The following is a 65,807-nucleotide window of genomic DNA, read 5'->3' as shown; positions in this document are numbered from 1 at the left end:
GCAGTGCTCGCCCTCAGCCGTTCCAAAACGAGGGACGGGAGGAAAACTGGACACGCATTTGGAGAGCTGTGGGCAGCTGTTGGAGGAAACTAGGAGAATTCCGGAATTAGTCCAGTTTACAAGTGGGAAACCAAACCCAACCCCAAAAGACAGTGCACAGCACTGGAGTCGAATATTTACAAGGGAATATTATAGCTCCTGTGATAGCATAATTCTTTCTCTCCAGAATCACCCTCATTTTACCAGAGAGAGCCAAGTTAAGACTAACGCATTGTGCCCTGGCTGGCATAGCTCAGTGGATTGAGTGCAGGCTGTGAACCAGGCATCACAGGTTCGATTCCCAGTCAGGGCACATGCCTGGGTTGCAGGCCACGGCCCCCAGCAACCGCACATTGATGTTTCTCTCTCTCTTTCTCCCTCCCTTCCTTCTCTAAAAATAAATAAAATCTTTTAAAAATAGCTTTAAAAAAAGGACTAATGCATTTGTACAAGTCTAGTTTTAACAAATTCGGCCTGGTGTTTGCACAAGTACAACGAGAACAACAGTGAATCAAATAGGCTCTTTTAAAACCTGCTTTGCTGAACTTTCCTAAGAAATCTCCAGACTGAAGCTTAATTAGCCTCTCAGGGCTAAGAAGACAAGCCACCAGTTGCCATCAGCATTTTCCCATAATCCCTAAAAATTTAGGTGAATTCTCCAGGTTCTCAACACTCTTCAAATGTCCTTTTAAAAAAAAAAAAAAAATTGATTGCTCTTATATCGTCAAAATGTCTTGAGGCTCGTCCTTTGCCATCTCCCAGGAAACCAGCCTTGTGTCTCACCTGGAAAGATCGCTGGGAACCATGTGAGTGAGGCACCTGCCTGTTTCTGAGTGGCTTTCATCAGCCTCCAAAGGCGATCTTGATTCCTTAGAGCAGCGGGGCCCGACCTTCCAGCGTCTGGGGGCCGCACAGTAAATGCATTGTGACACGTGATCACAGAAAAACCCAATGTTCTAAGTAAATGTACAGTTTTGTGTTGGGCCGCATTCACAGCCATCTTGGGCTTCATGCGGCCCGCGGGCCATGGGTTGGACACCCCTGCTGCAGAGCTTTCTGGTGAGATCTGGAGTCTATTGATCTCTTTTGTTTTTAAATTTTTATTTATTTTTAGAGAGGGGAAGGAGGAAGAAAAGAAAGAGAAGTATCTATGGGTTGCATGTCCCCAACTGGGGGGCCTGGCCCGCAACCCAGGCACACGCCCCGACTGGGAATTGAACCGGCGACCTTTCCGTTTGCAGGTCGGCGCCCAATCCACTGAGCCACACCAGCCGGGGCTGTGTTTGTCTCTTTTAAACATGGCATTCCAGTCAAAACCTCATCAGGAGTTTCCACTTGTGCCCTTTATAAAGAGAATAGATTCAGATTTATATAGAATTTATGCAGACAACCATATTGCCATGAAAATAATGACATTCGCTCAGTCAGAGTCTCCAAACTTCCAGAGGCATTAGGGTAGGGAGAAAAATGTAAGAGTTTGACTGTCGCTTACAAAGGTATAATTTACCGAACTGTTCTAAGTCATAGGTAATTTAAGAGAAAACAGATTTCCTTATGTTACAGAACACAAGGGGCCAAGGGGGGTGCCAAAGGCAATATGCTATTACCGACAGGAACCCCCAGGTTCGTTATGTCCACCGCCTTATAGGAAAGACATCTCTCAGTGCCAGAGATTCATGAAAAGGAAAGGAAATGTTTATTTAAGGCTGTACAGACTTAAAGTAGTGACCTAATATCTTCATCAAAATCCCAAAGTCCCTTAAAACACCCACAAACACACACAGTCCTTCCTTACCCCCCTTTGCCCAGTCTGGGGTACCGTATCTCAGGAAAAGAAATAGAATTCTGAGGCTCAGGCAGCCCCCGGTTCTTCCCAGTGATCCATCTCGGCCGGTCGGCCTCCCTCGGTTCCCGGCACTCTCAGCTATGTCGCCGGGATCTCTGCTGAAGCCGGGTGGTGGTTCCCGCTACTAATGCTATGGGGGTCCCCACTCTGGCAAAGCCACGTGGTTCTCCCTCCCAGGGCCTCGGGAGTCCCCACTCTGCTAAAGACCGAGTGGTTCTCCCCACAATGGCTGCCATGTCTTGGTTTAAATCCCCGCACCAGTCTTCCTCTGCGGCCCCATTTTTGACTCCGCCCACAATTGGCTACACTTGCCAGCACTCTCATATCCTTCCAGCTTCACTGGGCTGCCATCATGAGTCTGGGCAGGCGTGGCCCCATGTCATGGAGCCAGTCTTCTTCAAGCTCCCATGCAGGCGCTGTAACTCAGGGGATCTGCCTCCCCAGTTACATCTTGGTGGGGAAGTTACTTCCATCCCCCTGGCTCAGAGCATGGTCACAGCTATTTAACATGTCTATGTAACCAGTTAAAGGTTATAGATGTGTTAAATGACCACACCAGAGGTTAGCTGCAAAGCTGTTGCTATGCAAGACAACTCTCAATGGCCCTGCTCCATGTGTCCCTTCCCCCAAGCCACACCTGTGGGGGAAGGGGTGAGGACATCCTAATATTTCCTGGACATCCTGAGTTCTGTGCCCCATTCCAAATCCCTATTTGGGGCCCGCCTCTTGTCTGCAGCCTGTAACACTTATATCTGGAAAACAGAAAGATTAAAAATCAGCAATATTTCCAATGAAAAGTTATAAAGTTATAATTCTCCTCAGTTCATTCAGTCCCACATAATTAATTCTTATTCTGGTCACCTTCCAGCATTCTATGTATCTAGTTATTCTTTTCTTTTTCTTTAAGATTTTATTTATTTATATTTAGAGAGAGGGGAAGGGAGGGGGAAAGAGAGGGCAAGAAACATCAATGTGTGGTTTTCTCTTTCATACCCCCTACCGGGGACCTGGCTCACAGCCCAGGCATGTGCCTGACCGGGAATCAAACCGGCAACTCTTTGGTTCACAGGCTGGCGCTCAATCCACTGAGCCACACCAGCCAAGGCTAGTTATTCTTTAGTGTTCTATAAATCCTCACCCAGTTTAAAGGTATGATCCAAAAATTCTTAGAAACCCGTTTCACAATAGGCCCGAGTCCTCTCCATGGATCTTTGTGGAGGAGATGAGACACAGGTACAGAAGCCTCAGAGTCAACAGTGACCGCAAATGACAAAACTTTAAATGACATGGTCATAGAGCTAATTATAATGCACCTGACAAAGAACTCTGCTTTTCTCTAACAACATTTTAAGACAACAAGAATTACAAATGAGCCCTGGCTGTTGTGGCTCAGTGGATTGAATATTAGCCTGCAAACCAAAAGGTCGCTGGTTCAATTTCCAGTCAGGGCACATGCCTGGGTTGCAGGCCAGGTCCCTGGTTGGGGTGGTGTGAGAGGCGACTGTTTCTCCCTCACACAACGATGTTTCTCTCCCTCTCTGTGTCCTGTCTCCTTCCCTTCCCCTCTCTCTAAAAGTGAATAAATAAAATCTTTTAAAAAAAAGATTTATAAATGAATACTGTTTCAGGACTTTGCACACTGTTGGACATTTTTACATAATCTCCAACATATAATACCCATTTAATAAGGAGAATATCTACACACAAATACAGCACAACTATTTCCTCAGTTGGCAAAGCTTGCTGTGCAATTCGAGCACATCCAACAGGCCTAATTAGTTCAAAACGTCGCCGCCCCCGCAGGGAGAGAAAACAAATCCTTTGTAGTGTTTCAGAGGCCCAGCGGAACAACCCAACACTATTTCCAGGTTAAGAAAAAGTCTCTTTTTATTTACTTTTTTAAGTCCTCACCCAAGGATATGTTTATTGACTTTCAGAGAGGAAGGGAGAGAGAAAGAGAGAAACATTGACGTGAGGGAGAAACATCGGTAGGTTTCCTCCCCTGCGCTCCCCGGCTGGGGTGGAACCCACAGCCCTTCTCCAGCCCGCTGAGCCACCCGGCCAGGGCAAAGAAGCCTCCTTTTACATTGTAAACCCTGGGAAGTCTGTCAAACATACTGGCTCAAAAAGATCGTGTATCATTATGAAACAATATTAAACTATTCATTTACTCAAAGTGACAATAAAAAAGTACCAAACAAAAATACAGGTTAGCAACATTTGAGTTCTCAGTATTGAGAAGATTGTTTGCTTAAGTAATCAAGGACCTGATTAAGACAAGCAAACTAGTTTAATAAAACATTGAATCTGCTCTCTGGGCAGAAATTTTTTAAAAATGTGCTCTTTTCTGGTTGCTGTGGCAGGCAGGAAATTTTTTATAATTTTATGTGGTAGGACAAATATGGGAAAAATATTTTTCTTTTTAATAGACTGAAAGAGAACCAAACTACATAAAATTTCTTTCCTCAGGATTCCTTTTCTACAAACCTATGACTTTCTTTGTCCCTCTTGGTCTGTCTTCTGCATTCAGAATACGAATCAAGTATCAACCTTAGTTTAGAACGAACCGTGCTCTTTTAATTCCTTCAAAAATATATTCCCATACCTATGCCCTCCATCACTAAAAACCTGGTTTCTTTTTAAATTGTTTTTATTTGTAGAGAGAGGGGAAGGGAGGGGGAAAGAGAGGGAGAGAAACATCAGTGTGTGGTTGCCTCTCACACGCCCCTAACCAGGGACCTGGCCCGCACCCCAGGCATGTGCCCTGACTGGGAATCAAACCAGCGGCCCTTTGGTTCACAGGCCAGCACTTAATCCACTGAGCCACACCAGCCAGGGCCAGTTTCTTAATTAGAAATCTGAACTCTTAGGAAACTAAATTTCTAGTGATAAATAAAAGGTAAGCAATTAGTGTTCTTTAAATTGATACATTTATGAGCACAATTTAAAAAAAATGTTTCCTCATAGTACAGTCTTTTTTTAATGTAGCATAGGACATGTTTACGAATGGACCCAAATATATTTAGTTTCTCTATAATAAGCAGAAACTAGATAAACCTATTTCAGTAATTAATGTTTCATTATTTTGTCTTATTTGGAAATGGTCTCGACATTCAATGAATATCCATCATTTACTTTAGCTAGTAAAACTTTAAAGTTTCAAGTTACTAAAGAGATGCGTAAAACAATTTCATTTAAATATAATTATTGCTAAAGAGTTACCTTAGAAGAAACTTTTTATCCAATTTACATTTATTTAATCTACTTGTTTCTAATAATTAAGCTTAGATTACTTGTGAAAATTTTATTGTATCAAGCTATTTTTCTTACTGACAATTTTGCAACAGAGATAACATGAACTTGTAAAATATTTGGGTTAGTCTGTTATTTATTTAAGATTATGCTCAGATGACCAAAGCTTTGCACGCCATAGAATTTTTTTAAAGCCACTTTAAAATCATAATCAAGACCTGGCTGGCGTAGCTCAGTGGATTGAGTGCAGGCTGCAAACCAAAGTGTCGCAGGTTCGATTCCCAGTCAGGGCACATGCCTGGGTTGCAGGCCACGGCCCCCAGCAACTACACATTAACGTTTCTCTCTCTCTCTTTCTCCCTCCCTTCCCTCTCTAAAAATAAACAAATAAAATGTTTTTTTAAATTGTTAAAAAATAAATAAAATAAAATCGTAACAAATCATAGAATGTGTTCTCTTGTCTCTGAGCGGCCGGGGGTCCTCTCCTTCAGGGGGACCCCCTGGGGGGACCTGGCGACAGACGCAGACAACAGGACACGGAGAACGAGTGCGCACAGTTCAGGCGGACCACTCAGGACGCCGAGTTTCAGGGGGCCCACGCTGCTCGAGGAAGCTGGTGCCGCGATGCAGCCGGAGCCCGGGACGGTGATGCCTCAGGTGTGGAGACCAGGCAGATGCATGAGGGGAGGAGCCTCGGGTGCCACCTCCCCCCAGTCTGAGCCTCTCAATGGGGGGGGGGGGCGCAAACCGCACGAAGGAGAGGGTTTTTCCCCCCTCTCAGGGGGCCGCAGTGAACAGGTCACTTCATGGCATAAACTCTGACCGGGAACCGAACTGGGGCTGCAACGGTGAGAGCACCACTAGAACCCAGGGAGCTGGGGGCACACTCTGACCTGGCGCCCGGTGGATTCCTCTCCGGCACCAACAAGGGGAGCCCCAGCAGGCTGCCTTTGCCAGCTGCTTCATCCTGTCCTTGCAAGCCCAGGAGTGGTGGGTGAAGGCCGCAGACCCCTGGGAACGGCTCAGGGGGCCACAGAGAGACAGCAGTGCCCTCTTCTATGGGACAGAAGGCCCTCACAAAGGAGTTTGCTATGGTCACTGAGAAATGGAGTTCCTAAAAGTCAAATCATGTAAGACAGACAACATCAACAACCAACAGAGTTCACTTCTCACGCATTCATACAGTCCCCCTCCCCCCGCCAAAACATCCAATACTTCCAGATTTAATTTGCCAGCCCTAGATCAAATGCAAAACCAGTTTCAAATTAAAAGCAAAATTCTACAACCCAGTTGGGACACAGACTCAACAAATAACAGATAGAGTTCCAGTGTCAGTTACCCAGTTTTCTCCCTGTAAAATGAAAGCCCTGTGGCTCAGGGACACCTGGTCAGTGACACCGGTCAGCTGAGCGCCCCGCCAAGTCCATTCCTGGAACAGTCCAGGGGTCACTGACCTGTGGGCCGAGAGCCACTCAGGGCCCAGTCCCTCCATCGTCCCCACTTTCTGACCCCAGGACAGTCCTGGGGCCCGGCCATGCTGCAGAAAAAACACACACCAATTTTTGATGTTTTTAGTTTCGAAGAGAGTAGCCCAGCAAACAACCAAGGTGTCAGCGCGTCAGTCTCCTTCAGTGGAACCAGACACTCAAACAGACACAGGACACACAGCGTCTGTGGCAGGACTCGAACCCAAGTTTAGGGAACTTCTGCCACGAGCCTTTGACCCAGCCTCGGGACTCGAACCCGAGACACCCGGGCTGGGATGGAGGGAAGCACTCTCTCTGCCCGCTGGTGTGACTGCAGCAGGAGCCGAACCCACCTTCAGGCACACAAGGACAAGAGGAAACAATGACACGAGAGAAAAAGACAACTCGGCCAGGAAACGGAGTCTGCTTGGGCAGGTGGACAGGGCTGGAGACAGGCTCGCCAGCGGCGCTGCTGCCGTGACTTGTCTTCTCTGGGCTCCGTCCTGTTGCTGTAGGGACACAGGGGTTCCCATCTGAGCTCCCACGAAACGTTTGAGGTTCTTGAGCTCCCCAGGACGGACGTCGAGAGGAAACCCCAGAGAAATGTGCAGGCGGATTTTATCAAGCTGACGCCCAAGCGCAAGGGAGGCAGCCCGGAGGAGGAGGGAAAGGTCCTCTGGACTAACTGGCTGGGGGGGCTGGTCCGGTCGGCGGCTCTCCCAAGCTGGGACCGCGCAGCCTCCAGGGGGCTTGTGCGGAAAGGCGGGCTTGCGAGGGCTCCCGGGGTGGAATTTAACACGCCAGGGTGAGTGTTGGGTCGCTCGGCACCTGTGCCATGAGGGCAGGATGGCGGTGTCGCTCGTTACCGCCACCCCAGGAAGGTCGTGTAGCAGCCACACCTGGGTCACCCGCGCAGGCCTAACGGGGCTTCCACACGTTCTGGCCACCTGGGCTTAACTTGGCTCCCTGGCCACCCGGTATTTTTCCATTCCGGGGCCCAAACCCCTACACTGTCTCCATACTAGCCAACAATATCATCGGAGCCGGCTAGAACTCAGGTGTCCGCAGCACTCACAACCAAGTCATTTTAAGTGAAGAAAGAATCAGCACTTCCCAGCAAACTCGGTCCCGTTTCCTGACCCGAGGGGAGGTGTCGGGACCTGTCTTACACCCAGTGGCAGGGACGTGGGTGAAGCCTCATCCCAGCTGGAGTGGGAGGGGGCGGAGATGAAGAACGTGGGGGGGGGGGGGGGAGGGACCTGCCTTCAGGCCCTGAGAAAGAGTTGGGGAAACTCTCGGAGAAACGGCAGAAGGACAGGAACGCCGCCCCAGTGCCGCCCCAGTGCTGGAGAAGTCAGAGCTGCCTCCAAACCCGCCTCCCACTGGCAGGAAGGACAGCAGCTTGCGCAGCTCACTGTCAGTGGGGGGGGGGGACTGACTCTGGGGGGGAAGCAGGAGGGAACGGCTGTAGGATGAACGGGACACGTAGACGCGGGGGACAGGCGTTGTGACAGAGGAGAGAGCACGAGAGGAGGACGGCGTGGAGGCACGGGGCACAGCCGAGCTCAGAGGAGCCCAGGAGGCCTGGCGTGATGGGCGGGAGCCCCGTGAAGGCCTGGGGTGGGGGGCGGGCTGGGAGATTCGGACGGGAAAGGAAGACGGGGGCCAGCCCCTGAAGGCCTTGGACGACCAAGTGTTTGGACAAGACTCGTGGAAGACTTATAAACAAGTACAGATGGACACAGCTGCGCGAATAAGCAGTTCTGGGTGACTGCATGGTTGAAGGGGAGGGAAGGCTGCTGGGACAGGCTGAGAAACCAGGGCCGAACAGCTTGGCTCTGGAAGGATCTGTGCATAGAATATGGTTTGAGGGATTGTCCTGGCCAAGGATTTAACATTTTTTTTCCATCACCATGTACCCCTGCTACGCCCTCTTCCACCCCCACCTCCCTCCCTCCGCCCCTCACCGCCCCCCAAGGATCTGTCTGATGCCGCAGGTGTTCTCTTCGGAGCCAAGCACCTGCCGAGAGTGGTCTGGCCTGGGCGGGAGGCGGACACCTCCAGTGAGCTCAGGCCAGAGCTCAGAGAAGCAGATGCTGGGAGCATGAAGGACCATCAGTGGGCGCCTGGGGGCCAGGGAGGGCCATGTAAGGGGCCGCTGGTGACTGGGCCGGGAGGGGAGGAGGCTGTGTGCGGAGCAGCTGGGGGAGGGTCCCAGAGGCTCAAAGACCACACAGAGGCCCTCCGAGGCCATAGGAGATGACTCATCCTTCATTTCCCAAAGTCTGTTCGAGCAGACAACGGCACCCCGCCCGGCTTCCCGCGGGTGCTGTGGAGGTGGGGAGACTGGGGCTTAGCTGTAATCAGGGCGGACTTCCCAGCAGAGACCATGCACCGAATCGCCTGGAAATGGGGAGGGTGTGTTGCACGTGAGACTAGGAGAAGCGTGGAGAGGCCAGTGAACCGGTTTGCCTGGCTTGGACGGAGGGCAGGGAATGCCCACCGCGGGCTGGTTGGGCAGGTAGGTGGGCAGGTCGGTCTGGATCGGGGGGTCCTAAAGAGAGCTGGCCCAATGCGAGGTACCGCCCCTTAAAACTATGTCAGAATTTACATTTTGTCAGGGTGCAGCCGGCATGCTACATGGCTACCTGGCGCCTGGTTTTTAGTTTTGAGATTTACTTTATTATCTCAACAGCGCAGAGGCCTTAAACTCCTGAGGGCTCCGACACCAGTTTAGTCTGGGGTTACCACCCAGGAGAGTCTGTTGGGGGTGGTGTGTGGAGGCTAGGAAAGCTACAGACTTTTGCTTTTCCATTCCGTCGATTATAAAAGTAATGAATATGCACTGTAGACTATCTTAAAGTGCAGATAAGTATAAAGAAGAAAATAAACATGAACCATAATTTTGCCACTCCCAGGCAAGTATTTGTAAACATTTTGGTGTGTTTATTTCTCATGTATATATGTCACACAATCAGGCCCGTACTGTAGGTACAGGTTTTATCATCCATTTTTCACCTCATTTTACATTATAACCATTTCCTCCTCAGTAAGAAATTCTGCAGCCCTGGCTGGGCAGCTCCGTCAGTTAGAGCGTTATCCTGATGCACCAAGGTTGTGGGTTTGACCCCCAGTCGGGGCACATGCAAGAATCCACCCATGAATGCAGGAACAAGTGGAACAACAAAATTTGATATTTCTAACATGTGAAAAGTTTTTTCTTAAAAAAGAGAAATTCACCAAGAATGATTTTTTAATGGCTGTACTTTCATAGCACGTAGGTGACATATTTAAACATTCCCTTCTTGTTGGACCTTTCCGTTGCCAAGCCCCTCCCTCTCTGTGATAAGCCCTCGGCGATTAACTTCACGCCTGTTTTTCTTTTTAGAAGAATAATTTCCTGGAACTGGGATTAATGGGTCAAATAATAGGAATCTGTAATAGATACTTTTTAAAAAAATAACCTTTATATTTTCTTTGTAAAGATTTTATTTATTTATTTTTAGAGAGAGGGGAAAGGAGGGAGAAAGAAAGGGAGGGAAACATCCATGTGTGGTTGCCTCTTGTGCACCCCACACCAGGGACCTGGCCCCCCACCCAGGCATGTGCCCTGACTGGGAATTGAACCAGCGACCCTCTGCTTTGTAGTCTGGTGTTCAACCCACTGAGCCACACCAGCCAGGGCTGTAGTACATTCTTGATCTTGTATTCCTAAGTGGTTTTCAGAAAGGTTATGTCGATGTTTATGCCCTGCAATAACGTATGTGTGCGTCCCAGCTACCACCTACTCTCTTGCCTGCGTCGGGACGTTTTTTTCCTCAATCTTTGCTAATTAATGGGTGGACGTGGTATCTCCTTGTCCTCTTTCTGTTTTTATTGATTCTTTGTGAGGTGAACTTTTTCCCCAAATGTTTATGGAGGCCATCTTTTTTTTTTTTTTTTTTTAAGTTTGTCCAGTCCGAGGAGCAGTGGGCAGGGACCCGTGGGGGCGACGACAGGTGCGAGCAGAGCACAGGGTTCAGGGTCCGGAATCCGGCCTGGGGAGAGATGGGGGAGGCCGAGTTTGGAAGGAATTTGGCTGTGAGGGTGGTGAGAACGGGGAGGGGTGGACAAACAGCATCAGTCCAACTGGGTGTGGGGGGCAAAGGGCGCCCACGAGGTGGAGAGATCCGAAGAAGACCAATGGCTGGCTGCTAATACAATTATGTTCCGCGGAGTCTTAGGGACTTTCCCCAGCAAGTTATCTTGAGGCAGGATTCTCGGGGGCGTGGGAGTGAGGGTGCCGGCTGGGTGGGGTGTCCGCTGTCCCCAAAACAGCCCGACTCCACTTCTCCGTAGGCTGCAAGGCAAAACAACCTGCAGGAGTATTATATTAATAGGAGCCAAGGCCAAAGCAATAAAACGCCAATATTAATGGGGTAGTGACTGCAGGCCAGGCGCTGTTCTAAGCACTTCGATGAGCGCATTCATCCTGACCACCGCCATACAAAGCAGGGTCTCGCACACTCGTTTTACAGACAAACAGAAGTCCGGCTAAGTTAAGCAACTCTGCCCGAGTCAGTCAGGAAGTAGGCGGGGGAGTCTGGAATTGAACCCAGTCGTTCCGGCCACAGAGCCTAAGCTCTTAACCAACAAATATAGAAATAAACGCGGGAATGCACGGCACGCCCTGCCTACCTACGCCTGCCAGGGCCTAACTGACACCCAGGGCGAGAATGCCGGGGGCAGGACTTCTGCTAAAAGTGAAGCCGGGACGGTAATAATAGCTGCCTCTCCCCGGGCGCTTTGTGCAACAGCTCCTTTGAGTGACGCAGCGCGATTGCCCCATCCCACTTTCCGAGGAGGAAGCTGACGCACCGAGCGCGCACCGGACCTCGCGCTGCGGGCCGCCGAGGGGCGGCAGCCCACGTGGCGCCGGGAGGAAGATGGCGTGGGCGGGGCCGCGGGCGTGGGCGGGGCCTGGGGCGGCCACGACGCGGAGCGGCGCTGGCCAGCCTTCGGCGGGGGTCGCACCTGTTGCGTGGCTTCCCCGCGATCCGGCTACGGCGGCGGGCGGACCCCGAGCGCCCGGAGAACGTGGCGAGAAGCCCAGGCGCGCCCCGGGCCCCGCTGTGCCGGGAGCACGTGTCCTGCCCGCCTCTCGAGTGCGGGGCTGGGGGGTCTTCCGGGCCGGTGCGGCGGCCGAGGTCGGCGGGGTCCGCATCCTTCCAGCCGGCAGTTTGGAAAGCGCTGCCGTCCTTCCCCCATCTCCGGGCTAGGGCAGGGGCTCCTGGAGCGACTCGGCCGGGGTCTGGGTTCCAGGTTCCAGCCCTCGTCCCCTCCCTCGAGACCCGGGCTTCCCGGCTGTGCAGACCGTGGCAGGCGGCCGCCCCGGCCCCCTCCAGGGCTCGGGCAGCATGGCTTCAGGTGAGAGTGTGCGCCTGTGTCCGGGGGAGCCCTCCGGGCCCGAGAGGTGCATTGGCCGGAGCGACAGAGGGCGGGGGTCTGAGCACCGCCAGCAGACCTGGGCCAGGCGGCCGGCTCCCGGGGAGGCCTGCGGGAGCCGAGCGGGCGCGTGGGGAGGCGGAGGGACGAGCCTGAGGGCACTGGCGTCTTTTTCCCCGACCCCACGGCTTCCCTGCCTTCCTAGAAGGTAGCTTCGGCTGGACAGTGGAGTTTTCCCAGGGGAGGGTCCCCTCTCCCGGGCTGGGGTTCTCAGTTCTGTCCCATCCTCCCGGAGCTGGGCTGCCCTGGGGCTGGGGTTCGTTCAGAAAGAGGAGGAAAACCGGACTCAGCCCCAGAAGGCTAGGTGTTCACGGATCGCGCCTGCCCCGAGCTAAATGTGTTCTGGGCTCGGGCTGGATTCCTGTTTTTTGTTATTGTTATTATTATTTTTTTTTTCTCCCAGGCTGGCTGGACCAGCTAGCCTGGACTTGGAGTCCTTGCCCTAGAGCCCTGGCAGGGGCCGAGGGCTCCGGAGAGGGTTAGTGGAGGGCTGGGCGCCGGCCCTCCCCTATCTCGTTCTCACCTCCACACGGCAGGCCGACGTCACTCCGGGGATGAGGAAGGGAGGGGAGGGGCGGGATCAGGGGCGGGATGGCGGCCCCTCGCCAGGAGGTTGCCTAGACAACCTCAGAAATCGTGGCCAGGGCCTCTTCCGCTGGCGGGGCCTCGGCTTCCTGCATCAGTCACTCCCGCTGGGGGCGGGGCGGAGGAAGGGGTTGGATGTGGCAGAGGCAGGCCCAGCTGGTGCGGCTCTGCCTCCTGGGCCAGAGCCATGGCATCCTATCCCTCCGGCCCAGGCAAACCCAAGGCTAAATATCCCTTTAAGAAGCGTACCAGCCAGCAGGCGGCCTCTGCGGTACCAGGTGAGTGTATGCATCCTGGGCCAGGCACTGGCCGCGCTCCGCCCCGGCCCCCTCGGAGGGAGGCCCCTTCTGCACCCTCCGCGCGCTGGTGCTCCTTGTCCTCCGCCCCAATGACAGCTGGATTGGGAGCTGGTGTGGGGAGAGAGGTGGGTGGAGGGTGGCGGGTTTCTATGCCGGGGACGCTGTCCTCTGTAACGGGGAGTGGGTGTGGGTGTGGGTGCAGCACGAGGTGTGTTTGCACACGTGTCAGCGTGTGGATGTGCTAAGAGTGCCTGCAAGTGGAGTGTGTGAATGGAGTGGGGGCGTGTGGGGCTGGCTGGCCACACTGCCGGCGGCTGGCCCTTTGCCAGGCAGGCGCAGGCTGTCCTCCTGAGGCGAGTTCCTCCTTCCAGGAGCCCACATCTCAGGCCCCCTCCCTGGGGGTCGGGTGCCAGGGCACACTCCCGCCGCCGGGAGGCTGGGGGCTGGGGCCCAGCTGTGTGGACTGTTGGCTGAGCACTGGTTCTGGGGCTCTCTCGTGAGCTGCTGCAGGAGTGGGGTGTCCCTGGGCCCGGCTGTGCGGGGCTCCAGCTGAGTCCGCCGCCCATCTGAGGTGCTCTGCACCCTTTGGTTCGGCTCCCACTCTGGCAGGCATCGGTGCCGCATTCGGAGCAGGCGGTGTGGTGCGCTGTGCGAGCCCAGCTCCCTCGGGGCTGGCCGCCTGGGTTGGTGCTCGCTGAGGGATATCTCCCTGTGCCCACCCCAGGCCTTGCGGCTAAGTAAGACCACCCCCACCCTGGTGACCAGGTCAGCCAGTGCCTCCCTGTCGCCAGCAGCTACCTGGACCTGTAGCCTGGTCATCCCCCTCCTGTGTTTTCCCACGGCACTGAAGATGCTGGGCTGGGCTGCACTGTCCTGAGCTCTCGTGTTCTCTGTGCTCAGCTCCGTGCCATCCGAAGGGGGCGTCTCCTGGGGCTGCAGCTGTCACACGCTGCTTGTGGATGGAAGCCGTGGGCACCGCTCTGCCTGCTGAGGCAGTCCTTGCAGCGAGGGAGGGCAGGCGGGATGCCGGGAATCTTGGAGTTGGTGGCGCTGGGTGGCTGGCTCTTGGTTGCCCCCCTAGCCCCGGTGTGTGTGTGTGGTGCTCTGGCACAGACCCTGGGAGGAGGTACCCGCAGGCAGCTGGGTCTTCCCAGCCTGGCCTCGGGGAGTGTGGAGATTGCTGTCTGCCTGTCACCTGGCAGGCTGGGGTGGGGATGGCCGCTGGAACCTGTGCTGGTCACCCAGCATTGCGGTGGAGGTCCTGGCCCTTCTGCTCAGAGAGGAGTTTGAGGCTGGGACCTTGGACTCAGCTCCTGCTGACTCCGTCCGTCCGACCCCCCTGGAGGTCTGTGGGCGGCCTCCTCTGCAGGGGGTTAGAAGTTGGGGGTTGGCCCTGGCTGGCGTGGCTCAGTGGATTAAGTGCTGGCCTGCAAATCAAAGGGTTGCCGGTTCAATTCCCAGCCTGGGGCGCATGCCTGGGTTGCAGGCCAGGTCCCAGTGGGGAGCGTGGGAGAGGCAACCACACATTGGTGTTTCTCTCCCTTTCTCTCTCCCTTCCCTTCACCTCCCTTCTCCTCTCTGGGAAAGAAAAAAAAAAGAAAGAAAGAAGTGAGGAGTTGCGCAGGGTCAGAGTTCTTGGGCAGGCAAGGACCCAGGCTGTGCCTTACACCCTGGGGGTGAGGCAGGTACCTGTCTCTCCTCACCTTCCTGTTCTGCCTTCTTCTGAGTCAGAGGGAGTGCCGCCCTGTGTCCACCCCTGCCGGGTCCCATTGTCTTTGCTGCCCATTCACTGCTCCGTCGCCTTGGCCTGCACTGAGCCTCCCGGCAGCCGTGGCCAGGCAGGACACCCCCCACTTATCAATCCTTTCGAGTCAGGACCTGAGGCCTCCGGGAGGGAGAGCTTGTGAGTAAGGGGGATCAGAGTCAGACACAAGTCCGCCAAATCCTCGCCCCCCCTCTCCCAAACTGCTCTCCCCTCCTGGGCAGTTTGTCCCCAACCATAGGCTTAGAGCAGGGGGCTGGAGGTCTTGGGGGCCACGAACCAGCCCCCTGGGCATCCGGGAGGCTCGGCAGCTGTTCCCGCCTGAGTGAGCCACTTCTCCAGCCTCCAGCCAGCTCCTCTCCCAGGCAGAGGCCCTGTCTCTCCCAAGGGACCCCGCAGGCAGGGCCCCAGAGGACAGGCATAAGGAAAACAAGGCCACTGGGCAGAGGAGGCTGGCCTGGGGCTGCTGGGAGGGCTGTGTGCCCCCTTGCCTTGCCCCCGCCCCGTCCTCTGGACAGCCAGGTCCTACCCACTCCCTAGGCCCCAGTGCATTTTAAGGAGGTGTGGCCCTTCCCCGCCAGCCTCTCCTGTCCCTGTGCGCCCACCCTGCTTCTCTCCCTTGGGGTCCCCAATTTGGGCCAGGCCCTGGCACCGTGGAGGTTAAGGCCCCGTTCAGTTCTGGGGCTCCTCTTGTCCCTGAACTTGGACGCTCTTTCCCTTGATGTCTGGGCTCCCCTGAGCTCCCCCAGCCCCCTGCTCACTGTCATCCCGGGGTCTCCCCTGCAAGCAGCTGCACTTGGTACAGCCCGTGCCGGCCCCTGAGCTGTCCTGGGGACTGGCAGCAGCTCCACTCAGCAAACAGGCAAGCAAGGGGCACCCGGCTGCGGCTGCCTGCTGGCCTGCGCTGCCTGAACTCTGCAGGTAGGGCCCGGGCAGGCACGAGGACGAGTGGGCGCTGGGTCCTGGATCTGGATCTTCCCTTTGTCCGGACTGGGGGCCCAACTCTGGGGCGTCAAGGGAGTGGTCCTGGAGAGTTTAAGGCGCTCTACCTGGGCAGAGCCTCCAGCCTGCCCCTCAGCCATGGGGCAGAGGCTGAAGGGGAGTGCTGGAGAGCGGGGCCCCTCAGAGCTGGCTGGGGCAGCCTGGCTGGGGGTGGAGAGCCCCCTGCTGCGGAGGCCGGGCTGTGAGGCCCGGTGGGGTCCTCCGGGATGCTCGCGAGCTCAGGCGGCCCCTTGAACTAGCCGGGTCAAGGCCTTTCTTTCCGGCTTCCTCCTGGTGCACCTGAGTTCTGCCCTCTCTCCGTGGGGAGAGACCCTGACCTCTGATCCTCCCGTCCTCGGGCTCTTGCCCAGGCCTCCAGCCCAGATCCTGGGGCTTCCGAGTGGCGCAGACTGTTTGTGGCAGCTCCCCTTGGAGGGGCAGCCAGCAGTGGGAGGGTCAGGCTGGGGCCAGACCGCGTCTTGGCAGCCCTGGGGTCCTGGGGGAGAGGGCAGGCCTCCGGGGAGGCGGTGGGGCTACCGCTGCCAGCTGGCTCCTCCAAGCCCTCGGCTCCTCTTCCCTCGGGGGCTGGTCCCCAGGTCGGAGCTGAGGGGCAGCTGTGGCTGCCAGAGCTCTGGAGGCCCAGGACATCCGGTGTGGGCCCCGGCCCCAGGGAGGAGGACCTGCCAGTCCAGAGGCAGGTCCGACCCTGGTCTGCCGGCCCCGGACGCTTCGGGCTAGGGGTGCTGGTGTTGGCCTCCAGGTCCCCATGAGCTCCCGGAGTGTGCATGGGGACACACTGTGCCTGTCTATAGGGGGTGCTCACGTGGAGGTTCTTCTGGCCTGGGGGGCGGGACCCCTAGTCCCCGATTCAGATTCTGATTCCTGGAGGGAACGGATCACTTGTCCTAGGGGCACACTTGGGACTCCCAGCCCCGAGCCTGGAGCGGGTGGCGGGTCCTGTGCTAGACTGTGAGGGCGAGGTCCTCAGGGAGCCACATGCAGGCTCACTCTCCCCTCACCCTCTGAGAAGGGGCTGCCCACGCCCCGGGGGCTGGCTTCTCTCTGGGGCTGGCCTGGGGCGGGCAGGGGCCTAGGGTTTCCAGCGTGCCCTGGGCCTGCCCTCCACCCTTCCACCCTGGCTCCACTGTCTCCACAGAGGCCCGGGGTGGGCTGGGGGCCCCTCCGCTGCAGTCCGCGCGATCCCTGCCAGGCCCCGCCCCCTGCCTCAAGCACTTCCCGCTGGACCTGCGCACGTCCATGGATGGCAAGTGCAAGGAGATTGCGGAGGTATCTCGGGACACCCCACCCTGTGCCCCTCACGTGGTCCCCACACCCTCGTTTCATGCCGGGCCATGTCCTGACCCCTCACCTCCTCCCAGTACCCCAGACTCGGCAAGGGAGGGCCTGGGGCTGGGGGCCAGGCCACACCGACGCTTCCCCCCACTCCCAGGAGCTGTTCAGCCGCTCCCTGGCGGAGAGCGAGCTCCGCAGCGCCCCGTACGAGTTCCCCGAGGAGAGCCCCATCGAGCAGCTGGAGGAGCGGAGGCAGCGGCTGGAGCGGCAGATCAGCCAGGATGTCAAGTGAGCCCTGGGCCCCAGAGTCCTGCGGGCAGGCAGCCCCGGGTGGGGGCACGGCCAGGCCGCTGTGTGTGTGTGTGTGTGTGTGTGTGTGAGGGTCACAGCTAGGCAGCTGTGTGGGGGGATCACAACCAGGCAGCTGCGTGTGTGTGTGTGGGGGGGTCACAGCTAGGCAGCTGTGCGGGGGTGGGGTGGGGGGTGGCGAGGCCAGGCCGCTGTCGGGGAGGGTCACAACCAAGCATCTGTGTGTGTGGGGGGGGGTCTAGGCCAGGCGGCTGAGTGTGTGTGTGGTTTGGGGGGGTCACACCCAGGCAGCGGTGTGTGTGGCGGGCGTGACCAGGCAACCCTGCGGCTGTGGTGGGGAGGGGGCGCAGCGGAGTCTGCCTGCTCAGTGTCCGTCTGTCACCACTGGACGCTTCAGAGCTCCCTCCTGTCCCTGTCTCACCTCGTCCCTGTCTGGGGCCCACAGGGAGGCAGCACAGGGCAGCGGGGGTGGGGTGCGGAGGGACACACAGGCCTTGGGCCCCGGGCTGCTGGGCTTGGGGGCTGCCTTCGGCCACCAGTGGGGCCTGGGACGTGGTGCTTGCCGTCCGGCTGTGCTTGCTCACCTCCAGCGCCGGGAGAGGACAGCGCCCCGGGCACGGGTTCCGCAGCCCTGTGAGGTGACGGCACGCCCACAGCACCGAGCCCAGGGCGGCCCCCTGGGAGCAAGGGCCGTCCCTCATCGTCCGCCTGGCCTCTCGCCCTCACCTCTAGGCTGGAGCCGGACATCCTGCTTCGGGCCAAGCAAGATTTCCTGAAGACGGACAGTGACTTGGACCTCCAGTGAGGAGGGCGGAGGGGTGCGGGGACCCTGGGGCCACGCGGCTGGGGCCTGCCCCGCGGCCGGCTCCAGCGTCTGCCCTGTGCCCCCCTCCCGCAGGCTGTACAAGGAGCAGAGCGAGGGGCAGGGGGACCGGGGCCTGCGGGAGCGCGACGCGCTGGAGCGGGAGTTCCAGCGGGTCACCATCTCCGGGGAGGAGAAGTGCGGGGTGCGTGCGCAGGGTCCCGGCGGGCTGCCCGGGGCTGGGGGCGGGGCCAGGGAGGGCGCTTCTCTTCCCGGGAGCTGCAGGGGGCGAGGGTGCAGCCGGGCGGGCGCCTGTCCGAGGGCTGGGAACGGGATGGTCTGAGCGTTCCTGAAGTCCGGCCTCCGGGAACCAGTGAGAGCAGGCCTGGCCGGTCCGAGACCCGCACGTCCTCGTCTGCAGGTGCCGTTCACGGACCTGCTGGACGCCGCCAAGAGCGTGGTGCGGGCGCTCTTCATCCGGGAGAAGTACATGGCGCTGTCCCTGCAGAGCTTCTGCGCCACCACCCGCCGCCACCTGCAGCAGCTGGCCGAGAAGCCCCTGGAGACGCGGGCCTACGAGCTGGGCCCCGACACCCCTGTGTCTGCCGGTGGGACCCCTGTCCCTGCCCAGCTCCACGCGCCCTGGCGTCCCAGGCTCCCTGAGCTTGGAGCCCAGGCGCCTCTGCCCTGCCCGCTTCTTTCGCACCCGGCCTCATTCCTGCCTCCTGGTGGTGGTGGGGGCGGGCGGGCGGGCAGGGGGCACCCTGCTGGGGCTGCTGCATCTCTCCCCGCCCCTGACTCCATTCTCCCTGCCCTGCAGACGCCCCGGTGCACCCCCCGGTGCTGGAGCAGCACCCCTACGAGCGCTGTGAGCCCAGCTCCATGCCCGGGGACCTGGGCTTGGGTCTGCGCATGGTGCGGGGCGTGGTGCACGTCTACACGCACAGGGAGCCCGACGAGCAGTAAGAGGGGGCGGAATCTGCTGGGGGGGGCCATGGAGGAGGGCCCATATCGACTGGGGGAGCCTTCGGGGCCTGGCTCCGCACTCCTCACCCACGCTCCCCCCCCCTGCTGCCAGCTGCCCAGAGTTAGAGCTGCCGTACCCCGACCTGCAGGAGTTCGTGGCTGATGTCAACGTGCTGATGGCCCTGATCATCAACGGCCCCATGTGAGTCCCCGCCGGTCCCCTCCCAGCCCGGACTCCTGAGCCCCAGCCCTGCCCCAGACAGCTGTCACCATTCTGTCCTCGCCTCGAAGTCCCCGAGTCCTACACTTCCCCTTCCCCCTCACCTGCCGCCCCCTCCGTGGCCTCAGTCCAGCCGGCCCTGAGCCCCGTCTGCCCTCGTCCTGCCAGAAAGTCCTTCTGCTACCGCCGGCTGCAGTACCTGAGCTCCAAGTTCCAGATGCACGTGCTGCTCAATGAGATGAAGGAGCTGGCCGCCCAGAAGAAGGTGCCGCACCGCGATTTCTACAACATCCGGAAGGTGGGTTGCGCCCCGGGCCGCGCCTGGGCCTCTGTCCAGCCTCCCCTGACCCGGCACCAGGCTGGAGAGGCCTGTCCGTCTCACTGCCCGCGCCCTCCGCCTTCCCGGCCTCGCCGGACCCAGCAGCCCCCGTCCCGCCCCAGGTGGACACGCACATCCACGCCTCGTCCTGCATGAACCAGAAGCACCTACTGCGCTTCATCAAGCGGGCGATGAAGCGGCACCTGGAGGAGATCGTGCACGTGGAGCAGGGCCGCGAGCAGACGCTCCGCGAGGTCTTCCAGAGCTTGAACCTCACCGCCTACGACCTGAGTGTGGACACGCTCGACGTGCACGCGGTGTGTGCCGGCGGCGGGGGGCTGGGGGGGGCTGGGTCAGCACAGGGGCTGGGCGTCGCGGGTGACCTGCCTGTCTCCCCCAGGACAGGAACACCTTCCACCGCTTCGACAAGTTCAATGCCAAGTACAACCCCATCGGGGAGTCTGTCCTCCGAGAGATCTTCATCAAGACGGACAACAGGGTTTCTGGGAAGTACTTTGCTCACATCATCAAGGTGAGGGGGAGGTGTGGCTGCCAGGGCCCAGGTATATGGGGGCAGCCCTCTCCCTGCCTGAGCGAGAGCCTGGGGGGCCCGGGGGCTCCCGCAGTGGGGGAGGGGGCGGGGACGGCCGGGAAGCCTGAGCGCGGCAGTGGCCCCGTGCGTGCGTGCTTCCAGGAGGTGATGGCAGACCTGGAGGAGAGCAAGTACCAGAATGCGGAGCTGCGGCTCTCCATCTACGGGCGCTCGAGGGACGAGTGGGACAAGCTGGCGCGCTGGGCCGTCACACACCGCGTCCACTCCCCCAACGTGCGCTGGCTCGTGCAGGTGCCTCGTCTCTTGTGAGTGTCCTGGGGAGTGGGAGGGAACTTGGCGGGCAGAGTTCAGGCGCCAGAGCCTGCCTTCTGCCCTCCAGGGTGGCCGGCCATCTCCTGTCCCCCCGGCCGAGTCCTCTCCGTGGGAGGAGGGGCCCTCATGCTTCCACCCAGGGTCTGTCCCGCTGGGCCCACCCAGGACAGTTCACAAGTGCTTCTGGGATCTTGGGCCGAGCTCCGACCCTTCCCGGCCTGCCGGTGCCCTCACACCGCCTGGCCCTGACCTGCACGCACCTGTGTGCCTACCTCTCACCTGCAGTGACGTGTACCGTACCAAGGGCCAGCTGGCCAACTTTCAGGAGATGCTGGAGAACATCTTCCTGCCGCTGTTCGAGGCCACCGTGCACCCCGCCAGTCACCCGGAGCTGCACCTCTTCCTGGAGCATGTGAGGGGGCGGTGCATGGCCAGGTGTGGGGAGGGGCACGGCCTGCCTCGGGCTGGTGGCGGCTTGAGGCCTGACCCCAATGTCCTGGCCAGGTGGATGGCTTTGACAGTGTGGATGATGAGTCCAAGCCCGAGAACCACATCTTCAACCTGGAGAGTCCTCTCCCGGAGGCTTGGGTGGAGGAGGACAACCCCCCCTACGCCTACTACCTGTACTACACCTTCGCCAACATTGTCGTGCTGAACCACCTGCGCAGGTCTGGGCACCCCCGGGGCCATGGCTCCGCCCACCCTGCCGTCTGTCGCCCCCTCACCCACGAGCCTGCCCCGGCCTGGGCCCAGCAAGCACTGACCCGCTCCTTGCCCCCCCCCACGTGGACCTGGTGGTGGTGCCCTCGGGGTTCCATGGCGTATGCCTTGCGGCCGAGGACCCAGCCCTGCCCCTTGTCCCAGGCCCACACAGGCGCGGGGTGGGGGCTCAGGAGCCCCGTGAGCCTGGGGGCTGACGCTGTCTCCACGCCCCCCCCCCAGGCAGAGAGGCTTCCACACGTTCGTGCTGCGGCCGCACTGCGGCGAGGCCGGGTCCGTCCACCACCTGGTGTCGGCCTTCATGCTGGCCGAGAACATCTCCCACGGGCTGCTGCTGCGCAAGGTCAGGGCTGCACCCCTGTGCTGCCCCCCGCCGGTCCCTCCCTCCCAACCCTGGGGGCCCCTTCAGCAGCAGACCCTCTTAGGCAGTGCCCGTCTGGACCGCTCCACGCCGAGGCCCCAGCTTGGATCCCCGCTGTAACTGACCCTCCCCAGAGCAGGCCCCCCCGGGACTCCCCCCCACATGACTGTGGCCTGTACCCCCCAGAACCAGGCGTGCTCCCCAGCCCCGAGGCCACCTGACCGGCCCCCCTCCCTGTCGCCCACCCAGGCCCCAGTCCTGCAGTACCTGTATTACCTGGCCCAGATTGGGATTGCCATGTCCCCGCTCAGCAACAATAGCCTTTTCCTCAGCTACCACCGGAACCCGCTGCCTGAGTACCTGTCCCGCGGCCTCATGGTCTCGCTTTCCACCGACGACCCCCTGCAATTCCACTTCACCAAGGTCAGAACCCACGGGCGGGGGACCGGGCTCCCGGGCACTTGGGTCTCAGGGCTGGTGCTGCCCCCTGCTGGTGGAGGGTGGCATGCTGGGGCGAATCCCCAGGGAGGGACAGCACTGCAGGGCCCGTGGGTCTGAGGGAGCCTGGTCTGCACAGGAGCCACTGATGGAGGAATACAGCATCGCCACCCAGGTGTGGAAGCTCAGCTCCTGTGACATGTGTGAGCTGGCCCGCAACAGTGTGCTCATGAGCGGCTTCTCCCACAAGGTACCCTCCCCCCCCACCCCGCCCCGCCCCGCACCGGGGAAGTCCCAGGGTCCCCGGCCATGGCCCCTCAGAGCCAGCCGCAGCCTGCCTCTCCCTCGCCCCTGCAGGTGAAGAGCCACTGGCTGGGACCCAACTACACCAAAGAGGGCCCCGAGGGCAACGACATCCGCCGCACCAACGTGCCGGACATCCGCGTGGGCTACCGCTACGAGACCCTGTGCCAGGAGCTGGCGCTCATCACGCAGGCGGTCCAGAGCGAGATGCTGGAGACGATCCCGGAGGAGCCCGGCCTCACCATGAGCCCGGGGCCTCAGTGAGCCCGGCCGCCGCGGCCGCCCCTCCTGGCAGCACCTAGATTGCGTGGTGTCCCGGGACCCCTCCCCCCGCTGTGGTCTCTGCATGTGTCCGTCCGCCTCTGTTCCGTCCCGCATGTCTCTGGCCTCCGCCTGTCCCTGTGCCTGCCCAGCGCCAGCCGGGCCGGGTGTGTGCAGCCCTTTCTTGGCTCCGGTGGCACCCGATGGCCTGAATTGGAGGGCTGCCCTGTTGGGGGCCTTGTCCCATGATCTTCTGAAGCCTGGTGAGGGTCGGTCGTGGGGGGCTGGCCCCTCCAGCCTCTGGAGTCCTGCAAGTCCAAGCTTCGGCCATGGTCAAGCCCCCATCTTGTTCCCGTGGCTGAGGGACCGTCGGGTGGGGCCTGTGCCCGTCTGCCGTGGGTGTGGGGCTGCGGGGGGTCTGTGGGGCCCCAGTGGCTCTGCGGTAGGCAGGGCGGGGCTGAGAGCAGGTGTAGCCCTGGCGTCCCGGGTTCGAACTCGGGCCTCGGAGGCGCTGGGCCACAGCCTCTGCCACGTCACTGCCCGGCAGCCCTGTCTTGCAGCCCTGTCCATCCTCCCTCTGGTCTGTGTGCCCTGGTGTCCACTTCCTGTGCCTCTGTGGGAGGGGGCAGCCGCCCTGGGCCATGTCCGGGGCCCTGCAGCTGGGGTTCCCGGATCTGCCACCAGCCCTCAGGGTGTGTCCCACTGCGGTCCCTGGAGTTTTAAACGGACCCAGATCCTGGCAGGTCCGCGGCATTGTTTTCCGGGCCAAGGCCTTCGCTGTGAAATGCAGTGTCTCACATGATCCCACCTCTCCTAGTGCATGAGAAATAAAGATTATTTAAGTAACGAGGCAGGCGGGGTGTCTGTTGGGAGAGGGGAGCCGGGGTGGGGTGGCTGGGGTCGAGGCCGGGAGCACTTTGGACGGAGGGACGGCGTGTTTGTAGGGGAGCGACTGGGAGAGAGGTGAGGCCCACCGGCGGGAGCCATCTCCTGGCCCCTGGCCCACCCCAGCCTGCTCCCTCTGAAGGGGGCACTTCCCGTGGACGTCCAGGCCCTTGGGACCACCTGGGAGAGGTGGGGGTCTGCACTTAGAAGCAGACCTGGTGCCTGGTTCTCAGACTGCGGACGTCAGCAGCTTCTGGGAGCTCATTTAAAGTGCCCTCCAATTCCAGCTCAGTGAGAGGACAGTGTGTGCGGAGATCCACCCCCCTCGGCTTCTGTCCTGTGGTTAATGCACGGTTTCTGGCACACCCCCAAGGAGGAAAGTGGGGTGTGCCCTGGGTGCTGGGTTGGCACTGAGAAGCCTGTCACTGCCACTGCCGCCGCTGCTACTGCTGCTGCATGGGGTGAGTGCCAGGCTGGCTGCTTCAGAAGCAATTGGCCCTAGAACAGCGTGAGCCTAAGTAATTGAGGGCCTGCTGAGGGAGCTGGCCCCTTCCTCCCCTGTCAGCTTGCTCGGCCAGCCTGCTGCGTCCCTGCTGCGCCAGCTCCTGCCATGACACTCGGTCTGTGTTACACCACCGCCCCCTAGAAGCTCTCTGATGCCCCTGCCTCCTGAGGGCCCTTGAGGGTCAGGCTCGCTCCTGGCCGAGACCCAGGGCCCTTTAGAAGGCTTCCATGGCCGAGTTCCTGTACCACGTGCGTGTCAGAGCTGAGTGCCTGGAGGAAGAGGAAGAGGAGGAGGAGGAAGAGGAGGAGGAGGTGGAGGTTGTGCAGCGCCCGCTGGTTTCTGCTGGGAGACGGGAGGTGCTGGTTTCTGCTGGGAGACGGGAGGTGCAGAACCCGCTGTGTCTCCTGTTCATTTGTGAAATGAGGAGAAGGGTTAGGGGATCCTTCTCGAAGAAGGCCAGAACTGCCCATCTCCCGTGCTAGCACTCGGGACCGCAGGCACTGCATCCCGCACTCGCTGACCTGGGTGTGGAATGGAGCCCCTCGTCCTCTGGACGGCCCTCCCCTCGTGGTGTGGGTGCGGGCTGGCTCCCGCCCTGGGGGCGCTGCCACAGGAAGGGCTTCTTAGCAAACTCCCCACTGGTTTTTTAAAACAACTTGCTTCTGGGTTTTTTTGGTTTTTTTTTTGATTCTCTGAAATTTCCCTTTCAAACATTTATTGAGAGAAAATAATTTTGAAACAGTAAGACCTTAATATTTTTTCCTATGTCAAAATAATTTCCATTCCAGAAATTTGGAAAATATTACAAAACTTGAAACAAGAAAAAAACCCCCACTCGTCTAGCAATATGAACAAATATTTGCTGATGATCTGTGTGCCTGAGATACAGGCCTTAAAATATATTTACAACGTTGGTCAGTGTGCCTCGGCAGGTTGGGCGTCGTCCCTTAACTGAAAGGTTCTGGGCCACCCGTAGGGGGTGGGCGTGGTCCTGGTACCGGCGGCGTGAACAGGAGGCAACAAATTGGTGCCCCCCCCCATTGATGTTTCTGTCTCCCTCTCTAAAAGGTGATGAAAAATGTCCTTGGGTGAGGATAAAAGATACATATATTTACATATTTCTTTCAGTTTTTTTTTAATCCTCACCAAAGGACACTTTTTCATTGTTTTTAGAGCGAGGAAGGGAAAGAGGGAGAAACCTCGATCGGTTGCCTTTCCGTCCGCGGGGAGATCACACCCGCACCCTGAGCACGTGCCCTGACGGGGGGTCGAACCGCCCATGGGACTTTGGTCTATGGGACGATGGTCTGACCAATCGAGCCACACCAGCCAGGGCTGTATTTCTTTCAGGCCTTTTTAAAAAGGCATTTTTGCATTGAGATGTATGCATAATACATTTTGTGGTTTTAAAATACCCGTCAATCACTGCCCACTGCCTTGTGGTGAGTCTCACCCCAGCTTACCCTGTCAGCTCTTTTTGGTTGGGGGCAACTGTGGCCCCTGTGACCGACAGCGTCCACTCTGCAGCCACACTGCTCTCTGGTCGTGTGACCTCGAGGGGGGGACATTTGTCCCCCTCTGTGGACCTCCAGGGGGCTGGGGAGGATCCCAGTGCTCCTGCTTCTATGGGCGGCGGGGGGGCGGGGGGGAGTGGGAGCGGTGCAGAGCTGCATCGCAGGCCTGGGAAATGGAGACCTGAAAGAGCAACTTTGGGGGCTGCAAACTGGAAAGGACAAGGTCGCAATTGACGAGTGTTTAAATGCCTCTGAAAGCTGCACACCTACTGTAGGGTGTGTTGTTTAGTGTCCACACAGAAATGCCACATTTGAAAACAGTTTGTATAAATGGGGCTTTTGGCAAGAGTTCCAGATTAGGCAGGAGGCTTGGAGAGAGATCATTAAAAAAATGAGAAATCATAGCCCACAGTAAATTAAATGAGTTTATTCATTGTGCAAATGCATAAAAGCCCTTTATGTTGAGAGCCAAGAAGAGTTTTGTTTAATGAGGGAATGTGGGTACATTTTAACTTTTGCTCCAAGGAGGGTGGGGCCCCGGAGAAGCCCAGGCTGGGCCGGCGAAGGGCTGGCGGTGGCTGTCCTCGGTGCTCCAGGCTGGGCACCCGCTCAGCCTCCCGTCCAGCCTGGCCCCATCACCCCCTGCCGCCCTCACCAGGCTGGACCGGTTTAGGGCATCTGTTACTCAGGCATCTGTGCAGTGGCTGTGTGTGGCTGGGGGACCTGGTTCCGTTTAGCAGATAAGAAACTGATGATTTGAAAACTCGAGTGTTCCATTCATCAGCGGGGCAAAACCCCCTCCCCACCCCCTGGTTTCCCAGGTTTGGGGTGCTGAGCCAAGAGGAGAGAAGACAACCTTTCTCCCCAGGCTTGCGTGTAGAGCCAGGAGTCAAAGCCACACCTATCTAACCAAATTCCAAGTGGGAGCACAGGGTACGTTTCCCAAGGACTGGCAAACTCCAAATTTGCAGGAGACCACGCCATCTGGGGGATCTGAATTCCTTCTCCCCGAGACCCAGCCACCTGGGTGCAGGCGACGGGCCTTCGGGCCTTGTCAAGGGGAAGAGGTGCACTCGGGACCGCCCCCACCCCAGGCTGCCTGTGGCAGTCCTCTGAGGGGCCGTCCCAACCAGCCGCCTGGGAGACCAGCAGCTCTCTGCTGGGAGAGCAGGGCCAGCCTGTGTGTAGCAACACGGCCCGCCCGGGGAGGGGCAGACCTGAGTGACTTTCTAATCAAGGGGTCTGCGCCGTCCCAGCTTCCTTGTCTTCATCAGACTGTCCCCCTGCCCCTGTCCACCCTTGGGCTTCTGCCACGTCTGTCCACCAGATTGTCCTCTCTGGCTGCCCCTTCCAAGGCCAGCTTTCCCCTGTGTTCTTGTCTCGACCCCCGAGCCAGCTCACAGGAGACATGCTGCAGGCCTGGAAAGCCACTCGCCACTGTGTCTGGGTGTCACAACCGCACACACAGGGTTTGCTCAGGAGTCCGCCAGCGGCGGCTTGGTGGCAGTGAGTGGGAACACAGGTGTTGAACGGCTCGTGCTGGCCCTGAGCCACCTTCTCCTCTGCCCCGGGTGTCCCCGGGCAGAGCCCTGCCGGTTCACAGAGCGCTTCTGTGTGTTCAGGAGAGCTCCCCCTTCCTTGAGTAAACACAGCCTCCCCGCCGGGCAGCACCGCTGGGAGAGCCGAGTACAGGCTGGCTTTTGGTCCCTGGGCACCTCAGGACTCTTGTCAGAGCACATCTGTCTGAAGCAGAGGACGGCTGGCTCTGGGGTCCCCGGGCACCCGCAGCCGGAGGGTGCCCGTGCAGCCACATTGTCACGGGTGCACCAGCTCTCGCATGTGGGAGCTCTCGGCAGCGTCGGACACATCAGACGAAGCTACAGCCGCCCCGCTCTGTCCCAGGCCTGTGCTGCAGCTGAACAAGGCTCGGTGCCCACGGCGCTGCCTGGCGCTTCCATGCTGCTGGGCGTGGCGGTGGCACATGCTCACGCCCAGGTGTCGCCAGGCCGGCCTGCCGTGGGCCCAGGAGCCCCCGCTGTGAAGCATGCAGATGCCTGGCTTTCTCCCGTCTCCTCCCGCCACATCCTGCAGGTCCTGTCCCTGCGCACCAGGTAGCCTGCCCGGCTGCCTGGACACCTGGGTCCTGTACGAAGCCAGGGCTGATGCTCATCTGCATGTCACCTTTGCGTCAGGAAAAGGTGGACCCTTTGAGCAAACACAGACCTGTTAGCTCCCAGAACCAGTGGAATCCTTGGGGAAAGAAAAGAGTGTCCCTCCCTGCAGGTGACTGCTAAGTCAAGTTCCCGGTTGTAGGTTGAAGCTTCCACTTGCCCCTCAACGCATAGTCCTTTGCAGTTCCCAGCCTGTCCATAGGGTGGCGGTACTGAGACCCTCGTGAGAACTGCTTCAGCTTCTGCCCCAGTTCCTGGCTGGCGGCTGATGGGGCACCCTCTCCAGGCACTCAATATGTCATGCAGCAGGCACTGTGGGGTCCCACGTCCCAGCCCATTACACAGGCTGGCTTCAGTGAACCCCCCCTGTGAGAGCAACGGCTCAGGCTAAGCCAGGGCTCCCTTAGGAGGAGCGCTGCCCAGGGGCCAGCTGATGTGAACACCCTGTCTCCGGTGCAAGGCTGGAGAGTCCCACCGCCTGGCCCTTTGGTGGCTGCGCTGCCCTAGACCCCCGTGCCACCCCCTCCTCTCATCACCCACTGTCTCTTCCGGTCTGTGGGCCACATGTCCTTAGCCACATCCGCAGAGCGGATCTTTTGCACTCCCAGAGCCTGATTGGGTTTCCCGGAGGCTCCAGCTCTTCCTCTGGAACACCTCTCAGTGCTAAGATGCTTTCTGCAGGGATTCACGTGGTCTCTTCCCACTGGATTTCCCTGTAGCCCCCAGAGTTCTGAGCAAGGTCTAACTGTTCCTCCCCCTGCCCACGCTGTGCACTGGCCACACCCCAGTCCGAGTGGAGGAGATGGGGTTGCTAAGAGCCCCTGCGGAGGCTCCTGTGGGCTGTGGCGGTCCAGGTGTGGAGGGAGCTCTGGGGTCTGGGCACTTGGGCAAGACTCCAGGGAGGAGGTGGGCTCTGACCAGGTCCTGCCAGGGCGAGCAGAACCCACCTGGAAGAGGAGGAGGGGGGAAGGCAGCCTGGGGCTAGATTGAGGTATCTCCCCCTCGTCTTCTGGTGACAGGTCAGTGTCTCAAAGGCTTCAGGAGAAGGGGACAGCAGTGCCCTTGGCCGTCGGGTCAGTGCCTCCCTGGGATGGGGCCTGGAGGGGTCTCCTTGCCTCTCTTGGAGGCCAGGGCTGGGTCCGCTGTCATGGGAAGCTGGTCCTGTGATGCTTAGTGAAGTATTTTGCTCCCCGTGGGTGCTCAGCAAACAGTACTGGCAGGGAGTTTGGGGCCCTGAATTTAACCATCAGGGCTAGTGAGTCATGTAATGACAATGGCCAGCATTTACTGAATGTTCACCACATACCAGGCACTGGTTCAGGAACTTCGCATGTCTAACCTCACTGAATCCTCAAATCAGCCCTATGAAGTAGGCGCTATTATTATGGCCATTTACAGAGGAGGAAAAGGAGGCACAGAGAGGTTAAGTAACCTTCCCAGAGTCATGCAGCTAGTAAGTGGTGGACCTAGGACGCCAGCCTAGGAGGTCATTGGCTCCAGAGGCAATGCCTCTGTCTGTCTGTTGGTCCCACTGTCTGTCTCTCCCTTTGTGTTCTGGGAACAAGGTGCCCAAGGGGCCTTGGACCCCACCTTGGCTCGGGAGGGGAGGGGCTGGTCCCTCAGATGGTAAGGGAAGGCTAGCTGTGTCCTGGGCCTCAGCAGCGCCCCTCAGCGGAGTGCCCCATCTAGGACACCCGACCATGGGGCTGCCCTGTCTCTGCCCAGTCCCGTCTTCATCCCCCTTTCCGGTCTCACACCTGCCGAGCCCAAACCTCATTCCCGGCCTTCCTGTGGGCGTCCCACCTGCACGCCCCCCCCCCCCGGGGGCCATTCCCTGACTTCCTGACGGCCTCCTAGCTGCCGGGCAGAATGATTTTCCTCCTGGGGACTATCTGCTACTCACGCGGCTATGACACATACAGCCCTAAGGGCAACCGCCTTCCAAGGCTTAGAGGAAGCAGAGTGCCTCCTACACGGTCTTGCCCTGAGGCAAAGAGAAACTGCTATCACCACCTACCCCCAAACTGCGGTCCGAAAGGGGGCTTTTTCAACCACTGGTGCTGGAGGAATAGGCATGCATACAGAAAAAAAATGCCGACTCCAACTTTACACCACACACGAGTCAACCCCACGTCTTGAAAATCTTTTAGGAGAAAATACAGAACATCTCGGTGACCGAGGTGGCGTTCAATGGTTTGTCTTCCTCTTGAGGACAGAGGCGTGTCACTCGCTGGATCAGCGGAGCAGCCGGAGCGGCCCAGGGGTCTACGGAAAGCCAGGTGGGTGGGGTTAAACCTCCGCGGAGGCGAAGATGGGCGTTTACCAAGGAAGGGGGGAGGGACCCGACCCGGCCTTTCTCCGCCTGGGAGCTGCACGTTGGGCCGCCAGGAGGCGCTGCTGGAGCACGGCTCTCTAGGAATAGGACAGGGATTTAGGATTTAGTACCAATTACTTAAAAGTGCAGCCCCCCCCCGCCCCCACCCCGGGGAATCAGGCAGTTTAGGAATAGTCGAGGTCCTTCATCCTCCAAAGGAACTTGATACAAAAGCCTCTTGAAATGGATTATAAATAAGTTCTGGCTACTTTCTGTTTTCTTCCTTGAGTGGATAGAAGTTTTTCTTGCCAGACATCTCTCTCTAACTCCCCCGCCCCCCCCACCCCCCCCACCCCAAAGTGCTTGACTCCGTTTTGCAACCTGGGGGATTTCTCCTTATCTCTCTGATAATGACAGACATTCACTTTAATGGGACTGCTAAGGAACTCTGTAAATGTTGCCCTTTGCCCTCAAAGCTTCCTGTATTTATTTTCTTTCCTTTTTCTTTCCTTTTTTTTTTTTTCCCGTGTCAGCCGGCTAATGTGCTGAGGTTGTACCTAGGTTCGTGGGAGGCACATACCACACAAGAGCGTGAACACCCAATCGTCACGCTCATGAACTACAAAAGGATCTATTTTATTTTTCTTAAATTCTCATCTGAGAATATTTTTTTTTCTCACTGCTTTTAGAGAGAGGGAAAGGGCACGGGGAGGAGAGAGAGAGAGAAATGATTTGTTGTTCCACTTACTCATGCACACTCACTGGTTGCTTCCTGGATGTGCCCTGACCGGGGATCAAATCTGCAACTTTGGCTTATCAGGACGATGTTCTAAGAAAAAAGGCTACACTGTGAGGACCAGGATGTTTTCTTATAGAGGCTGTATTACAGGTCACAGGTCACAGAGGGACTTCATAGGCCACCTGAGCCACTGTCTCATACCACACACACAGGGGTCAGGAGCCGGGGTCAGGGTGGCCCCCGGGGACCTGGACAGCAGGGTCTGCAGGGCCACAGTGGCGGTGGTCCTGGGAGGTGTCCTTGGCTCCTGCTGGCCACCCCCCTATGTGGTGCCCCAGCAGCTGCACAGGAGCCTGGCCCCTCACGGGACAGCTCTCCGTTTTCCCTCACCTGCCTGTGTGACCCGCATGCTCCCGTCCTGTTCTGGTCAGTATCGGTCAGTGCTGGGGACATCTAGCAGGGTGTTAGGGACTGCGCCTCCATACCTGTCTCTTTGTGGGAGCTGGTTCTGAATTTTAATCAACAGCTTTGACCATAAGCCTAATTGATTACTTTGCATTTGATTCTTATCACTCTTAGACACCTGAAATAGGAGCTGGGTCCTCCAAAGCACAGGAATGGAAACCCTGAGCCCCAGGCTCCCTGTCTGGGCTCTGGCCCCAGGAGTCGCTCTCCCCCTGCTGGTGTGGGCTGGGAGAGCCCTGGCATCAGGCATTCCCAGGTCCTGGAGGAGCTTGCAGGCTGGCGGGACTTCCCTGGACAGGCGCTGAGGGACATTCTGGCTGTGCGGGGCCGCCCATCTTTGGCTTTAAGGGGCAGTCTGAGCCTCCCTGAGGCCTCGGGAACTCTGACGCCCGGGAGGGGCGGGGGGCGGGGAAGTGGAGCGGTGCCTGGAGTGGGAAGGAAGCGAGAGGAGCCTTGTTGTTTGAGGTTCAGATTTGTCAGCTGTGTCTCCCACGTGCACTGTCCCCTCCCTCTGAGCCAGTAGAAGTCTGAATGTGGGCAGGAGTCGCGGAGCTGCTCGGGGCACCCAGGCGAGCCCGACCCGGAGGCCTTCTGCGTGCTGGCGCCCACCCTTCGTACCCCAAGCCCCGCGGCTCGGTGGCAGACAAACGCTACGCCGGGAGACCAAGGGGCCAAACGCTTCGCTACGGAGTCCGGGGTGAAGCCTCCCGGGAGCGCGAGCTGATTGGGTCCTTGGCGGGGGCGGGGCTTCGAGGGGTGTGGCCTACACTAGGCGCATGGCCGCCTCACTCAGGCCCTGGAAGACCTTAGAGCTCCGCTCCCGTGCCATGATCTGAAGCCAAAGAACGCTGACCATGGCAATGACTCTGGGTTACTGGGACATTCGCGGGGTGAGCGAGGGGTCCGCCCGGGCGCCCGGGAGGGATGAGGCCGGAGGGCGGGGAGAGGCAGAGCTGCCGGGGCTGGTTCGTCCCAAAGGAACTTACTCGGGGCTGGCCGAGCCAACCCTACTCCGGTCCATCTCCGGGGGGCGAGCGCGTGGGCGCCTGCGGGGTGGGGGTGTCTGTGTGTTGGGGGAGGGGTTCCCGTAGCAGAGCGAGTCGAGCGATCCGGCCCTGGAACCCTGACCGCGGTCCGGCCGTCCCTTGCAGCTGGCTCACGCCATCCGCCTGCTGCTGGAGTACACAGACTCCAGCTACCAGGAGAAGCGGTACACGATGGGGGACGGTGAGTGCATCCCTGTCGCGTTCTGACCTCAGCCCCACTCCTGCTGACTGGGTACCAAGCACCCGTGCCCAGGCCACCTGTGGCTCACCTCTGCCGCCTCCACTGCCTGAGGGTGGACTTGGGGCTTCCAGCCAGCACGGGAGAGGGGAAGGAAGGCTTGGCCCCTGTGTCAGTGACTGGTGGCTCCTCTTGGGCTCCTCTGCACTTCATGGAAGCCTTATCCTTGTGGGCGCCTGAGACTTTGGTGTTTCACCCCCACGTGGGTGAGAGAGTTGGTGTTCAGATTGCAGACTCAGCTTTGCAGGGCCCTGGCACCCAGGGAAGGGGTTGTCCTCAGGGGGCAGGTTCCTTCACTCCATCTTCTCCACCACAGCTCCTGACTTCGACAGAAGCCAGTGGCTGAATGAGAAGTTCAAGCTGGGCCTGGACTTCCCCAATGTAGGTGCAGGGGATGGGGCCGTGGGCGTGAGTGCGCTTGTCTCCACTCAGATCTCCTTTCCCAGCTTCCACACGGGGTTTGGCAATGCGGGGCCTCTGTGCAGCCTCTCAGCTCCCTGGTCCCCTTGCTGCTGTCCTGTGATGCCCTGGGGCCCAGCTTATCCTTTCATTTTATGATATACAGGGTCTGGCACAAATAACTCCCCTCTTCTTTATTTAAAAATCTTTTATTGCAAAAGTATAAGCATGTACTTCTGCATTATAACACTATCACACTCAAGCATACCATATGACATTTTAGGTGAATTGTTCAAATTAAACTTTAAATTATTGCAACCATATCATTGCCCTATCAATCACACTCAAGAAGGTCTTACATCTTCTGGACCCCGTATGTGCTTAGCACCTGCCACGGGCCAGACTCCGAGAAGCCCGACTTCATCCCTGCCCCAAACTTAGGGATGAGTTCCAAGGCAGCCTGTGGCCCACTGACCTGCTCCTGTTGCCCTTCCAGCTGCCCTACTTGATTGACGGGGCTCACAGGCTCACCCAGAGCAATGCCATCCTTCGCTACATCGCTCGCAAGCACAACCTCTGTGAGTGGGGTGGGGGCCGGGGGCCAGGGGACAAGTGGCCGAGCCCCGGGGCTGGCTGGGGTGGGTTGCTGAGGGAGAGCCTCTGTTGTGTGGCTGTAGGTGGGGAGACGGAGGAGGAGAAGATTCGCGTGGACATTTTGGAGAACGAGGCCATGGATACGTCCAATCAGTTGGCCAATGTCTGCTACAGCCCTGACTATGTGAGTCGTCTCTGGCTGAGCTCAGCTGTGCAGGCTTTGTTCAGAGCCTGTACACTTCTGTCTCCTCCACCCTGGCCCTGTTTGCCTGTGAACTTGCAGCTTCTGACGCTCCATGCTGGTCCCTATACTGTCAGCAGAAAGACCCACACAACCCCCACCTGCCTCAGATGAAATCTCTGACTCAGTTCTCATGAATATTATAGTAGAGTCCAGACACCCAAGGGTGCAAGTTCAGTTCCCAGCAGTGTGTTCAGCTCTGTATCCCAGCCTCCTCCCTCACACCACAGACATCAGCAGAGGTCCCAGTGGGACGCAGCGCAGGGGGCACCCCAGGGCCTCTGTGCCTCCCCTTCCTGCCTCCCAGCCTCTCAGATTCTCCCCATCTGTCCAGACAGTGCTCGAGTGTCCACGCTGAGTGTCCATGCCGTCACCCGGCAGCTGGGACTCCTCATTTCTTCCCCTGGGACGTTTTGGTTCTTTGTGTCTTTCATTCTGCCTGAGGCCTGGGCTCTGCTGGGCTCCCACAAGCTCCTGGGTCTGAGCTGAGGGAGCGTGTTTGATGTCAGGGACAGTGGGGTGTCTTCTGCTTCCCCACCGCCTCCCCCCCCCCCCGTGGGGGGCCACACCCAGTAGGTGTGTCATGAACACAGTGGGTTACATTATAACCTGGGCACCCACCCAGGTGTGGTTGGGGCACAAGGCTGCTCATCCCTGGCGCTGGGGCCGGGGCTGCAGGAACAGCCCTGGGAGGCCAGCGTCTGGCCCAGGGTCTGTGTCCCTGGATAGTGACAGCTGTTTTGTGCCTCAGGAGAAACTGAAGCCTGAGTACCTGAAGGTGCTGCCTGAGAAGATGAAGCTCTTCTCCCAGTTTCTGGGGAAGAGGGCCTGGTTTGCAGGGGACAAGGTAAGGGGAGTCTCTGGGAGGGGGAGCTGACATACTCGCAGGTTCAGAGATTGGCACCCGTTCCTTCTGTCCTGTCTGCAGCTCACCTACGTGGACTTCCTGGCGTACGACATCCTCGACCTGCACCGCATGTTCGAGCCCAAGTGCCTGGATGCGTTCCCAAACCTGAAGGACTTCATTACCCGAATAGAGGTGATTCCACTGGTCTCTCACTTTGTACCCCTCTCGTCTTCTGTCCCATTCCCCAAGCTTCCCTGGTCCTGGAGCGCACGTGAAGCCTAAGTAGCGCTCACTGAGGCCTGGCTGTGTGCCAGGATCCGTCCTCGGCATTGTGGGAGCACTGGGTTCAACTGACCTGCACCGCCTTCCTCTGGGTGGACGATGGATGGCCTCCTTCCCTTTTACAGATAATGAAATGAGGGTGAAAGACTAAGGCCTTTGCTCAAGGTCACAGCCCTGGCCCTGGGCTGTGCTGGGCTCGCAGTCAGAGTTAACAGCCTCTGTGGGCAGGCGTCAGTGGCTTCCCTTTCCTGGGCCAGAAAGCAGGGTGCAGGCCCTTCTGCAGCCTGGGGCACAGCTCAGGGCATGGGGGGAGGCAGAGGGTCCAGGTGTTTGCATGCAACAAAATTGGTGTTGAGGCGCAGGGGTACCAAAGACACACACAGTATTTACTCCGTGTGTCCAAACAGCTTTGCACAACAGGATAGTGCTGAGCAGTGCTGAGCACTCTGGCCAGTGCTGAGATTTCAGGGCGGCAGGGGGTATGGGGCCTGAGAGCACGTGCAAGCTCCCCTGCGGAAGCGTTTTATCTTGATGTCTTCAGTGGTGGGCACGTTCTTGCACTTCCTGCCTCTCTGTCCTTCTCTCTAATTACCCAAGCTAGTGTCCTGAGAGCGGGTGGTACATGGATTTCCAGGCGTATTCACTGATTGCCCTTCTCTCTGTGAGGCCCGATGTCAGGCATAGAGCTGCTGCAAAGGTGATCCAGCTCTGGAGCCCCCAACCAGGGTCTGTGAGCTCTGCTTCTGGCCCAGGGATGTGGGACCAGCTGGGAGGGCTCAGGGACAGCTGTGGGCTGCAGGCTGCTGCCTGCTGGGCCAGGCCTGGTTACAGGCTGTCCCAGGACCTTGGAGGCCCATGGAACGTGCTGGGCACCCTCTGTCTTGGGAAGAAGGAGCTCACACACCCCTGTGTGTCTCAGGCCTGGTTGGCTGCAGCAGCACAGGGGTGAGGTAGGTCTGGCCAGTGAGCGTGAGCTCAGACCCCAGGCCAGCCAGCTGGACTTTCTCCTTCATTGATGTGATTAGGGTTGGGCGGGAATTTCTTCCTCCTATCAACGCTTACTCCTGTTTTGCTGAGTCACTGGGGAGGGCTGGGTTCCCGTGCCAGCTGCACAGGCACAGTCTGAGCCCCTTTGTTCCCCCTGCGGGCCCTCCTTGGGCAGCCCCTGGGAGGCCCGGAGCCTCCCTCTGCAGAAGGAGACTGTTTGTGCAGGCTGGGAGGGTCCAGGCCGCCTGTGTGGGAGGCAGGAGGGCGCTGCCACAGGAGGAGCCAGAGTCAGAGAGAGCCAGGCTGCCTCCAGCCCTCCCAGAGCCTGGCAGTGGGGCCGGAGGAAGGTGCTGCCTGCAGGCCTGTGCGCCTGGGTTTCCGTGCGATACACGGTGATGGCAGCACTTCCCTTGTGGGGAGGTGTGTGCAGTTGTGACCATGCGTCACGATCTCTAGTGGGTATAGCGCACCTGGTGTGGCGCAGACCCTGGTGTGTGGTGACCCTCACTAAGGAGTCACATGAGTTAGGGGAACCTGGGAGTCAGCTCGGGAGAGCTGCGGACCCCAGGAAGGCTGCCCTCTGCCCCAGTGCCCGGCCCCAGGTGGAGGTCCTGGCCAGACCCTGACCTGGCAGTGCCTGCCTTGGGGCTGGGGGAGCCCAGGGTGGGCAGAGCAGCAGCCTCTGATGTCCGGCCTTCCTCCCCTCCCTCAGGGCCTGAAGAAGATCTCTGCCTACATGAAGTCCAGCCGCTTCCTGCCAACCCCTGTGTACACAAAGCCTGCCACGTGGGGCAACAAGTAGGGCCTGTGAGTGCAGGAGACGGGAGCGAGGGGCACAGGGGGCCTGGGGAACGGCGGGTCCTTCCTGAACCCACGGACACAGCTGTTCTCTTCTGTTCTTTCTGCCACCCAAACTCCGGTCCTGTGGGGCGCCTTTCCCTTCCCAGTCGAAGTTCTCCTGGGATCTCAGGCCTTCCCTCACCCTTTGCTCAGTGAAGTCTCCCCCCGCCCCCAGCATTGGTCCTATGGCACTAAATCAAGACAGACAGATGTTTCTGTCAGTGATTGCATTCGATATGGGAGCCCACCCGGACCCCTGGCCTGAGGAGCTCAGCCCTGATCTCCCTGCACCACCCTGAAGTCCAGTATCACCAGGGTGCAGGCCCTGCCCCTAGCCCGGTCCGTCCCAGCCCTGCCTGGTCCCCGAGAAGCCCAGTCCCAGTGCTGTGCCTCGGTCTCCCCCCACCACCTGATTTCTCTAGTGGGTCCTGTTGATCCAAGGGTCTCAGAGGTGATGCTGGCAGGGGTGGTTCCTTCCAGATCCTGGGTGGGAGGAAGGTATATTGAGACCTCTAGTTTCTATTTCTGACACCTGTGGAGCAGGAGCTCTCGTGGGGCTCTCTGTAGAAGGGAGGCCTCTTTCCGGACCTGCCTGTCTCAGTCACTCACCCTCACTCTCGGGGGCTCACCGGGCAGGGCTTTGTGTCTTAGTGCGTGGGGCCCAGGGCCCTTGAGGGTCCGCAGTGGGGGGGCCAGGGGTCTTCTCCCTTCTGCATGGTCTGCTTCATCACAGCTGGGAGGTCCCCGGGATTCCATGTGTGTGCTCCTGTCAGAGGTCGTCACAGCGCCCTCTGCAGGCTGCTGCCAGCTGCTCTAGGACTTGGATGTGGGCTTACTCCCTGGTGGTCACAGGCGCCCTGAGAGGCATTCCTTCAGTCCTTGCAGCTCTGCAAACCGTCTGTCCCGGTGTGCAGCGAACTGGTGGTCTGGTCGGGTGTGGAGCTCCACAACGCAGACCTTCAGACCGCCGATGGAGCTGCTCAGCCTCTGGGATCCCGCCCTGCTGACAGGAAAGGTGATGCAAGTGCGACATGAGTCACTTAATAAAGTTTTATTTTTCAAAATGTACAGCTGGTGGTCCCTGTTGCTCTGCATCTTCCCCAGCTGCTGGGGCGTCCCTGGCCGTGGGGTCTCTGGTGTGAGGTGCTGGAGCTCTGTGCCTGCAAACCGGCTTCCCAAGCCCTCCACTGCGGGCCTCCTGCAGGGCTGCCCTGGCCAAGGCAGCGCGGCTCTCCAGTGGCTCGGGGACAGCTGCTGGGGTAGCAGCTGGGAGCTCCTTACAGAGGGAGCAGGTGTTGTTTTCAGACAGGTCTAGGTGACTGAGCTTGTCCCCGACTCTGCCTGTGGACCGCTGCTTTGTGGCCTTGCCCCGGATGTGTTCACCGGGTCTCTGTCTTTCCTGGCCGACCCTCCCGCACCTTTCTTCTTCATGGCGTCCTTGGGAGCCATAGGGAGACTCGAGGAGCGCCTGCCGCCCGAGCAGATGTCGGACCAAAAGCTTGAGTCACATTGTTATAAACATAAGTAGCTTTTAGGCTCTTCTTGCCATTCTGAGCTCGCCAGGTCCTGGGTGGCGAGCTACAGGATGTCCTCCGTGTCACCCCCTTCTGTAAATATCTAAGCCTAGGTTTCCTCCACTGTCACCACAGTCACCCTCCCCACATTGGCAATACAGGGTTTGGAAGTGATTTTGTTTCTTTTTATTATATTTTATTTGATTTTATTACTCTTCTTATTTTTGTAGACAGAGGAAAGGGAGGGAGAAAGAGAGGGACTCATGAATGTGTGGTTGCTTCTTGCTCGCCCTCTACTGAGGACCTGGCCCCCAACCCATGCCTGTGTCCTGGCTGGGAAGAGAACTGACAGTGCTTTGGTTTGCAGGCCACACTCGGCCCACTGAGCCACACCAGCCAGGGCTGGAAGTAATTGTACATGATGCTGCAAACTGTGCTGCTGGAGAGGGGGTTTCCTGCAGCACAGGGCTCCCCCGTTGGTGCCGCTGGGAGGAGCTCCTGATTTTGTAGTCTGGAGTTTGGGCAGGCTCAGCTGGAGACAATATTGCAAAGCATCCAAGGCCTCTTATCCAGAAAAGACTCTCACCCAAAATGCCACCCCGTGAACAAAGGCCCCAGCCTTGAACAGATGATTCCCGAGAGATAACATCCAATGGCCACGAAGCATATGAAACTGTGCTGAATGACCTCATGTAGCAGAGAAGTCAGAGGCGCAGTTGAACCCTATTGCGTATCCACACAGGCTAAAGGTGAGAGGATGGACGACTGGTCCTGACTGGTGTCGCTCATGTGGTTGAGCATCAGCCCATGAAGCAAAGGTTCGATTCTCAGTCTGGACACACGTGAGGGTTGGAGCCTGGTCCCTGGTTCAGGTGCAGGTGAGAGGCGGCCAGTTGATGTTTCTGTCCCTCTCTCTCTCCTTCCCTCCCCCTCTCTCTAAAACACAAATAAAAAATAATCTTTAAAAAAATGCAAGGCTTGACAATGGTTGAACTCATGAAGTCACTGGAGGTGCCATTCACTGACTGCCGGGGCACAAGCACGTGGACACCAGCAGTGCCAGCTGGGATGGAAGGAGCATGGAGCCTCTGCCCTGGGATCCTGCTCCGAGTTCAAGTTCAACAGGGATGAGTGCCTGTGTGTTCCAGGGGTGCTCACAGTACCCTCGCAGCTTTATCTGAAGTAGCCGATGATTGGCAATAATGCAAATGTTTCTCAGTGGAAGTAGGGACAGATCGACTTGGTTTATCACCCCGAGTCCATTGTCCCTTGATGGAGTCCCACGTGACCGTGAGCACACAATACTCTAATGGAATAAATGCCCCACTGTGAACCCAGCAACTGGGACGACTCTCACTTGCGCAGTCTTGGCAAAAGGATGCAGATGTAAAAATACATGCTTCCCAGCTGTATGTGCCTGAAAGTGAACACGCCAGACGAATCCAAGGTGACGGAGGTCAGCTGAGTGGGGCCCTTGTGTGTGCAGGGTTGCTCGTTGGCGGGACCTTGAGATGGGTGGGAGTGTCCTCTGTTCTACTCTGGGGGGGTTACCCAGAAGAACATCCTATGTCAAAAGCCACAGAGTGGCTCGTGAGTGCATTACGACCCGATCCCATGTACATAGGAACTGACGTGTAGGTTTCATTACTGACGTGTTCTGTGGGGTCTGAGACTCTGCAGGGCAGAGGCAGGCTCCCGGGCCTGGCCTGACCCAGGGCCCAGGGGTGGGAGGGGCCTGCGGTCTGACAGGCAGAAGCGCACCACTCCTGGACCCTGGAGGACCAGGCTGCCTGGCCACCCACCCCCTTTCTCGGCCCATGTCTCATTGTCTCATCCCAGATCCTCTGCCTGGTGCCCACAGCAGCCGACCCAGGGCGGGACTGACTCCAGGTGGCCCCTGTGGACAACCCTCTGTGCCAGCAAGAGGGTCTGCAGACCACCCTGGCGGTGGTCCTGGGAGGTGTCCTTGGCTCCTGCTGGCCCCCCACTCTGTGCTGTCCTGGCAGCTGCACAGGAGCCTGGTCCCTCAGGAGACAGCTCTCCCTCTCCTCTCACCTGCCTGTGTGACCCGCATGCTCCCGTCCTGTTCTGGTCAGTATCGGTCAGTGCTGGGGACATCTAGCAGGGTGTTAGGGACTGCGCCTCCATACCTGTCTCTCTGTGGGAGCTGGTTCTGAATTTTAATCAACAACTTTGACCATAAGCCTAACTGATTACTTTGCATTTGATTCTTATCACTCTTAGACACAGGACTTAGGAGCGGGGTCCTCCAAAGCACAGGAATTGAAACCATCAGCCCCAGGCTCCCTGTTTCGTCTCTGGCCCCAGGAGTCGCTCTCCCCCTGCTGGTGAGGGCTGGGAGAGCCCTGGCTTCGGGCATTCCCAGATCCTGGGAGAGCTTGCAGGCTGGCGGGACTCCCATGGACAGGCGCTGAGGGACACTCTGGCTGTGAAGGGCCCGCCCATCTTTGGCTTTAAGGGGAACTCTGCCCTCCAGGGGGCGGTGCCCAGAGGGGAGGGAGGCCAGAGGAGCCTTGTTGTTCAGATTTCTCAGCTGCGTCTCCCCTGTGCACTTTCCCTCCCTCTGGGCCGGCGGACGTCGGAACCAGGTGGGCTTTGCTGGGAGCCGCATAGCGCCGCGGGCACCCAGAGGAGCCTGGCCCTTCCCACCTTGGGCGTCCTGGGGCCCAGACTGCGTCCCCCAATATCCGGGGCCGCGCTCGGGACAGATACTGTTGCCCCTGGCTCCCGCCCGGGAGTCGCGGGGTAGTCACGGGTCTCCGGGGTGGGGTGTGGGCGGACTTAGGGGCGGGGACTAGGGGCGGAAAATAAAGGCTGTGTGCCCCTCCGTGCTTCAGGGACAGACACCAGTTTCCAAGCTCTGCCTGGAAGAAGCCCGACCACTCCCAGCGCGATAACCAGCACCATGGCCATGACTCTGGGTTACTGGGACATCCGCGGGGTGAGCGAGGGGCCCGTGGGGCGCGGGGGTGAGATCTGGCGGGATCCAGTGGAGAGGCGCAGGAGGCCTGCAGGTTCCCCCTGAGGGGTCTGACCCAGGGCTGGCCAGGGCGAGCCCACCCTGTCCCAGAACATATCAGTGGGCGACCTCGTGGGCGCCTGCTGGGTGGGGGATCTGTGTGTTGGAGCAGGGATTCCCGCATTGGAGCGGGTCCCGAGGTCCCTCCCTGGAACCCTGACCGCGGTCCGGCCTTGCCTTGCAGCTGGCTCACGCCATCCGCCTGCTGCTGGAGTACACAGACTCCAGCTACGAGGAGAAGAGGTACCCGATGGGGGACGGTGAGTGCATCCCTGTTGAGCTCGGACTTCGGCCCCACTCCTGCTGACTGGGTACAAGCACCCATGCCCGGGCCACCTGTGGCTCACCTCTGCCGCCTCCACTGCCTGAGAGTGGACTTGGGGCAGCCCAGGAGAGGGGACAGCTGGGCCCCTGTGTCAGTGACTGGGGGCTCCCCTTGTGCCGCTCCTCAGATCTTTTTGGAAGCCTTGTTCCTGTGGGCGCCTGAGACCTTAGCCTTGTTTCCCCGACGTGGGTGAGAGAGTTGGTGTTCAGACTGCAGACTCAGCTTTGCAGGGCCCGGCGCCCAGGGAAGGAAGGGGTCGTCCTCAGGGGGCAGGTTCCTTCACTCCATCTTCTCCACCACAGCTCCCGACTTCGACAGAAGCCAGTGGCTGAATGAGAAGTTCAAGCTGGGCCTGGACTTCCCCAATGTAGGTGCAGGGGTTGGGGCCGTGGGCGTGAGTGCGCTTGTCTCCCCACTCAGATCTCCTTTCCCAGCTTCCACACGGGGTTTGGCAATGCGGGGCCTCTGTGCAGCCTCTCAGCTCCCTTGGTCCCCTCACTGCTGTACTGTGATGCCCTGGGGCTCAGCTCATCCTCTGTGATACATCGGCGTAGTGCCTGCCCTGGGCTGCACAAGGTGGGCCAGGCCCATCGGTGCCCCCACAGGCAGGGAGGGGGCTCAGGGCAGCCCTTGGCCTCCTGACCTGCCCCTGTCTCCCCTCCAGCTGCCCTACTTGATTGACGGGGCTCACAAGGTCACCCAGAGCAATGCCATCCTTCGCTACATCGCTCGCAAGCACAACCTCTGTGAGTGGGGCTGCGTCCCAGTGCTGGGGTCCAGGGGGTCATGGCCCTGAGCTGGCTGGGGTGGGATGCAGAGGGAGAGCCTCTGTTGTGTGGCTGTAGGTGGGGAGACGGAAGAGGAGAAGATTCGCATGGACATTTTGGAGAACGAGATCATGGACATCCGAATGCACCAAGGCAGGATATGCTACAGTCCTGACTTTGTGAGTGACCGCTTGCAGGGCTGGGTGGGTGGGTTTGAGAGGGGACTGCACTGGTGATCGTTCTGTGCTGGCCCTGTTTGCCTGTGAACTTGGAGCTTCTGATGCCTCATGCTGGTCCCTATACTGTCAGCAGAGAGACCCACACATGACCCCCACCTGCCTCAGATGAAATCTCTGACTCAGTTCTCATGAATAGTAGAGTCCAGACACCCTAGGGTGCAAGTTCAGTTCCCAGCAGTGTGTTCAGCTCCGTATCCCAGCCCCCTCCCCCGCACCACAGACATCAGCAGAGGTTCCAGTGGGACACAGATTGGGGGGCCCCCCAGGGCCTCTGTGCCTCCTGCTCCTCCCTCCCAGCCCCTCAGGCTCTCCCCATCTGTCCAGACAGTGCTCACGAGTCCACGCTGAGTGTCCACGCTGAGTGTCCATGCTGTCACCCGGCAGCTGGGACTCCTCATTTCTTCCCCTGGGACGTTTTGGTTCTTTGTGTCTTTCATTCTGCCTGAGGCCTGGGCTCTGCTGGGCTCCCACAAGCTCCTGGGTCTGAGCTGAGGGAACGTGTATAGAGATGTCAGGGACAGTGGGGTGCCCTCTGCTTCCCCACCACCTCCCCCTGGTGGGTGGCCACACCCAGTAGGTGTGTCATGAACACAGTGGGTTACATTATAACCTGGGCACCCACCCAGGTGTGGTTGGGGCACAAGGCTGCTCATCCCTGGCGGCTGGGGCCGGGGCTGCAGGAACAGCCCTGGGAGGCCAGCGTCTGGCCCAGGGTCTGTGTCCGTGGGTGGTGACAGCTGTTTTGTGCCTCAGGAGAAACTGAAGCCTGAGTACCTGAAGGTGCTGCCTGAGAAGGTGAAGCTCTTCTCCCAGTTTCTGGGGAAGAGGGCCTGGTGGGCCGGGGACAAGGTAAGGGGAGTCTCTGGGAGGGGCAGCTGACATACTCGCAGGTTCAGAGATTGGCACCTGATCCTTCTGTCCTGTCTGCAGCTCACCTACGTGGACTTCCTGGCGTACGACATGCTGGATGTCCTGCGCAGGTTCGAGCCCAAGTGCCTGGATGCGTTCCCAAACCTGAAGGACTTCCTGGTTCGCTTTGAGGTGATTCCACTGGTCTCTGACTTTGTACCCCTCTGGTCTTCTGTCCCATTCCCCGAAGCTTCCCTGGTCCTGGAGCGCACGTGAAGCCTAAGTAGCGCTCACTGAGGCCTGGCTGTGTGCCAGGATCCGTCCTCGGCATTGTGGGAGCACTGGGTTCAACTGACCTGCACCGCCTTCCTCTGGGTGGACGATGCATGGCCTCCCTTTTCTTCCCCATTGGTCGAGTCACTGATCTGCTCTTCTCTGTGTGAGGCCTGGTGTCAGGCACAGAACGTGTGCAAAGGGCACCCAGCCCTGGAGCCCCCCTCGTGGGTCTCGGTGCAGCTGGAGGGGTACAGGAGTCCCCTGCTGTGCAGTCCTGGGGTCCCACTGGGGCACTGGAGGTGCGCAGCCTGGTCCTCCCCTCCCAGCTCGTCACCCATCACCCTCGGTCACCCATCACCCTCCATCACCCATCACCCTCCGTCACCTCCCAGAGGATCAGCTGAGCCTGCTTTGTCACAGAGGAGGGAGGTCCAGGTGGTGTTAGGCCCATGGGGATTCCAGCTTAGTCTGTGCTGTTTCCCCCCCTCCCATCAAGAGACCTGCTTAGTCAGCTGGTTCTGGGAGCTCTGGTTCTGGTCCAGGGTGATGAGCCTTGCATATGAAGCAAGAGCTGGGATGTGGGACCAGCTGGGAGGGCTCAGGGACAGCTGTGGGCTGCAGGCTGCTGCCTGCTGGGCCAGGCCTGGTTACAGGCTGTCCCAGGACCTTGGAGGCCCTGTGGAAGGTGCCGGGCACCCTCTGTCTTGGGAAGAAGGAGCTCACACACCCCCTGTGTGTCTCAGGCCTGGTTGGCTGCAGCAGCAGGGGGGTGAGGTAGGTCTGGCCAGTGAGGGTGAGCTCAGGCCCCAGGCCAGCCAGCTGGACTTTCTCCTTCATTGATGTGATTAGGGTTGGGCGGGAATTTCTTGCTCCTATCAGCATTCACCCCTGTTTTGCTGAGTCACTGCGAGGTTTGGCTTCCCGTGCCAACTGCACAGGCACAGTCTGAGCCCCTTTGTTCCCCCTCTGGGCCCTCCTTGGGCAGGCCCTGGGAGGCCCGGAGCCTCCCTCTGCAGAAGGAGACTGTTTGTGCAGGCTGGGAGGGTCCAGGCCGCCTGTGTGGGAGGCAGGAGGGTGGTGCCGCAGCAGGAGCCATAGTCAGAGAGAGCCAGGCTGCCTCCAGTCCTCCCAGAGCCTGGCAGTGGGGCCGGAGGAAGGTGCTGCCTGTAGGCCTGTGCGCCTGGGTTTCCGTGCGATACACGGTGATGGCAGCACTTCCCTTGTGGGGAGGTGTGTGCAGTTGTGACCATGCGTCACGATCTCTAGTGGGTATAGCGCACCTGGTGTGGCGCAGACCCTGGTGTGTGGTGACCCTCACTAAGGAGTCACATGAGTTAGGGGAACCTGGGAGTCAGCTCGGGAGAGCTGCGGACCCCAGGAAAGCTGCCCTCTGCCCCAGTGCCCGACCCCAGGTGGAGGTCCTGGAAGGACCCTGACCTGGCAGTGCCTGCCTTGGGGCTGGGGGAGCCCAGGGTGAGCGGAGAAGCAGCCCCTGATGTCCGGCCTTCCTCCCCTCCCTCAGGGCCTGAAGAAGATCTCTGCCTACATGAAGTCCAGCCGCTTCCTGCCGACCCCTCTGTACTCCAAGTTGGCCGCGTGGGGCAACAAGTAGGGCCTGTGAGTGCAGGAGACGGGAGCGAGGGGCACACCTGGAGATTTCTGCCACTTAGAACCGTCTGCTCTGCTCCCTTTTCTCCTTGCAACCTCCTTGCCTCACCCCTTCCCTCTCCAGCAGCCTCAGTGGCCCCTTACTTGCCTGTTAACACCCCTCTCATCCAGGCTTTCTCGCTCCAGCACCCCCTTTTTCAGGGAATTTCCAGGCCTCCCACATTAATCCTCTTGCTTTGAAGCCAGTAAGACCGACCACCCCTCATTCGTTGCTCTGCTTTGAAGAGCCCCCGAGGACCCTTGGCTTGTAGATCTCCGCTGATCTCCCTGCACCACCCTGAAGTCCAGTATGGCCAGGGTGCAGGCCCTGCCCCCAGCGCTGTCCCTCCCAGCCCTGCCTGGTCCCCGAGAAGCCCAGTCCCAGTGCTGTGCCTCGGTCTGCCCCCACCACCTGATTTCTCCAGTGGGCCCTGCTGATCCAAGGGTCTCAGTGGTGATGCTGGCAGGGGTGGTTCCTTCCAGATCCTGGGTGGGAGGAAGGTGCATTGAGACCTCTAGTTTCTATTTCTGACACCTGTGGTACAGGAGCTCTCGTGGGGCTCTCTGTAGAAGGGAGACCTCTTTCCGGACCTGCCTGTCTCAGTCACTCACCCTCACTCTCGGGGGCTCACCGGGCAGGGCTTTGTGTCTTAGTGCATGGGGCCCAGGGGCCTTGAGGGTCCGCAGTGGGGGGGCCAGGGGTCTTCTCCCTTCTGCATGGTCTGCTTCATCACAGCTGGGAGGTCCCCGGGATTCCATGTGTGTGCTCCTGTCAGAGGTCGTCACAGCGCCCTCTGCAGGCTGCTGCCAGCTGCTCTAGGACTTGGATGTGGGCTTGCTCCCTGGTGGTCACAGGCACCCTAAGAGGCATTCCTTCAGTCCTTGCAGCTCTGCGAACCGTCTGTCCCGGTGTGCAGTGAACTGGTTGTCTGATCGGGTGTGGAGCTCCACAACGCAGACCTTCAGACCGCCGATGGAGCTGCTCAGCCTCTGGGATCCCGCCCTGCTGGCGGGAAAGGTGATGCAAGTGCGACATGAGTCACTTAATAAAGTTTTATTTTTCAAAATGTACAGCTGGTGGTCCCTGTTGCTCTGCATCTTCCCCAGCTGCTGGGGCGTCCCTGGCCATGGGGTCTCTGGTGTGAAGTCCTGGAGCTCTGTGACTGGAAACCGGCTTCCCAAGCCCTCCACTGCGGGGCTCCTGCAGGGCTGCCCTGGCCAAGGCAGCGCGGCTCTCCAGTGGCTCGGGGACAGCTGCTGGGGTAGTAGCTGGGAGCTCCTTACAGAGGGAGCAGGTGTTGTTTTCAGACAGGTCTAGGTGACTGAGCTTGTCCCCAACTCTGCCTGTGGACCGCTGCTTTGTGGCCTTGCCCCGGATGTGTTCACCGGGTCTCTGTCTTTCCTGGCCGACCCTCCCGCACCTTTCTTCTTCATGGCGTCCTTGGGAGCCATAGGGAGACTCGAGGAGCGCCTGCCGCCCGAGCAGATGTCGGACCAAAAGCTTGAGTCACATTGTTATAAACATAAGTAGCTTTTAGGCTCTTCTTGCCATTCTGAGCTCGCCAGGTCCTGGGTGGCGAGCTACAGGATGTCCTCCGTGTCACCCCCTTCTGTAAATATCTAAGCCTAGGTTTCCTCCACTGTCACCACAGTCACCCTCCCCACATTGGCAATACAGGGTTTGGAAGTGATTTTGTTTCTTTTTATTATATTTTATTTGATTTTATTACTCTTCTTATTTTTTTGTAGACAGAGGAAAGGGAGGGAGAAAGAGAGGGACTCATGAATGTGTGGTTGCTTCTTGCTCGCCCTCTACTGAGGACCTGGCCCCCAACCCATGCCTGTGTCCTGGCTGGGAAGAGAACTGACAGTGCTTTGGTTTGCAGGCCACACTCGGCCCACTGAGCCACACCAGCCAGGGCTGGAAGTAATTGTACATGATGCTGCAAATTGTGCTGCTGGAGAGGGCGTTTCCTGGAGCGCAGGGCTCCCCCTTTGGTGCCGCTGGGAGGAGCTCCTGATTTTGTGAGTCTGGTGTTCGGGCAGGCTCAGCTGGAGACAATATTGCAAAGCATCCAAGGCTTCTTATCCAGAAAAGACTCTCACCCAAAATGCCACCCCGTGAACAAAGGTCCCAGCCTTGAACAGATGATTCCCGAGAGATAACATCCAATGGCCACGAAGCATATGAAACTGTGCTGAATGACCTCATGTAGCAGAGAAGTCAGAAGCGCAGTTGAACCCTATTGCGTATCCACACAGGCTAAAGGTGAGAGGATGGACGACTGGTCCTGACTGGTGTCGCTCATGTGGTTGAGCATCAGCCCATGAAGCAAAGGTTCGATTCTCAGTCTGGACACACGTGAGGGTTGGAGCCTGGTCCCTGGTTCAGGTGCAGGTGAGAGGCGGCCAGTTGATCTTTCTGTCCCTCTCTCTCTCCTTCCCTCCCCCTCTCTCTAAACACAAATAAAAATAATCTTTAAAAAAATGCAAGGCTTGACAATGGTTGAACTCATGAAGTCACTGGAGGTGCCATTCACTGACTGCCGGGGCACAAGCACGTGGACACCAGCAGTGCCAGCTGGGATGGAAGGAGCATGGAGCCTCTGCCCTGGGATCCTGCTCCGAGTTCAAGTTCAACAGGGATGAGTGCCTGTGTCTTCCAGGGGTGCTCACAGTACCCTCGCAGCTTTATCTGAAGTAGCCGATGATTGGCAATAATGCAAATGTTTCTCAGTGGAAGTAGGGACAGATCGACTTGGTTTATCACCCCGAGTCCATTGTCCCTTGATGGAGTCCCACGTGACCGTGAGCACACAATACTCTAATGGAATAAACGCCCCACTGTGAACCCAGCAACTGGGACGACTCTCACTTGGGCAGTCTTGGCAAAAGGATGCAGATGTAAAAATACATGCTTCCCAGCTGTATGTGCCTGAAAGTGAACACGCCAGACGAATCCAAGGTGACGGAGGTCAGCTGAGTGGGGCCCTTGTGTGTGCAGGGTTGCTCGTTGGCGGGACCTTGAGATGGGTGGGAGTGTCCTCTGTTCTACTCTGGGGGGTTACCCAGAAGAACATCCTATGTCAAAAGCCACAGAGTGGCTCGTGAGTGCATTACGACCGATCCCATGTACATAGGAACTGACGTGTAGGTTTCATTACTGACGTGTTCTGTGGGGTCTGAGACTCTGCAGGGCAGAGGCAGGCTCCCGGGCCTGGCCTGACCCAGGGCCCAGGGGTGGGAGGGGCCTGCGGTCTGACAGGCAGAAGCGCACCACTCCTGGACCCTGGAGGACCAGGCTGCCTGGCCACCCACCCCCTTCTCGGCCCAGTTCTCATTGTCTCATCCCAGATCCTCTGCCTGGTGCCCACAGCAGCCGACCCAGGGCGGGACTGACTCCAGGTGGCCCCTGTGGACAACCCTCTGTGCCAGCAGGAGGGTCTGCAGACCACCCTGGCGGTGGTCCTGGGAGGTGTCCTTGGCTCCTGCTGGCCCCCCACTCTGTGCTGTCCTGGCAGCTGCACAGGAGCCTGGTCCCTCAGGAGACAGCTCTCCCTCTCCTCTCACCTGCCTGTGTGACCCGCATGCTCCCGTCCTGTTCTGGTCAGTATCGGTCAGTGCTGGGGACATCTAGCAGGGTGTTAGGGACTGCGCCTCCATACCTGTCTCTCTGTGGGAGCTGGTTCTGAATTTTAATCAACAACTTTGACCATAAGCCTAACTGATTACTTTGCATTTGATTCTTATCACTCTTAGACACAGGACTTAGGAGCGGGGTCCTCCAAAGCACAGGAATTGAAACCATCAGCCGGAGGCTCCCTGTCTCGTCTCTGGCCCCAGGAGTCGCTCTCCCCCTGCTGGTGAGGGCTGGGAGAGCCCTGGCTTCGGGCATTCCCAGATCCTGGAGGAGCTTGCAGGCTGGCGGGAATCCCCTGGACAGGAGCAGAGGGACACTCTGGCTGTGAAGGGCCTGCCCACCTTTGGCTTTAAGGGGAACTCTGCCCTCCAGGGGGCGGTGCCCAGAGGGGAGGGAGGCCAGAGGAGCCTTGTTGTTCAGATTTCTCAGCTGCGTCTCCCCTGTGCACTTTCCCTCCCTCTGGGCCGGCGGACGTCGGGAACCAGGTGGGCTTTGCTGGGAGCCGCATAGCGCCGCGGGCACCCAGAGGAGCCTGGCCCTTCCCACCTTGGGCGTCCTGGGGCCCAGACTGCGTCCCCCAATATCCGGGGCCGCGCTCGGGACAGATACTGTTGGCCCCTGGCTCCCGCCCGGGAGTCGCGGGGTAGTCACGGGTCTCCGGGGTGGGGTGTGGGCGGACTTAGGGGCGGGGACTAGGGGCGGAAAATAAAGGCTGTGTGCACCTCCGTGCTTCGGGGACAGACACCAGTTTCCAAGCCCAGCCTGGAAGAAGCCCGACCACTCCCAGCGCGATAACCAGCACCATGGCCATGACTCTGGGTTACTGGGACATCCGCGGGGTGAGCGAGGGGCCCGTGGGGCGCGGGGGTGAGATCTGGCGGGATCCAGTGGAGAGGCGGAGGAGGCCTGCAGGTTCCCCCTGAGGGGTCTGACCCAGGGCTGGCCAGGGCGAGCCCACCCTGTCCCAGAACATATCAGTGGGCGACCTCGTGGGCGCCTGCTGGGTGGGGGATCTGTGTGTTGGAGCAGGGATTCCCGCATTGGAGCGGGTCCCGAGGTCCCTCCCTGGAACCCTGACCGCGGTCTGGCCGTGCCTTGCAGCTGGCTCACGCCATCCGCCTGCTGCTGGAGTACACAGACTCCAGCTACGAGGAGAAGAGGTACCCGATGGGGGACGGTGAGTGCATCCCTGTTGAACTGGGACTTCGGCCCACTCCTGCTGACTGGGTACAAGCACCCATGCCCGGGCCACCTGTGGCTCAGCTCTGCCGCCTCCACTGCCTGAGGGTGGGCTTGGGGCAGCCCAGGAGAGGGGATGGCTGGGCCCCTGTGTCAGTGACTGGTGGCTCCCCTTGTGCCGCTCCTCAGAACTTTTTGGAAGCCTTGTTCCTGTGGGCGCCTGAGACCTTAGCCTTGTTTCCCCGACGTGGGTGAGAGAGTTGGTGTTCAGACTGCAGACTCAGCTTTGCAGGGCCCGGCGCCCAGGGAAGGAAGGGGTCGTCCTCAGGGGGCAGGGTTCCTTCACTCCATCTTCTCCACCACAGCTCCCGACTTCGACAGAAGCCAGTGGCTGAATGAGAAGTTCAAGCTGGGCCTGGACTTCCCCAATGTAGGTGCAGGGGTTGGGGCCGTGGGCGTGAGTGCGCTTGTCTCCCCACTCAGATCTCCTTTCCCAGCTTCCACACGGGGTTTGGCAATGCGGGGCCTCTGTGCAGCCTCTCAGCTCCCTGGTCCCCTCACTGCTGTCCTGTGATGCCCTGGGGCCCAGCTCATCCTCTGTGATACGTTGGCGTAGTGCCTGCCCTGGGCTGCACATGGTGGGCCAGGCCCATCGGTGCCCCACAGGCAGGGAGGGGGCTCAGGGCAGCCCTTGGCCCCCTGACCTGCCCCTGTCTCCCCTCCAGCTGCCCTACTTGATTGACGGGGCTCACAGGCTCACCCAGAGCAACGCCATCCTTCGCTACATCGCTCGCAAGCACAACCTCTGTGAGTGGGGCTGGGTCCCAGTGCTGGGGTCCAGGGGGTCATGGCCCTGGGCTGGCTGGGGTGGGATGCTGAGGGACAGCCTCTGTTGTGTGGCTGTAGGTGGGGAGACGGAGGAGGAGAAGATTCGCATGGACATTTTGGAGAACGAGATCATGGACATCCGAATGTACAAGATCAGAGTCTGCTACAGTCCTGAATTTGTGAGTGACCGCTTGCAGGGCTGGGTGGGTGGGTTTGAGAGGGGACTGCACTTGTGTTCTTTCTGTGCTGGCCCTGTTTGCCTGTGAACTTGGAGACTCTGATGCCTCATGCTGGTCCCTATCCTGTCAGCAGAGAGACTCCCACAACCCCCACCTGCCTCAGATGAAATCTCTGACTCAGTTCTCATGAATAGTAGAGTCCAGACACCCTAGGGTGCAAGTTCAGTTCCCAGCAGTGTGTTCAGCTCCGTATCCCAGCCCCCTCCCTCACACCACAGACATCAGCAGAGGTCCCAATGGGATACAGATCGGGGGGCTCCCCAGGGCCTCTGTGCCTCCTGCTCCTACCTCCCAGCCCCTCAGGCTCTCCCCATCTGTCCAGACAGTGCTCGCGTGTCCACGCTGAGTGTCCACACCGTCACCCGGCAGCTGGGACTCCTCATTTCTTCCCCTGGGACGTTTTGGTTCTTTGTGTCTTTCATTCTGCCTGAGGCCTGGGCTCTGCTGGGCTCCCACAAGCTCCTGGGTCTGAGCTGAAGGAGCGTGTTTGGAGATGCCAGGGACAGTGGGGTGCCCTCTGCTTCCCCACCACCTCCCCCTGGTGGGTGGCCACACCCAGTAGGTGTGTCATGAACACAGTGGGTTACATTATAACCTGGGCACCCACCCAGGTGTGGTTGGGGCACAAGGCTGCTCATCCCTGGCGGCTGGGGCCAGGGCTGCAGGAACAGCCCTGGGAGGCCAGCGTCTGGCCCAGGGTCTGTGTCCGTGGGTGGTGACAGCTGTTTTGTGCCTCAGGAGAAACTGAAGCCTGAGTTTTTGAAGGTGCTGCCTGAGAAGATGAAGCTTTTCTCCCAGTTTCTGGGGAAGAGGTCCTGGTGGGCCGGGGACAAGGTAAGGGGAGTCTCTGGGAGGGGCAGCTGACATACTCGCAGGTTCAGAGATTGGCACCTGATCCTTCTGTCCTGTCTGCAGCTCACCTACGTGGACTTCCTGGCGTACGACATGCTGGATGTCCTGCGCAGGTTCGAGCCCAAGTGCCTGGATGCGTTCCCAAACCTGAAGGACTTCCTGGTTCGCTTTGAGGTGATTCCACTGGTCTCTGACTTTGTACCCCTCTGGTCTTCTGTCCCATTCCCGAAGCTTCCCTGGTCCTGGAGCGCACGTGAAGCCTAAGTAGTGCTCACTGAGGCCTGGCTGTGTGCCAGGATCCGTCCTCGGCATTGTGGGAGCACTGGGTTCAACTGACCTGCACCGCCTTCCTCTGGGTGGACGATGGATGGCCTCCCTTTTCTTCCCCATTGGTCGAGTCACTGATCTGCTCTTCTCTGTGTGAGGCCTGGTGTCAGGCACAGAACGTGTGCAAAGGGCACCCAGCCCTGGAGCCCCCCTCGTGGGTCTCGGTGCAGCTGGAGGGGTACAGAAGTCCCCTGCTGTGCAGTCCTGGGGTCCCACTGGGGCACTGGAGGTGCGCAGCCTGGTCCTCCCCTCCCAGCTCGTCACCCATCACCCTCGGTCACCCATCACCCTCCATCACCCATCACCCTCCGTCACCTCCCAGAGGATCAGCTGAGCCTGCTTTGTCACAGAGGAGGGAGGTCCAGGTGGTGTTAGGCCCATGGGGATTCCAGCTTAGTCTGTGCTGTTTCCCCCTCCCATCAAGAGACCTGCTTAGTCAGCTGGTTCTGGGAGCTCTGGTTCTGGTCCAGGGTGATGAGCCTTGCATATGAAGCAAGAGCTGGGATGTGGGACCAGCTGGGAGGGCTCAGGGACAGCTGTGGGCTGCAGGCTGCTGCCTGCTGGGCCAGGCCTGGTTACAGGCTGTCCCAGGACCTTGGAGGCCCGTGGAAGGTGCCGGGCACCCTCTGTCTTGGGAAGAAGGAGCTCACACACCCCTGTGTGTCTCAGGCCTGGTTGGCTGCAGCAGCAGGGGGGTGAGGTAGGTCTGGCCAATGAGAGTGGGCTCAGGTGCCAGCCCAGCCAGCTGGACTTTCTCCTTCATTGATGTGATTAGGGTTGGGCAGGAATTTCTTGCCCCACTTCCTCCTATCAACGCTCACCCCTGTTTTGCTGAGTCACTGGGAAGGTCTGGCTTCCCGTGCCAGCTGCACAGGCACAGTCTGAGCCCCTTTGTTCCCCCTGCGGGCCCTCCTTGGGCAGGCCCTGGGAGGCCCGGAGCCTCCCTCTGCAGAAGGAGACTGTTTGTGCAGGCTGGGAGGGTCCAGGCCGCCTGTGTGGGAGGCAGGAGGGTGGTGCCGCGGCAGGAGCCATAGTCAGAGAGAGCCAGGCTGCCTCCAGCCCTCCCAGAGCCTGGCAGTGGGGGCCGGAGGAAGGTGCTGCCTGCAGGCCTGTGCGCCTGGGTTTCCCGTGCGATACACGGTGATGGCAGCACTTCCCTTGTGGGGAGGTGTGTGCAGTTGTGACCATGCGTCACGATCTCTAGTGGGTATAGCGCACCTGGTGTGGCGCAGACCCTGGTGTGTGGTGACCCTCACTAAGGAGTTAGGGGAACCTGGGAGTCAGCTCGGGAGAGCTGCGGACCCCAGGAAGGCTGCCCTCTGCCCCAGTGCCCGGCCCCAGGTGGAGGTCCTGGCCAGACCCTGACCTGGCAGTGCCTGCCTTGGGGCTGGGGGAGCCCAGGGTGGGCGGAGCAGCAGCCCCTGATGTCCGGCCTTCCTCCCCTCCCTCAGGGCCTGAAGAAGATCTCTGCCTACATGAAGTCCAGCCGCTTCCTGCCGACCCCTCTGTACTCCAAGGCTTCCATGTGGGGCAACAAGTAGGGCCTGTGAGTGCAGGAGATGGGAGCGAGGGGCACACCTGGAGATTTCTGCAACTTAGAACCATCTGCTCTGCTCCCTTTTCTCCTTGCAACCTCCTTCCCTCACCCCTTCCCTCTCCAGCAGCCTCAGTGGCCCCTGTACCTGTGTCCTAACTCCTAAGGCCCCTCTCATCCAGCCTCTCTGCAGCTGCAGTTCCCTTTCCGTCTGCATTAAACCCAATGAGACTGACCTCCCCCCACTGGTTGCTCTGGTTTCAGGAGCCCTGCCCAACCCCCACCTGTAGAGCTCAGCCAGAGACCCCAGCACTGCCCTGAATCGCTGTATTGCCAGGGTGCAGGCCCTGCCCCCAGCGTGGTCCCTCCCTGCCCTACCTGACCCCCAGTAAAGCCGAATCCCACCTGGGTGTCTTGTTATTCCCTCGCCACTGGATCCGGGGCTGACCGTGGTGGAGTTTAGTAGGCTCTCCACTTTCCCCCTGTCGTCTGTGATGGCCGTGTGGTGGGGACGTGTGTATGTGGGGGGCGGGGTGGCAGGGAGAGGGACAGGTGGGAGTGGGAGGTTTCTCGCTCGTATCTGTGTTCCTGCGTGCGCGCCTCGGTGTGAGGTGTCTACAGAAGCGGGCCTCCTGCATCTCTGTCCCTCCGTCATTTCAGCCTTGGTGGAAAGCCCCCTGTGAGCTGGTGGGAGTTCGTGTCATGGTTCCGAGGGTTTGTGCGGCGGGGGCGCACGGTGGGCCGTCCGCTGCTGGTGTGGGGTCCCAGTGGCCACGTCCTGTCTCCCTTTCCCGGAAGTGCTCCCTGCAGTAGACACCCCCCTCTGTGCTGATACAACATATCTCAATAAAACACAACCCTCTGTGTTACAATGGTCGCTTTTACTTGTTTCCCCCTCCGACTCAATCCGGGATTCACCGAGGAGCAAATCCATGTCCTGTTGGAGTTTTTATGCCTGATTTCCATCACGCTGTCTGAGTGCATATTCACCCTCGGTCTGAAGTCCGAGTCTCCCCTGAGTACGACCCTGGCACACGCTACAGCCACTCTGGGGACTCGGGGCTCTGGATATACTCCCTCCCAGCCCGCAGAGACACGAAGCAAAGCTCAGACGATTTTGGACGCACAGGTCTGGGAGAAGCAGCCGTTAGCTCTTTCTCCCCACAGCATTTCATGGGCTTCAGCTGCTCTTTGAATACCTTGGCCCGACCCAGGCAGGCCTGGCACGCGGGGCCAGCGGCCAGCCCAGCTGGTGGTCGGGAGGCGTGTGCGCCGTGGGTGCTAGGGCACCTGCAGAGGCGTGTGCAGGACGCGTGAGAGCTGCCCGATCGGCGTGTGCCTCAGACAGCGGCGGGGCCAGCCCGGGTGCGGGGCCCTGGTAGGGCGCAGCCTGGAGACCCCGCTGTCTGAACGGGAGGGTGCAGAGAGGGGCCTCGTGGGGCAGTTGCCCAGGTGGTCTGCGCCTGCAGCTGTATGTACTCCTTGGCAGTTGTTACACTAACAGGGAGCCGTGGGGAGTCACGATCAAAGTCTCTGAGAAATAATGATTCATATCAAAAGATAAAACTGATAAAAGTTCGACAAGGCAAATCAAAGTTTATGAACCTGGTAAGGTGAAAGTTTGTTGAGCCAAAGCTTACTAAATATTAACTCAAAGATAGGAAGGATAAGGATGAAAAGGAAACCGTGGAAACGAGGAGTGGCGCTGGGATTAACGATGAACAGAGAGAACGAAAACGTGAAATCGGAGTCGCGCAGACACGGTCGGGGCCGGGGCTGGCCCGTGCCTTCTGCAGAGGACCGGACGCTGCACGCTTCTGGCGCTTCGGGTCCTGCGGCCTCTGTCGTCCGCTCGCCCACCCTGGCCGTGGGCAAGCTGCCCACACAACACGGAAAGCAGCGGGTGGCGCTCTGTCCCAGCAGAACCTCAAAAACAGAGCCCTTTCCCGACTCCTGACCGAGGAGCTCCGGTGAGAAGGGCAGAGCTATAGTAGAGCCGAAATATTCGATCTAGAATGTAATCAGTGATGATCAAAGAGAAAACGAGCAGAGCGCCATCTTTAAAAGGAGGGAAGACATGGTAATGAAGACAGCGGCAGATGAAAACAATTTTCTAAACTCTGTGGTCCAAGTTATAAAAGCTAAAAAAAATTACATTTGAAAGTCTGGGGCAGAAACTGTAGGATGTATGTCCTTGCCCCTGGGGCCACCAAAACGGCCATCTGACCGTGGGTGCCTCCAGCCTGGGGGTCCCCGGGGCCCGGCACAGTGCTCCGCCGGCAGTGCTCCGCCGGCAGCATTCGGGGCGTTCCTTCCCCTCCCAGAGCTCGAACCCGAGGCGCTGGTGTCTCCCTGGGGTCTGTCATCACCTGCTGACAAGTTCCCTGCCCTGAGTCCCTCTGTTCTTACTGTGTTATCAGAGACAGGCAAAGCTGACCGAGACCCCGAGATGGCAGCTTATGGAGAATTGAAGTTCACTCTTCCGTCCTGTTCCGTGGGGAACAGTCCAGGCTGGCGGGGCAGCCCTGCTGCACGGAGTCATTCGGCGACTCCGGCTCCTCCCGTCCCGCGGCTCTGACAGCCCCTGGGGTCCCTCCTCATGTCCCGGGTGAAGCCATATCATGCGTATGGGGAGGAAAGCCCAGAAAACCCAAGGAAGCGAGTTTCTGCTACGCCCACGCGGCTGAAGGTGCGTGTGTCACAGTCGTTCACCTTCTGTGCGTGAGTTCCAACGTGTGGCTCTCCCTAGTCCCAGGGGCCCACACACCCCTGTTTCCGAAGGTTGGATTTGGGTGGTCCACGGCAGTCGCTCCCACGCCTGGGAAAGTGGGGAGAAAAGTTAAGCCCCAGTCCAGAGGAAGCCGTGGGGTTAAGCCAGTGGTTTGAAGCAGGGAGGAGAGAGGCTAAGGCTTTCATTAGAGATAAAGTCTTATTTTCACATAACACCCAGCGGGAGCGGCACATCACTTACGGTCCGTTCCCTCCCGCGGCTGGAATGGGGAAGGGAGTCATTATAGGTATCAGGTAGCTCACGGAACCCCTGGGAGGCCCGGGGGTGGTTGGCCCTGGAGACCGGGCTGCCGGGAAGTGAGCCTAACCACACGTGGGATTGTTCTGGAGAACACCACACGGCGGAGGCTGGGCACCGGTGCCAGAAAACAAGTCCTCAGGGCCTGCTTCGTGAGGTCCTGTGCCCCCGTGTGCCATTCACAGCGCCCGGGTCCCCCGGCCTGCGCCTGAGCCACAGGGAGGCTGGAACAGCCAGCAAATTAGCGAGGATTGAGTTCTGCTAGGTATGACGAAGTAATAACAGTGGCTTAATAGAGCAGAAGCTTGTTTCTCTTGTAAGGAAAGATCTGGAAGGGGACAGTGAAGTGCCAGGAATGTCAGCTTCATGGCAGCCTCAAGGACTCAGCTTTTTTTTTTTTTAAGATTTTATTTATTTATTTTTAGACAGAGGGAAAGGGAGGGAGGAGAGGGAGGGAGACATCAGTGTGTGGTTGCCTCTTGCACGTCCCCTGCTGGGGACCTGGCCAGCAACCCAGGCATGTGCCCTGACTGGGAATCGAGCCTATGACCCTTTGGTTCGCAGCCCGCACTCAATCCACTCAGACACAGCAGCCAGGGCAGGACTCAGCTTTTTAGCTTGCTGCTCCCTCACCCCCAGTGCGAGGGCCCCATCCTCTGACACCTCATAGCACAAAGTGGCTGCTGGAGCCCCTTCACCTCTGCATATCAAACCGCAGGAGGCCGAAAGAGGCTTGGGGGCAGTTCTTCCCTTCTCAAGGAAACTTCCTGGGAGTAACCTAGAGCGCTTCTGCTTGTATCTCAGTGGCTAGAGCTTAATCAGACCGGAAATGACATCTTTCGCCTGGGCAGTAACCTGCGCGGCAGAAATGGAGCCGCTGGGACAGCGAGAAGATGGGGAGGCGAACACAGGGAGCCAGCTAAGCAGTCTTGTGTCTCTTGGACTTAAAACGAAATCCCCCACCTGTTGGAAGCAGGTTTCAAAGATGCAGAGGAGAGATGCCCACCAGAGACAGGTTCTTTCCCACGGGAGCTCTTCCAAACAATCGCCACGGTAGCTGCCACCACAAAACGCCCCCACCTAACACAACGCCGCCAAGCCCGCCCACACAGAACCACATCCACCCTCCGTTGCCCCGAGTAGGAACAAACCGAAGAATCGTCAACTCCTGAGCCGACCTCCAAGATTGGGAGTCTCTGGGTAACGTTCAGATCGGTACTCTGAGACCACAGACCGAAGCATGATGTCCGTGGCGCCCCCACGGCCGCCCTGTGGGAAGTGGTAAGGGAGTGGGAGGCGGGGAAGGGGAGGTCAGGTGAGCTCCGCGATGCTGTGGGCAGCTCATAACCTGCGCTGCGCTGCCCACGGGGCTCGTGGGACGCCCTCCTCCGGCGAGATGACCCAACGGAGATGTCGAGATGTAAGGCTTTCATTTTTATCGACGTCAGCCAGCCCCTGGGTCGGCTCTCGCCTCGTCCCTCTGGCGACCCCACCGTCAGGGTCGCTGTCGTCCCTCTGTGTCAGCCTGTGTTTTCCTAACCCCCGGGTCACGGCGAGTGAACGCTTCATTGCTGACAGACACAGAGGGACCTGCCTGCTGCCCCGTGGAGACTCGAGGTGTGGAGCCAGACATGCAGAGGGGCCCCGTCCTCACGGGTTCCAGGACAACCGCCTCTGTCTGTGCTGAGCATCACGTTCCTGTGTAATCAGCTCTGGCTGCTCCCATCCGACCCCACTTTGGGGGGTAGCCCCGACCGTCCCCCAGTAAGGCAGAGCCCTGTCCGGAAAGCCCCCCCCTTTTCCCGGGGGCTCTTTCCACTTGAAACACATGTTGGAAGGCAGCAGATCAGGTTTCAGTCACGGTTCAGAAGACTCCCTGTGAATACAATGGAAACATTCCAGCGCAGGAAACAAAATACAGACATCTTCTCATTTTCCTCAGACTTCCAACACGACACGAACTCGATCCTGTGAGATGGATTTCCACCCCTGTGCACCGTGGGAGACACTCCGTCCGAGTAACCTCGGGCTGCCCCCCGGCTCCGTGTGGGCCCACACAGCTGCCCCTGCCCACTCGAAATTCACATACACACACACCCGTCCAATCTTTTGTTCTGAATTTAAGTCTCACATGTGAGTCCCCTGTGAATATTTTCATTGAAAATCCCCAGAGAGCCTGGCCTGTCGGTTTCCAGAAAAAAAAAAAAAATTCCAGTATGGCCTGAGCCAGGAGCAAGCCAGACCACCGTCTCACACGACCCCACTCTCCGGCCAGGGAGTCCTGTGCTGGCCTCGGGGCCCTCCCCGAAACCGCCTTTTTGTCAGTGTGACCCATTGTCCCGCCCTGAGGATGAGGGAGGTGCGATTTCTGTTTGAGGTCCGGTCTGGGAGTTCGGAGCCCTCAGGCTGGCTGTAAGGAAGACCCACGTCCCTCCCTCCGTGCCTGTCAGTAGTCCCTACCCCCTCAGTGAAATACTGTTACAACCATTTTTCTGGAGTCCAGTGTCTTCCGAACTGGAAATACCTTAGCCCGCTTGCTCAGCCTGCAACAATGAATACAAATGAGCATCTCTAATACTTTTGGGGGGAACCGCTTCTATCACAAGTTGGGTTTTTTTTTTTAAGCTCTCATTGATACTGTTTGCACAAACCCAGCCTAGTATACTATTGTTACCTAGTGGATGTTTGCTCACAAATGTAATAACTAGGAAAACTTGGAGCATGTGATTTGCTTCTTTCTGAGATTTACATGTTATACATTTCACCTGCGGACCTATGTTTTTTAAACCTCTCCCAGTCGCCACGTTGCTGTCCTCCCCAGATCCTTTTCACAGAGGACTCCCAGGCGGATTTCCTGGTTCTCTGCCTTCTTCCCTGCGTCGATAGGATGGACCCCGTAAGCCCACCTCCTGGTACTCAGGCCCCTGTGAAACCCTCTCCCTTGGGGGTGAGCAGGACCCGCGATCTGCTTCTGGTGGAAAACAGCAAAGGTGATGAGCGGTGGTTCCCATTCCGTTGCGTAGGGTGGTAGCGTCTTCCCGGGAGACCCTCCCCCTGCCGGTTTTGATGAAGCAAGAGGCGCCCCTGGCAAGAAACGAGGGCGGCCTTCAGCTGACAGCCAGCAGGAACCTGGAGCCCCCTGTCCAGAAGGCTGAGGACCTGAGTTCTGCTGACAATCCTGCGAACTCAGAAAGCCGGCCCCACCCCAGTTGAGCCTGGAGATGAGACGGGAGCCCTGGCTGACACGCGGACCTTAGCTTTGAGGTGAGACCCCGAAGCGGGGAACCCTGTGCAGCTGCGCTGACTCCGGGAGATGATGTGTGTGGGTTGACGCTGCTAGAGTAGTGGTGATATCGTTACCTAGCAATGAACAGTACGTTCCCTTTCCCATCCTGGTCACAGCCTCTCTGCAGTTGAGAGGCATCTGCAACCTCTCCATCCCCTACCCTCCCCCCTCCCACTCCTCCCCTCCTCCCCCTTCCCCCTCCCACTCCCTCCCTCCCCCAGTCTACCAGGCCCTCCCTTAAGGCGTGGGTCACTGGCTCACACTATGGAAATCCACCTCAACAGTCACTGGATGACAGGGAAACTCCCGCCTCACACCTCTTGCTGGTGGCACAAGGTGGGAGTGGGGCTGCTTCCTGCCTTCTGCCTGCACTAGCCCCTCCCCAGGCAGCCCTCCTGACGTCACCGGTCCCCTGGTCACTCAGCCCTCACCCCTCCCTCCCCGGAGAGAGCCTTGGCTCCGGGTCACAGGGGACGACAATCTGGCCCTTTACTCAAAGACTTTGCTCTGCACGGGAGCGGAGCCAATGCAGCCTCCGCAGGAGTCAGCTTTCCTTCCGTTTGCTTTCCTCTCCTAAAAACGGCTCCTGTTACAAAGTAACCCGGGAGGGCACGCCCCCAGCTGAACCACGGTCCTCAGCTGTCCTCCAGTTCTCCTCTGGCCTCCTCCCTGGAGCCTGGCTGGGGGTCAGACCCAACTCCGCGCATCTCACGCACACCAACGTATCGCAGAAAACACTCACCTCAAGGTTTCCCTTCTTAAAACATGAACGGTTTTATATTATACGTACTAATCTGCAACCTAATTTTAAAAATTCAACAGTGTGCCTTGGGGACCTTCCCATGTTAGCTCATAGAGTTGAATTTCGCTCTTTCATTGCTGTCTGGTGCCCCGTGGTATTGATGGGCAAGTGTGCAAGAATCCCACTTTTGCTACTACAAATAACCCACCATCTTAGCATAACCTTAGGTGTGTGTTTAGTACAACGGAATTACTGGGTCACAGGACATCACTTGATTTTTCAGGAGATATTGACACACTGTTCTCCGAAGTAGTTGCACCCGTGTGCAAGCTCCCCAGAAGGCAACGCCTGTCCCTCTCCCAAACCTCGCTCATCTTTGTAAACTTTTAAGTGTTTACACTTAAAGAGAGACCTGAAAAACGGTCTCTCTTGTCATCCGAAGTTCCTTGGATTATAAACATCTCTTTAATTTTCTAGGGGGCCATGAATATCCCTATTCCTGTGAATGGTTTGTTCATAGATCTTTGTCCCTTTTTTAAAAACTTTGTCCTAACGATTTGCAGGAGCCCTTTCTGGTCTTTATATGGGCCCTTTTGCTTTTGTCTCACTGGTCACTTAACTCTGCTTATTCGCGCACCATCGCAGGCGGCGTCACAAATCTGAGTGATGCTCTTCGGGCTTTTCCTCTCACGGCTTTTTTGTCTTACGGAGACTTCTCTCACCCTCTGACCACCAACACCCCTACACTTTCATGAACACTTCCCCAGTGTCGTGTTTGGGGTTGGGCCTCAAATTCCAGGTGCGTCAATGGTGGTGAGAGGTGCGAGGTGGGGCTCCAGCATTTTTCATCGCCAAGGAGTGGTCCCAGCCGAGGGTCCCGGTCAGCCCCCTGGGTTGACACACCATCTGCATCGCACTGGACCCCCACAGAGAAGGTGTGTCTGAGTCCAGTCCCGCCACAGCCACTGCCGCCGTCTTACCGGGCACTGTCACCGGGTCTTCACAGGGGCTGCAGGCCCGCGTGACACACCGCTGTCTGCAACTGTCCCGTCCCACCCTTGTTCTAGGGCTCGCCCTCCAGGCTCAGGCAAGGCCCCCAGACACTGACCACTGTTGGGGGGAGGGGGTGTCCATGCCGCAGGGACTGAATCACATCTTGGGGAATCCCCACATCCTCCTCCTCCCCCTCCTCCAGCCTTTACACCCAAGAGAAACCCAGCGAGCGGGACACCGGCAGCCTAAGTGCTATTTATTGAAAAGAGCAGAGAAGGAAGCATGTGCCCCCTGCAGGCACGAGGGCACAGACGCAGTGCCAGTCGGCTGGCGCTCAGCACGCCCTCTTGTTGCCCCACAGGGCCATCTTGTTGTTGATGGGCATCTTGAAGAAGCGGTCGGACTGCATGTAGGCAGCAATCTTCTCCAAAGCCTGAAGGGAAAGCACACCACGCCTTACAGAGACCAGAGCTGCCCCAGAGACCCACTCCCAACCAGCCGCATTCACAGGCCGCCGGTCCTCCCCGCCCTTCCCTGTGAACAGCACCTGTCGGGTACAGAAGCCAGGCCCGTCCCAAGACTTAAAGGTTGGGAGATGTCCAATCACTGGTCCCTTTAGGCCCGGGGGAGCCTGCGTTTTGTAAGAGAAAGCTGCAGGGAGCATCCGTTACCTCAAAACGGCACATGAAAGCCTTCAGGTTGGGAAACTCGTCCAGGCACCTGGGTTCAAACATGCGGTTCTGATCCAAGACGTCGTAGGCGAGGAAATCCACAAAGGTGAGCTGGAGGGAGAGTGAGACGGTGAGGCCTGGGGCACATGAGCGCCTGCACGGAGAGACGGGTATCCCTTCCCCTTCCTCTCTCCCTACCTTTTCCCCTGCAAACCACGAGAACTTCCCCAGGAACAAGGAGAACTGTTTCAGATGTCCAGGTAGCTGGTCCAGGTACTGAGGCTTCAATTTTTCCTGGGAGAGGGCGAGAGGAGCTGCCACCACGTTCCTGGTGAACCGGGGCACGGGCCCGCGATGGACACCACGTGCCCCTTCTCCCGGTGCCTTCCTCCCTCTGCCTTCAGGCAGGGGTGGCCACACAGAAGGGAGGGGTTTGGAAGGGCAGAGGGGCCGACACCAGAGTTACACGACCAACAAACCCCCACAAGATGAGAGTTCTGTTCTATTCTGGCCGATCAGGTTGGTGGGAAGGCGGCAGCAGAGGAACGGAGAATCAGCCTTGGGCTCCTAGAAGCGCCTTTTCCTGGACGCCTGCCTGCTAAGGAAACTCACATGGTCCGAGTTGTAGCAGATGCGAACCAGCTGCAGGCGGAAGTCCATCACTTGGTTCTCCATGATGTCCACTCGAATCCTTTCTTCTTCAGTCTCGCCGCCTGTCGGCCAAACCACAAGAAGTCACTCTCCGCACGTCCACACACGCCCAGGGGGGCACGCAGCCCCGCCCCCCTCACCTGCCCTACCCCACTCACACATATTGTGCTTGCGGGCGATATAGCGCAGGATGGCATTGCTCTGGGTGATCTTGTTCTTGCCGTCCAAGAGGTAGGGCAGCTGGAAGGAAAGGGACAGGTCAAATGATCAGCCCGACTGTCTGCTGGGGAGGTGAGACTCGCAGGGAAGTGAACGGGAGAGAGAAGGTGCCGTGTGAGGAGGAAGGAGAAAGTAAGTCGAAGGAAGCGACTGGGTCCCCACCTGAATTTAGACGGGGGTTCTTCATCTCTCTCTGTGGGTATGTGTGTGTGCCTGCCAAGCACCCTTTTGCAGAATGAGGTTTTTATTTTTTTAAAGATTGTATTATTTTTTTAGACAGAGGGGAAGGGAGGGAGAGAGAGAGGAAGAGAAGCATCAATGTGTGGTTGCCTCTCACACGCCCCCCACTGAGAGCCTGGCCTGCAACCCCAGCATGTGCCCCAACTGGGAATCGAACTGGCGACCCTTCGGTTGGAAGGCTGGTGCTCAATCCACTGAGCCACAGCAGCCAGGGCAGAATAAGGTTTTTAAATGCTTAAAACAAATTACATATGTTTACACAATTTATAAAAAATACTAAACAAAATTGTAATAGTAATCAGTGGCTATCAGTGAATTAAATAAAAAGCAGGTATAATAGCTACCACAGTTTCAAAGTATGATGAATGTGAATATGCATTACAATAGCTACAACACAAAAATACCTGATTTCTACTGGTGACAGTCACAGACGCAGCTAATGACCAGGGTCACTTACTGTCTGTATTCATAATAGAAGGAACTGTTCACTTTCAGTTGGTGGTTAGTGGAGATGAAAATGTAATTTTTTTCTCTGCTCAAGTTCAAGAACCCCTGAATTCTATTCATTCTATGCAGGTGAAGAGCCTTTAACCCAGATCCCCCGAGACCAGCGAGGGAAGAAGCCAGGAAATACTTCACAGCCATCCCTTCGCCGCCAACCCCGCTTTTGCTAAACCACCTACGTTAGGAAAGTCCAGGTCTAGCTTGAATTTCACATCCAGCCACTGGCTTTTATCGTAGTCAGGAGCTGTAAGAGAGAACAGAGGGGGACCCAGCGTCCTTAATATCCCCCCGGAGGGCAGTGCAAAGATCTAAAGAAACAACCTAATCTGGAGGGCTCAGGCTCCCAGGCCCCCAAAGTTTAACCCCGGCATCTCTGGGGCCTGTTTGGGTAAGGGTGGGGATGGGCTTGGGCTACGGCAGAGGGCGAATCTCAGCTCCAGATAAAGGACGGGTCTCTCCCAACACAGGTCAGGGCAGGGCAGAGATCTTCCAGGTGACAGGGACACTAGTCCCACTGGACTCTGCAGTGATGCCACCTTCGGGGCACAAAAGGCAAGAACTGTTGCAGGGCCAGCCTGGCTCAGCTCGGCGGCCCCAGAGCGGCCTTACCTGCCCCGCATGAGTACCGTTTCTCTTCGTAGTTTGTACCGGTGAACTCCAGGAGCATGCGGATGGCGTGCGCCAGCTGGGGAGGACAGCTCCGGTCAGCGCCTGCGCAGCTCCCACCGACCCCAACCCCCAACCCTCCCCGAGGCTGCCGAGACCCTTGACGAGGTGGTCGTTAAGCGCCCCCGGGAGCGGCCCCCGGCGGCTAGCGATCCTCAGCCCCTCTCCTCGGCCCGGGACCCCAGGGCAGGGGGCCAGGGCCGGCCCTTGAGGCCGGGAAACTCTGCGGGGTGTGGGTGGGGGGGTGGGGGGGGCTGGCAGCGCCGGGTCGCGGCGAAGTGGGCTTGGCTCGGAGGAGGGCCCCTTCTCTGGGCCCGAGCCCCCAGCCGCTTCTGCGTCCGTCTCCCTGATCCAGCGGCTCGGCCGTTGACATGGTACTCACCCCGCGAATATCCCAGTAACCCAGAACCACAGCCGACTTAGACGATGACATACTGAACGTACTCCCGCGCCCTCTGGGACTGGAGAGGAAGCGCCAACGGGCGGGGCTTTATACCCAAGGCGAGGGGGCGGGGCCAACGTGGGCGCCCTCGCTCCGCCCCCACCGTCCGGGTCCGCCTCCTAACGCACGACCACTGGGCCGTGTGCAGGCGTGTTTTCTGTAGACACTGGGGATAGGGGCGGGGCGGGGCGCGGCGCGACGTGCGCTGGGGGTCCTGGGGTTGGGACTCTGCCCTGTACGTGCGTGGGAGCTGCACTCCGTCAGTGGTGCCAGGGGGAGGGTAGAACACCCATCTCGCAAGCGGTGAGAGCCCTGGTGACCTCGGGGAAGTGAGATTCACGCTGCGAATATTTATCTAGGGGGATGGGGTCAGGGGAAGGTGGGCGAGGCTGTGACTCTGAGGAGTCGCCGCCCTCCGTGTGCGTTCTGTTGGTGTGTGGGCAGGAGGCCGGAGCTACGCGCACGGTTCCT

The 65,807-nt window shown here is 58.8% G+C and overlaps 5 protein-coding genes and 1 non-coding gene across 11 annotated transcripts; 4 read left to right on the top strand and 2 right to left on the bottom strand.

Moving 5' to 3' along the window:
- Positions 1–11,462: 11,462 nt before the first annotated feature.
- Positions 11,463–23,421, top strand: AMPD2 (adenosine monophosphate deaminase 2). 3 transcript variants are annotated; one of them, XM_045816686.1, is made up of 19 exons: positions 11,463–12,009; positions 12,885–12,950; positions 16,871–17,001; positions 17,165–17,295; positions 18,049–18,117; positions 18,215–18,323; positions 18,540–18,726; positions 18,939–19,080; positions 19,197–19,286; positions 19,473–19,602; positions 19,746–19,940; positions 20,024–20,155; positions 20,318–20,481; positions 20,774–20,900; positions 20,993–21,156; positions 21,431–21,551; positions 21,819–21,992; positions 22,147–22,257; positions 22,365–23,421. In XM_045816686.1, exons 1-19 carry the CDS (start codon positions 12,000–12,002, stop codon positions 22,572–22,574), a joined length of 2,463 nt encoding a protein of 820 aa, XP_045672642.1. In that variant the 5' UTR covers positions 11,463–11,999; the 3' UTR covers positions 22,575–23,421. The 3 variants fall into 3 exon arrangements, with proteins under 3 accessions (XP_045672642.1, XP_045672643.1, XP_045672641.1); XM_045816687.1 differs by lacking the exon at positions 12,885–12,950; XM_045816685.1 differs by lacking the exon at positions 11,463–12,009 and having other exon boundaries at positions 12,845–12,950.
- A 7,066-nt stretch (positions 23,422–30,487) lies between these two features.
- On the bottom strand, positions 30,488–30,591 carry LOC123804901. The gene has a single exon (XR_006783251.1). It is a non-coding gene; the product is annotated as a small nucleolar RNA U13 (small nucleolar RNA).
- A 1,130-nt stretch (positions 30,592–31,721) lies between these two features.
- On the top strand, positions 31,722–46,366 carry LOC123804657 (glutathione S-transferase Mu 1). 3 transcript variants are annotated; one of them, XM_045817037.1, is made up of 9 exons: positions 31,722–32,054; positions 32,316–32,391; positions 32,765–32,829; positions 33,344–33,425; positions 33,525–33,625; positions 34,434–34,529; positions 34,611–34,721; positions 36,511–36,605; positions 37,491–37,706. In XM_045817037.1, the coding sequence occupies exons 1-8, from the start codon at positions 32,019–32,021 to the stop codon at positions 36,598–36,600; spliced, it is 657 nt and encodes a 218-aa protein (XP_045672993.1). In that variant the 5' UTR covers positions 31,722–32,018; the 3' UTR covers positions 36,601–36,605; positions 37,491–37,706. The 3 variants fall into 3 exon arrangements, with proteins under 3 accessions (XP_045672993.1, XP_045672992.1, XP_045672991.1); XM_045817036.1 differs by lacking the exon at positions 37,491–37,706 and adding an exon at positions 46,175–46,366 and having other exon boundaries at positions 31,724–32,054; XM_045817035.1 differs by having other exon boundaries at positions 31,732–32,054; positions 37,515–37,706.
- On the top strand, positions 40,624–46,366 carry LOC123804655 (glutathione S-transferase Mu 1-like). Of its 2 annotated transcripts, none has more exons than XM_045817033.1 (10): positions 40,624–40,761; positions 41,011–41,114; positions 41,377–41,452; positions 41,820–41,884; positions 42,182–42,263; positions 42,363–42,463; positions 43,277–43,372; positions 43,454–43,564; positions 45,171–45,265; positions 46,175–46,366. In XM_045817033.1, the coding sequence occupies exons 2-9, from the start codon at positions 41,079–41,081 to the stop codon at positions 45,258–45,260; spliced, it is 657 nt and encodes a 218-aa protein (XP_045672989.1). In that variant the 5' UTR covers positions 40,624–40,761; positions 41,011–41,078; the 3' UTR covers positions 45,261–45,265; positions 46,175–46,366. The 2 variants fall into 2 exon arrangements, with proteins under 2 accessions (XP_045672989.1, XP_045672988.1); XM_045817032.1 differs by having other exon boundaries at positions 40,698–40,761; positions 41,017–41,114.
- Positions 46,367–49,596: 3,230 nt separating this feature from the next.
- LOC123804656 (glutathione S-transferase Mu 1-like) lies at positions 49,597–54,763 on the top strand. The gene is made up of 8 exons (XM_045817034.1): positions 49,597–49,774; positions 50,037–50,112; positions 50,480–50,544; positions 50,840–50,921; positions 51,021–51,121; positions 51,920–52,015; positions 52,097–52,207; positions 53,812–54,763. Exons 1-8 carry the CDS (start codon positions 49,739–49,741, stop codon positions 53,899–53,901), a joined length of 657 nt encoding a protein of 218 aa, XP_045672990.1. The 5' UTR covers positions 49,597–49,738; the 3' UTR covers positions 53,902–54,763.
- Positions 54,764–62,178: 7,415 nt separating this feature from the next.
- GSTM3 (glutathione S-transferase mu 3) lies at positions 62,179–65,405 on the bottom strand. Its single transcript, XM_045816644.1, has 8 exons — positions 65,277–65,405; positions 64,838–64,913; positions 64,408–64,472; positions 63,424–63,505; positions 63,227–63,327; positions 62,813–62,908; positions 62,615–62,725; positions 62,179–62,376 (listed from the first exon to the last, which is right to left on the bottom strand). The coding sequence occupies exons 1-8, from the start codon at positions 65,325–65,327 to the stop codon at positions 62,278–62,280; spliced, it is 681 nt and encodes a 226-aa protein (XP_045672600.1). The 5' UTR covers positions 65,328–65,405; the 3' UTR covers positions 62,179–62,277.
- Between the last annotated feature and the right edge of the window lie 402 nt (positions 65,406–65,807).

The sequence above is a fragment of the Phyllostomus hastatus genome, unplaced genomic scaffold, assembly GCF_019186645.2.
Source record: "Phyllostomus hastatus isolate PE091 unplaced genomic scaffold, TTU_PhHast_1.1 phas_scaffold_216, whole genome shotgun sequence".
In the NCBI taxonomy this organism is placed as follows: Eukaryota; Metazoa; Chordata; class Mammalia; order Chiroptera; family Phyllostomidae; genus Phyllostomus; species Phyllostomus hastatus.
This window is presented reverse-complemented; position numbering and strand designations above follow the sequence as displayed.

Coding starts and splice junctions, on each gene's coding strand:
- AMPD2 (XM_045816685.1), top strand. CDS start 12,860: ATGGCATCCTATCCCTCCGGCCCAGGCAAACCCAAGGCTAAATATCCC. Junction 18,118..18,214: donor GACAGTGACTTGGACCTCCA/GTGAGGAGGGCG, acceptor CCCCTCCCGCAG/GCTGTACAAGGAGCAGAGCG. Junction 19,081..19,196: donor CACAGGGAGCCCGACGAGCA/GTAAGAGGGGGC, acceptor CCCTGCTGCCAG/CTGCCCAGAGTTAGAGCTGC.
- LOC123804656 (XM_045817034.1), top strand. CDS start 49,739: ATGGCCATGACTCTGGGTTACTGGGACATCCGCGGG. Junction 50,922..51,020: donor CGCTCGCAAGCACAACCTCT/GTGAGTGGGGCT, acceptor GTGTGGCTGTAG/GTGGGGAGACGGAGGAGGAG. Junction 51,122..51,919: donor TCTGCTACAGTCCTGAATTT/GTGAGTGACCGC, acceptor TTTGTGCCTCAG/GAGAAACTGAAGCCTGAGTT.
- LOC123804655 (XM_045817033.1), top strand. CDS start 41,079: ATGGCCATGACTCTGGGTTACTGGGACATCCGCGGG. Junction 41,453..41,819: donor GAGGTACCCGATGGGGGACG/GTGAGTGCATCC, acceptor TCTCCACCACAG/CTCCCGACTTCGACAGAAGC. Junction 43,373..43,453: donor CCTGGTGGGCCGGGGACAAG/GTAAGGGGAGTC, acceptor TCCTGTCTGCAG/CTCACCTACGTGGACTTCCT.
- GSTM3 (XM_045816644.1), bottom strand. CDS start 65,327: ATGTCATCGTCTAAGTCGGCTGTGGTTCTGGGTTACTGGGATATTCGC. Junction 62,909..63,226: donor TCTGCTACAACTCGGACCAT/GTGAGTTTCCTT, acceptor GCCCTCTCCCAG/GAAAAATTGAAGCCTCAGTA. Junction 62,726..62,812: donor CGTGGTTTGCAGGGGAAAAG/GTAGGGAGAGAG, acceptor CTCTCCCTCCAG/CTCACCTTTGTGGATTTCCT.
- LOC123804657 (XM_045817036.1), top strand. CDS start 32,019: ATGGCAATGACTCTGGGTTACTGGGACATTCGCGGG. Junction 32,055..32,315: donor GTTACTGGGACATTCGCGGG/GTGAGCGAGGGG, acceptor CGTCCCTTGCAG/CTGGCTCACGCCATCCGCCT. Junction 34,530..34,610: donor CCTGGTTTGCAGGGGACAAG/GTAAGGGGAGTC, acceptor TCCTGTCTGCAG/CTCACCTACGTGGACTTCCT.